Genomic DNA, 57,662 nt, shown 5'->3' with positions numbered 1-57,662 from the left:
ATAATTTAGGATTCAAAAGGAGACCCAAATCTTCCATACAATTTAAGGAGAATATTTACTAAGTCTGAAAGGGGACAAAGACAAGACAAAGAAGATACACATCATTCAGATAACCATTATAAAGGATTACAATAGGGTCCAAAGATTTGTGATCAAGAAATTACTTAGGTAAAGCATGGAACACAAAGGAAATTGTCTAAAATTATAGCTACCAAGACTGGTGCCTGTAGTCAGTAGATAATTTAATATCAACCTAGAGATAGATTAATGTGTAGGGTCATATCCAAATTGTCAATCAGATCACTGATGCCTTCTTGAGGGTGTGGCCTTTGCATAGGCAGGACTGAGAAAAACTTCCCACTCTCTCTCTGCCTTCAGCTTCCTGCTTGCTGATCCCGAGAGCTGCTGGAGCCCTGCCTTGTTTGCACTGACCTTCGATCCAGGTGACTTTGCACCCACCAGGCTGTGATCTTCCTGCCTTTTGCATCACTGCATGTGGCTGCATGAGTCTGAAGGGCAACCATTGCTGACTTTATAGATTCTAGTTGGACTTTTCTGGAATGTTATCTTGATTTATCATTTGTTCCTGATATAAAGTTCTTTCTTGCACATATATGAGTGTCCCTGGATCTGTTTCTCTAGTTAATCCATCCTAACAGAGGGGCATATCAATACCTCAATGTTATAGGTGGGACTACAGCAAAAAGAATGGACCTTGGTAGGGACACATGCATAATGTTAGAAGAGCTTACAAGATTGGTCCAGGGCTTTCCAATCAATGCAGTCAGGGTAGGACTATTAAGTTATGACTCATGTCTCTATGACCCACACCTCACCCCAGGATGGTAATCATGGGATAATCAAGGACACACCCAGATTGCCCCTCTCTGGAGTGGTTGGAGAGGGAAAAGAGAATATTCATTTTCCAATGGACTCTGCATGAAGCAAGACGGTTGTGATCGCTAGTTAACAGTCATAAGGAATTTATTCTGGGATTAATACATATAGGGGCAATGCACATGGATCTGGGCCTTTCAATATGGTCCATAGACGACTTCTCTATGATGCCAGGGGCTCATGATGCCAGGAAACTAGGTCCAGAACCTCCTGTCACTGTTTCAGTCAAAGACCTAGAGCACATTGATTCTTCTGATGTTTGAAGCAGAATGAAACCATAGGGTTTGCTACCACCAAGTTGCTTAAATATTCCAGTAGAAGTCAAGAAAGTTTTATATAGAGACATATTAAACTACGTGATGGAAGCAGGTGTTTGTAATAATCAGAGGAAGGGATTCCCAGGTTTTTACAATGTCACAGATTTTCACTAGGGCCACAGGATGCTACGCATACTCTAAGAAGGCAGGTTATTCAATGGTTATTAGGGATTTATTTATACATGCATTCCTTGAAGGCCCATTAGATCACCTCTCCTAAAGCCCCACACATCCTATTACCTAAAATTGGAGGACATGTTCATGCCTGGCCTTACCAAACCACCAGTCCCTTCAGCCTCAGAGTAAGGGAGGCTTCGTACCTGGCTATTATTTTAATGGTCTTGGAAGTCCTGGTTGCACAGTGATTACACATGGCACTGTGATTTGCATGCTCTAAAGTTCTAAACCACCTGTTGCTTGGTGGGGAGCTGAAATCTCCAAATAACTATACATGAAACTCTCATAACAGATACAGTCTAGGAAAATCACTGAAGTTCTCCCTGACCTGTAGACCAGAGATAAAAATGTGTATCACATAATGCTCAAAGGATCAATAAACCAAGCAAGATCTCATAAACATAATAAATATACATGTACCCAATGAAAAACTCTCAAAATTCATCAACCAAATACTAAAAGAGATGAAAAGAGAAATCACCAGATCAACAATAATAATAGGTGACTTCAGTGCACTGTTCTCAAATAAAAACAGATTAAAATGTAAGAAACTCAATTTAAAAAAGGAAAAGCAAAAAACACAATAAAATTTTTTGACCTACCAGATATTTATAGGGATCTCCAAGCAACAGCAAAACCAACAACAAAATACACATTCTTCTGCATGTACAGAGCTCACATTCAAAAATAGACCACATGCTGGGCCGTAAAGCAAGCTTAAGAAAGTTCAAACACAGAGAGCTGATTCAAGCCATCTTCTCTGGCCACAGTACCAGAAAACTGGGAAATCAACACTCACCACCGCACATAATAGTGAAACTATCCAACTTTGAGGAAAAGGAGAAAATGAAGAGAGCAGCTAGGGAAAAACAAGCAATCGCATATAAAGATTCCCCCATAAGAATATGCTCAGACTCATCAGCAGACACTATGAAGAAGAGGGGAGAATGCAGTAACATATTCAAAAAATTGAAGGAAAATAACGCAGACCCAAGAACTCTCTACCCAGCCAAGTTATCTATCAAGATAGATGGAGAAGTAAGAGTCTTTCTTCCCAGATAAGGAAAAACCCAAAGAATACATTAGAAGAGATACAGCTCTACAAAGATCCTTGCTGTCCAGTATAGGCAGAGGAAAAGCACTCACCAAGCATAATTAGGAGACCGCCACATAGAACAACCTCACCCAGAGGGCAGCAAAGAGAAAAGGCCCCAAGATACCATTGGCTTAAGGGTGGAAAGAAGTCAAGAATAATACATACACAGAGCGGGAGACATGCAACAAAACCCAGATGGAAGAACCACACCAGCCGGTGTGATCAGGAGGTGTCGAAGGGATCAGGTATCCTGCATCAAAGTACAAAAAAACCTATCATTGTGTGCTCATCTTCCCAATACGATCCCTAACAACAAATGAGTGCATAAGCAAATATGGTGAATAAAGCTGATGTCACCTGGCTATCAAATGATAAAGTGTCTGGGGTCTTAAAAGCTCTAATGTAAACAAGAAGCCATTTAGTTCAGAAGCTACAAAGCCCACATGGAAGAAGCACAACAGCCAGTGTGATCAGGGGTGTTGACAAGATCAGGTATCAGGCATCAAAGAACAAAAAATCATATCATTATGAATGAGAGGGAGTGCAGATTGGGGACCCAAGACCAATCTGTAGGCAAATGAACATTCCCTTATAGAAAGGTCATAGGGAGGAGACAAACCAGCCAAGGTGCAGTGTAGCAACGATGAAATATAAAATTTTCCCCTAGTGCCAAAATGCTTCCTTCCCACCCACTATCATGATTCCAATTCTACCTTACAAATACAACTAGACCAGAGGATGTGCACTGGTAAAGATAGGAACTGGAAACACAGGGAATACAGGAAAAATGATCCATTCAGTAACAGTGCTGAGATTGGCGATATCAAGAGGGTTGAGGGATGGTGGCTAGAAAGGGGGGAACTGATTTCAAGTATCTACATATAATCTCCTCCCTTCGATGATGGACAACAAAAAAGTGCATGAAGGGAGACGTCAGACCAGGTAAGATATGACAAAATAATAATGATGTATAAATTATCAAAGGTTCATGATGAAGGGGCGAGCAGGGAGGGAAGGGAAAAAATGAGGAGCTGATTCCCAGTGCTCAAGTAGAAGGAAAATGTTTTGAGAATGATGATGGCAACAAATGTACAAAAGTGCTGACACAATGGAATGTATGTATGGATTGTGATAACAGTTGTATGAACCCCTAATAAAATGATTTTAAAAGAAGAAGTTGATCTTAAAGTTTTGGCATAGGGGTAGAGCAAATTAGTATGGGGATTAAAAAAAAAATTTTGGCAAGAGGACAGTCAGCAATGATCAGAGATTTGGTATTGTAGTAAGAACATCTGGAGAAGGCTCTTTAAAGTATATGATTTTGGCATTATAATATTTTGTATTGTTGTAACAAATTATTACAATTATAACAATTTGTTGTAACAAATTATTACAATTATAACAATTTGTTGTAACAAATTATTACAATTATAACAATTTGTTGTAACAAATTATTTTAAGACTGTAAAGCACCACAGCTTTACAGTCTTAAGTTATAAATAGGGAAAATATCTAAGTCATCAGGATCTGTGCCTTACCTGCATGCACATTCAATGTTAAGGGAAGCAGCAGATGTTCCTCGCCCCAGAAGAATTTGTCTCAAAGGACGACATTGACTCTGCAGCTCCAGGAGAGGGACATATCTGATCGGAGCACACAGGAGCAGATGAAGTGGGGGTAGGAGAGAGTGGAGCACATCCTGGCCCACTAGGCCCTGAGGATGATGACCCTAATTAAAGCCTCCAGTCCACAAAAAGGACCACATGGTCAGCCCCACTATGAGATATGATGTCCCTCACTGACCCATGGCCCTGCAGGGGACAACACCAGAGACAAAGTGTGGGCATTGCACCTGACCTGATCCCACCACACCGAGGCAAAGCACTGAGGGGGTGCAGAGGAACAGCAAGGGAATGGAGCGGCAAGGTCCCCAGGGAATGCTGATAGTGAACTTTGGGGCAAGGGTGTGGAGCCCCAACAGAGTGGACTGGAAAACACTCCTAAAGGTCAACAAACGATCCTTGAACTACAAGCTTTTCATTCTTTCTTGTTGCATTTTGTTCTGTTCTTTGTCAGTGGTTTGTTGTTGTTGTTGTTTTGCTGTATACTGTTGCTTGGTTTTGATCTGTCTTGTTTTTGTGCATGTTATTATCTCTGCAGGTCTGTCTAAATAAGATAGGCTGAATGAGCTATCTGGAGGAAAAACAACGGGACAGACAATTCCGGGGGGTGGGGGGGAAGAATGGGATAGGGGGAGGTAGGTGGTAAGGAAGTGGTATTAACAAACCCAGGGACAAGGGAACAACAAGTGATCCAAATTGGTGGTGAGGTGGGTGTGGCAGGCCTGGTAGGGAAGGATCAAGGGTAATATAATGAAGTGGTATAGCTGAAACCCAGGTGGGGACAGAGCATGATAGTGGGAAAGGAGGAAAGTCAAGGGAAATAGAGGAAAGAGCTAGGAGGCAAAGGGCATTTATAGAGATCTAGACAAAGACATGTACATATGCAACTATATATATGAGGATGAGAAAATAGATCTATGTGCCTATATTTATAGGTTTAAGATTAAGGTGGCGGAGGACACTGGGCCTCTACTCAAGCACTCCCTCAATGCATGAATATTTTCTTCTATTAAATTGGCATTCTGTGATTCTCACCCTCCCGACACAACCCCTGAAGACAAAGCGGGTGAACAGGCAAATGTGGTGAAGAAAGCTGGTGGTGCCCGGCTATCAAAAGATATAGTGTCTGGGGTCTTAAAGGACTGAAGATAAACAAGGGGCCATCTAGCTCAGAAGCAACAAAGCCCACATGAAAGAAGCGCACCAGCCTGAGCGATCACAAGGTGTCGAAGGGATCAAGTATAAGGCATCATCAGAAAAAAAAAAATCTTACCATAGTGAATGAAGAGGGAAGTGCAGAGAGGAGACCCAAAGCCCATTTGTCGGCCGCAAGAGATCCCCCTTTTAGAGGGGTCCAGGGGAGGAGATGAGTCAGTCAGGGTGTGATGCAACACCGATGAAGAATACAGCTTTCCTCCAGTTCCTAAATGCTTCCTCTCCCCCAACTATCATGATCCGAATTCTACCTTGCAAGTCTAGATAGAGCAGAGGGTGTACACTGGTGCAGATAGGAGCTGGAGACACAGGGAATCCAGGGAGGATGATACCTTCAGGACCAGGGGTGTGAGGGGCAATACTGGGATAGTAGAGGGTGAGTGGGTTGGAAAGGGGGAACCGATTACAAGGATCTACATGTGACCTCCTCCCTGGGGGACGGACAACAGAAAAGGTGGTGAGGGGTGACGTGGGACAGGGAAAGATATGACAAAATAATAATTTCTAAATTATTAAGGGCTCTTGAGGAAGGGGGGAGCGGGGAGGGAGGGAAAAAAAAGAGGACCTAATGCAAAGGGCTTAAGTGGAGAGCAAATGCTTTAAAATTGATGGAGCAAAGAATGTACAGATGTGCTTCACACAATTTATATATATATATTGATAAGAGTTGTATGAGTCCCTAAGAAAATGTTTTTTAAAAAAAGAAATGTCTAGAAAATAATGATGGCAATATATCTACCGATGTGCCTGATACAATTGATGTATGGATTGTTATAAGAGCTGGAAAAGAGCCCTCAATAAAATGTTCTTTTTGTATGAAAAAAAAGTCTTCAAAAACAAAAAAGATCGAAGATACATTGCATTCAGTAAATTTGATGCGTAAGACTTCTTTAGAGTATTGAAAAGCAAGGATGTTTCTTTGAGGATTAGGTGTATCTTATTCAACACATGGTATTTTTAATTACCTCCTATTCTTGTGAAAGTTGGGCATTGAATTAGGAAGAGAGAGGAAGATGAGCATATTTAATTGGAAAGTGCAGTGAGTAAGAGGAAGCACTCAACAAGATGGATTGGCACAGTGATTTCAAAACTGGGCCCGGCTCCAGCATACGAACATTTGAGAATGCACCATGAGCAAGCAGTGTTTTGTTCTGTTGTGCAAACTCTCGTTATTGATCCGAACTGACTCAATGGCAACTAACCAGGACATTTAGATTGGAAGTTTGACCTAGTTATCTCAGGACTGCAATGTGTCAGGGACGCTGTGCTTCTGTCATAGTTAGGTACCAGAGTGGTTCTAAGTTTTCTGGTAAAAAAATGATTCAGCCAAGAGTCGGCGTGCAGCAAAAAATAGAAAAAAAAATTTGTTGAAAGTAAAAGGACAGAGATGCCACAAAATAAATGTTTAGTACACTTGACACAAATTCACGTGGACAGCTGAGGAGAGAGATCGGTGTGTCCTGACTGCATAATGGTTTTCCATTTGTCAACTTTTATCTTGCCTTAACCCTTGAGTTAGCTTCTTTATTGCTTTTTGGCGGTTCAATTTCTGGATGTTATTGGTTTAGGTGCTTTAGGGTTGTTTTGCTCATTTTGTTAGGCTGGGTCATCCAGAGAAACAAAAGCAGCAACATTTATTTTTTTAAACCATTTTATTGGGGGCTTATATAGTTGTTATCACAATCCATACATACATCTATTTTGTCAAGCACATTTGTGCATTTGTTGCCATCATCATCCTCAAAATACTGACTTTCTACTTGAGCCCTGAATATCAACTCCTCATTTTCCCCCTCCCTCCCCCCTCCTCCATGAAACCTTGGTAATTTATTCTCTATTATTATTTTGTCATATCTTACACTGTCCGACATCTCCCTTCACCCACTTTTCTGTTGTCTATCCCCCAGGGAGGAGGTTATATGTAGATCCTTGTAATCGGGTCCCCCTTTCTATGCCACCCTCCTTCTACCCTCTAGGTATTGCCACTCCCACCACTGGTTGTGAAGGGGTCATCTGTCCTGGATTCCTTGTGTTTCCAGTTCCTATGTGTACCAAGGTACATACTGTGGTCTAGCCAGATTTGTAAGTTATAATTGGGATCATGATAGTGGAGAGAGGAAGCATTTAAGATGTAGAATGTTGTATGTTTCATCGTTGTTACCCAACACCTTGGCTTGCTCCTCTCATCCCCGCGAACCTTGAGTAAGGGGATATCTAATTTCCTACAGATGGGATTTGAGTCTCCACTCTGCACTTACCCTCATTTACAATAATATGACTTTTTTTGATGCCGGGTAACTGATCTGTTGGACACTTCATGGTCACACAGGCTAGTGTGCTCCTTCCTTGTGGGCTTTGTTACTTTTGAGCTAGATGACCACTTGTTTATCTTTAAGCCATAAAGTCCTCAGACGCTATATCCTTTATAGCCAGGCACCATCAGCTTTCTTCACCACATTTGCGTATGCACACATTTGTCTTCAGTGATCATGTCAGGAAGGTGTGCATCATGGAATGCCAATTAAATAGAACAAAGTATTCATGCATTGAGGAAGTACTTGAGTTGAGGTCCAATGTCCATCTGCTGCCTTAATACTAAACCCATAAGTATATGTACATATATCTATTTTCCCAACATATTATATAAATAAATTTAAGTATGTACATGCCTATATTTAGACCTCTATAAATATGCGTTGCCTCCTCGTTGTTTATTGTATTTCCTTTTACTTTTCTCTTGTCCCACGATCATGCTCAGCCTTCATTTGAGTTTCAGTAATTTCCTGCGGTTACATTGCCCTTACTAGACCTCTCACACCCTTCTGTCCACTAATTTTGGATCACTTGTTGCTCCCTTGTTCCTGGGTTGCTAAGCACCACCTCCTTAACCCCACCTTCCCACCTCCCATGTCCGCCTGGAATGATCGGTCCTGTTGTTTTCTCCTCCAGACTGTTCAATCAGCCTATCTTATCTAGCTAGATCTGCAGAAATAATACTATACACCCAAAAAACAAGGCATAGCAAGACAAAACAACAAAAGAGAACACAACAATGACAACAAAAGAAAATCAATGAGCCATAAAAGAATAAATTAATTAAAAGAAAAGGAAAAAGAAAAATTTTAAAAGGAAAGAAAAACCTGTGAATACATCAACGTCTGATTTTTGACCTCTAGGCCTGTCCTCCCTTCAAGTCCAATGGGGTACCACACTATGGCTCCACAGTCTATCCATTGCACTCCCTCGAGAGATCACTGCTCTGTCTCCCGGTGCTCTGCTGCATGCATTTATTGTTTTGCCTCTCTGCTGCAAGCTCATTTCGGGCCAATCCCGACATTGAGTCTACAGTGTTGTCCCCTGTAGGGCCATAGGTCAGCAAGGGACATCGTATTTTATAGAGGGATCAGCCATATGGTCCACTCTGTGCATTGGTTTTTTTGGATCAGGGATATCATTCTCCTGTCCTGGTGGCCCAGGATGCGCTCCACTTTCTCTTCCTTCCCATTCATTTGCTCCCATGTGCTCTGATCAGTCATATCCCTCTCCTCTAAGCTGCAGCTTTAGTGCCATCTCTAAAGTAAATTCTTCTGGGGGAGGGGCAGTTGTCCAAGTAGCTGGTATGGGGGCCGAGTCTTCAGGCCCCTCCATTGGCTGCCCTTTCCATGCTGGCTTGCTGCATTCACATCCCAGAACACTGGATTTAAATCTGGTTTCTTTTTCCCCATGTAGACCGAAGCAATACCTTCCCCTTGGGTGGGTCAGTGCCCTATTCCCAGCCACACATCTCTTTATTTCCCCCTTTCCTCCCTCCCCCCACTTCTTTTTAGTTGGCTACCACATGTACCCCTGGATTTAGTCTGGCCCCTGCCATGCTACCTGGACCTCACCCCTAGAGTGTTTGTATACAGTAGCTTTTTCGTTCTGTCCCTTTTGCATTTTTCTTTTCTTTCCCCTTCTTTATATATATATATACTCAACTCAGCGAACTCATGTTGTAATTTTCCTTTTGTGCTTGGCTTACTTCATTCAGCATAATTTCCACAAGTTATTCCCATGTGCTGATATGCTTCATGCTTTCATCACTGCTTTTTAACGATGCCTAGTTCTCCATTATGTGTATGTGCCACAGTTTTTTAATCCATTTGTCTGTTGATGGAAATTTAGGGGTTTTTTTTCCCCAACTGCTTGCAATTGTGAACTGTGCCGCAATGAATATTGGAGCACAGATATCTGGCCGTGGTTTGTTACTTGCCTCTTCTGGGTATATGCCCAGTAGGGGGATTGCTGGGTCATATGGTAGCTCAATTTTTATCTGTTTTAGAAATTGCCAAATCGATCTCCACAGTGGCTGCACATACCTACATGCCCACCAGCAGTGGATAAGAATTCCTATCTCACCACAGCCCCTCCAACACTTGTTGTTTTTGACTTTATCTTTGAGGGTGTTAGCTGGTATCTCATAGTTGTCTTAATTTGCATTTCTCTTATGGCTAAAGACCAGAAACATTTTCTCATATGTTTATTCACCATTTGGGTTTCCTGGCCCTGAGAAACTTCTGTTCAGGTCCTTTGCCCACCTCCTCAGTGAGCAATTAGATATTTTTTTCCTTTTTTGGAAGCTAGCAGAGTATTGTAGATTTTAGTAATAAGGCCTTTGTCTGATGGGTCATTGCTAGCGACGTTCTCCCGCTCCGTGGACTCTCTTATTACTCTCTTGGTGAATTTTTTTTTATAAAATGAGTATCTTATCTTCAGTATATCTCATTTGTCAATTTGTGTCTCCTCTGTGTTTGTGTACTTCCCTATTTCTGATGGTTTATGTATTCCCTATGCCAAAGTTCTCAAGTTGGCCCCAATTCCCTCCTTGATGGCCATAATGGTTTGGAGTTTAACTTCAAGGCCTGTGATCTACCTTGAGTTGATTCTTGTGCATGGAGTGAGATAGGGGTCTTGCTTCATTTTTCTGCACATTAGTATCCATTTTTTTCAGCATCACTTGTTAAACGGGGCATCTGCCTTCCATTGGATTTTTTTGGACCCTTATCATAGATCAGTTGTCCATATGCTGATGATTTTATTTCTGGGTTTATTTTCCATTGGTCTGAGTGTCTGTCATTGTACCAATACCATGTGGTTTTGACAACTGTGGCTACATAATATGTGCTAAAATCAGGTAAAGCAAGCCCTCCCACTATGCCCTTCTTGAGGAGTACTTTGCTAATGCTGGCTTCTTCCTTCTCCATATGAAGTTGGTAATCATTTTTTTCCATGTCTTTGAAGAAAGATGAGGGTAATTGTATTGCATTAAACTTATATAGTGCCTTGGGTAGAACTGACATCTTTGGGTAGAACTGACTATATGGAGTCTTCCAATCCACGAGCATGGGGTATTCTTCTACTTGTTGGGGTCCCTCTTGGATTTGTATAATAGTGTTCTTTAGTTTTCCTCATATATATATTTTTTGTTCTTTTAGTCAGTTATATCCCTCGATATTTCAATTTGTGTTTGGCTATTGTGAAGTGTACCACCTTTTTGATTTCCTCTTCTGTGGTCTTATCCAGTGTGTATAAGATTCTGATGGACTTCTGTTTGTTGATCTTGTATTCTGCCAGTACCCCAAACCCCTCTATTGCTTCCAGTACTCCCCTTGTGGAGCTTTTGGGATTTTCCATATAAAAAATCTTATCATCTGCAAATAACGATAGTTTCACCTTTTCCTTCCCCAGACTAATACCTTTGATGTCTTTTCTTTGCCTTCTGCTGTTAGCTAAAACCTCCAGCGCAGTATTAAATAAGAGTGGGGACAAGAGACATGCTTGTCTGGTCACTTTTTCAGTGGGATTGTGTTTGTGTTTTCTCCATTGCCAGCACATTGGCTGTTGGTTTTTCATATGTAGCTTGTATTGTCTTGAGGGACTTGTCTTCCATTCCTATCTTCTTAAATGTCTTATACATGAATTGATGTTGGATGTTGTTGAATGCTTTTTTTGCATCTATCAATATTATCATGTGGTTTTTATAATTTTTCATGTCAATGTGGCGAATCAAACTAGTGGTCTTTGATATGTTGAACCATCCCTACATCCCTGGTATGATTCCCACTTTGTCATGGTGAATTATTTCTTTTATATACTTTTGTATTCTATTTGTAAATATTTTGTTAAGGATTTTTGCATCGATGTTCATTAGGGATATTGATCTGTATTTCTAGATTCTTGTGGGATCCTTGCCCAGTTTTGGTATCAGTTATACTAGCTTCATAGAAGGAGTTCAAGAGTTTGCCATCTTTTTCTGGAAAAGTTTGCCATCTATGTTCTGGAACAGTTTGTGTAGGATTGGTGTTAGTTCTTCCCTAAATGCTTAGTAGAATACTCCTGTAAAGCCGTCTGGCCCTGGGTTTTTTTGTTGCTAATCCCGTTATAACCTTGTCTATTTCTTCTATTGTTATGGACTGTTCAGAATCTTGACATCTCTTGAGGATAGTCTAGGGAGAGATTGTTTTTCCAAGAATTTTTTCTTGTCTTCCAAGTTGTTGAATTCATTGGAGTACAATTCTTTGTAGACTTTGTTATCCTTTTGATTTCATTAGGGTCTGTTGTAATGTTCCCGCTTTCTTCCTCCATTCCTGCTATTAGAATTCGTTCTCTCCTTTCTTTGGTTAGGTTTTCCAGCGATCTGTTGATCTTTAGATCTCTAGCCTCCTTGTTGAGTTTCTTTCCCTGTGATCTATCTTTCACAGAGAGTGATGTATTGAAGTCACCCATTATAAATATTGAAATTGTGATCTCTTTTTTCATCTTTTGGAGTGATTGTTTTGTTGATGTATGTGTTAGACAGGGTTCTATAGAGAGACAAAACTAGATGGCTGGTAATTTATGTATATATTTATAAAGATAGATAACACAAGAAATGAACTGTTAAATTTTATACAGATAGGTAGATGTATAATACAAGAAATGAACAGTTAAATTATAAAGCATTACAAATGGCTCAGTGCAACTCACTCCCCTCAAACACTAGCAATCCTTTAAGTCTTGAGGGCTGCCAGTTCATCCTCTGTAGAGAGAGCTGGGCTGTATATATACAGGCAACAAACAGCAAGGCAGGTCAAAAATTGTCAGTCCCCAGCTCCAGAGATGTGCATTCCAATCGTGTGGGTTTAAAGGTACCTCAACTTACTGTGACACAGTCTACCGGCTAGGCGTCCCACAGGTAGTGTAGCCTCTTAATTGAGACACAGAACAAGCAAGGCAGTCACACACTGGTCTGATGATCAAAGAGCGAGAGACAAGAAAGGTGATGCTCACGGAGCCATTTATCTCTCCTCCCTTCAACTAATCACACTTGTGTTTATTGACCAGGCTGGCACAATAAACTATCTCAACGTATTCAGTGGGTCCCTCATTCGGGGAATATATGTTTACAATGCTTAGTGGATCTTTGTCTACTGTTCTGTTGAGCATTATATAGTGTCCTTTCTTATCTCTTTTTCTGGTTTGCACTTTGAGATCAATTTTATCTGAGATTAAGATTTTACCCAGCCGCATTTTTGGAATTGCTCTTTGCTTTGTATGCCTTTCTGCAGCCTTTGATTCTTAGCCTATTTTTGTCTATAGTCCTAAGGAGGGTCTCCTGTAGGCAGCAGATTGATGGGTTGTGTTTTCTAAGCCAGTCAGCTATACTCAGTCTTTTAATGCCTGAGTTCAGGTCATTGTTTCAGGGTTATTACCTCCATCTGTGGGTTCTGTGATGTCATCTTATACCTTATGTGCTGGGTGATTTCCTACCTTCCTTTCTTATTAATGTGTTGTGCATGTGTGTGTGTGTGTGTGTGTGTGTGTGTGTGTGTGTGTGTATCACTCTTAACTTCTTTCCATCCTTAAACCAATGCTATTTTGGGGTCTGTTTTTTGTTTGTTGCCCTCTGGGTGAGGTTGTTCTATGTAGTGGTCTCTTATCTGTTTGCTGAGTGTTCTTCTTCTGCCCCTTGTGGGTTGGCAAAGATCTTTTGTAGGGCTGGGTTTCCATGTATCCCATAATGCATAAGCAGCCAATCTTATGGAAAGGATAGGCAAAGGATCCCTAACTAATGCTAAATTGACTCCATTCACTGACACCTTGTGAACAACAGAATGAAACAGGTCCTGATCTTGCTGGCAGGTGTGAGTTCTTTGTTTTGGTTATTGTGGCAATCCATCTAGACACTTAGATCACCCTTGTTCAATTATTATTCATCAAGAATGGTGTTTTATTCTAGCAATTAATTCCTTCTGGCACCATGATTACATGCCTTGGAGTTCTAACTGCAAAGTCAGCAATTCAAAACCACCAGCTGCTCTGTAAGTGAAAGACAGGACTTTCTTTCTAGTAAATAATCAATGTCTCAAAATCTCAGGGGGGCAGTTCTGTGCTGTTCTATTGATTGCAGTGAGTCAAAATTAACTTATTAGCAGTGAGTTTAGTTTTGTTTGGTTGGCTTTGCTTTCTGATATGTCCAAGAGCTTTTGGATACAAATTAGGCTAATAATCCCACAGTCAGTTGTTTGAATCTATCAGCCATTCCACAGAAGAAAGATGAGGCTTTCTGGTCTTGTGAAGATGTACAGCCCCAGAAACCAACAGGAGAAGTTCTGCTCTTTCTTTTGCTGTTGTTATGAGTCGGAATTGACACCATGGCAGTGTGTGTTTTTATTAGTACCAAGAAAATAATGACATAGCCAAAGCATGCAAATCAAATTGTGTCCTGTTGTGATTCGCAAAGTTTCATTGGCTGACTTTCAGAAATAGTTTCTTCTTTCTAGTTTAGTCTAGCAGCTAAGCAGAAGCTGGTCAACCTTGGGTTAAATGAGTATCTCAAAGATATAGGGAACATAGTTAAGAAAAAAATAATCCTGCAGTCCTTCCGTATCTATTTAACCTCCAGTCATTCCGTATCTATTTAACCCTTTCATTTTGTGGCAAATGATGCTTCAAAATTGTAGCTTCTCAAAATTTCCAGATAAATTGATTTGCCATTTTTCTGTTTCTTACTCTGATGGCTGTACCTTTCTCTATTCTGGGAAGTCAGTTACCTACCACTGTGCTTTGAAAATGCATGAAACTCTTTCAGCAACTGAAAAATGTGAGATATTTTAGAAACAGAAATATGTATATATATATATATATATATATATATATATGTCATTAAAAACTAATGCATACTTTTCTTTGCTATTATTTTAATGAGAATACAGGAGTGATAGTAAATCACAATGTTGGTGGATTGCTCACCACATTGAACAAAAAATTCTGCCGTATTTTTAAATATGTATTTATGATTTTCTTTAATAAGAAGACTTAAAATAATAAAAATCAGAGTATGGTTTCATCATCTAGATGATGCCACTTACATGAAAATATAGAATAATGCATCAGCTTCAAATATTCAGTAATTCATACATACATTTTGAACATAAAGACATATTTAAATGCATAAAATATAAAATAAATATAATGGTGTCTTTCCCATCATTTTGAAAAGGATAATCACTTCATTTAAGAAAATCATATTTTCCAGTTACAGGTAGTATCTCTGGGTGACCCAAGTGTTTAAGGTTTAAGTGCTCAACACTTAATGAAAAGAAAGTCTTTTGGAAGAAAAAGGAAATCTACTTCTTAAAGGTCACAGTTATTGGATCTCCAATGGAGCAAAGTTCTCTTCTGCAAAACATGGGGTTGCAATGAATCAGAATTTACTTAAGAGAAGCTTTAATTTTTAAGGCATGAAAACACCACACACACATGCACACACACACGCACACACTGCTGTGTTCTTAGGTGCTATCCAGTTGGTTCCCGACCGATTGACAGAACTAAACACCACATGGTCCTGTGTCATCCACATGATTTTTAAAATATAAATATATGCAACAATTTTCACTGGTGCTCAGCCTCTCAGCCAGGTAGGCTGTTGACTTCTGTCTTGTTCCATGGGTCAGGAAAATTGTCATCCTGCCTTATGATCTTGGCACTGCTTCTCAGCTTTGCCCCAAGGCTTAGTTCAGGGTCTTCTTCTTGATCTCATGGTTACCATGTGGCAAGATCTCTGGTGTCTTTGCTGTCTCCTCCACTGCAGGTGGAAAACTTGCAGGTTCTTGACTATGCTTTTTTGATGATCATGGGGTTTTTTGGTTCCTGCTTCTGAAGTGACAGTCTTATACCTAAAGCAATGGCAAAATCAACTAATCACCTGTGTGAGTGTTTCACATGCCCTATTGGCATGGTCCCACCCAATCACTTGGTGGGAGTCCCCAAAGACTGGCATAGATGAACCATATTTGAATTGAAAATTTCACTCCATTCCAAAAAATTATGACATGAAAATAAGACCCTTACTCTAAACACAGGTATGTTGGTAACCTAGTGGTAAGAATGCTTGCTTGCTAAACAAGAAGGTCAGCAGTTTGAATACACCCACTAGTAGGTGGGAGAAAGATGTGGCAATCTGCAACTATAAATATTTACAGAATGGAAATTAATATAGGACTGTTCCATTCTCTCTTACAAAGTTGTCATGGGATGGATTTGACTTGACAGTGGTGGAAATGTAATGATGGTATTAAAAATCAAACTTATAAAAGCTTTCCAAAGATTAAGCTTATAGGAAATAGAGTAAAGAATTAGGAGGCAGAGGACACTTCAGATGTCTAAATATGTACATATGTAAATATATTTTATATAACAATAAGGAAATAGATCTATGTACTTTTATTTATATGTTAAGTATTAAGATTACAGATGGACATTGGGTCTCAATTCAAGTACTCTGTCAATGCAAGAGCACGTTGTTGTAATAATCCAGCATTCTGTGATACTCATGTTCCTGACATGATTTCTGATGACAAAGTGAGTGCATAAGTAAATGGGAAGAAGAAAGCTGGTGGTGCCTAGCTATCAAAAGATGTAGCATCTGGAGTCTTAAAGTCTTGAAGAGAAACAAGCAGGCATCAAGCTGAGAAGCATCAAAACCCACATGGCAGAAGGACAGCAACCTGTGTGATCATGAGGTGTTGACAGGATCAGGTACCAGGCAACAAAGGACAAAAAAATCATATCATTGTGAATGAAGGGGTGTGCTAAGTGGAGATCCAAAGCCCATGTATAGGCAATTGGACATCCCCTTACAAAACGGTTGTAGGGAGGAAATGAGCCAGTCAGGGTTCAGTATAGCACCAATAAAACATACAACGTTCCTCTAGTTCTTTAATATTTTCTCCCCCCCACCAACTATCATGACCTCAATTCTAATTTACTAAAGGAACAGCATTTTTATAAAAGAATACTGTGATATACCCTATGAAAATGCATATGCATAGGGTCATCATTGGAATTGCAGGATGGTAAGTAATCTCCGGCTGGAGAAAGTGCAGAAGCCATGAGAGAAGACAGCAGGAGAGGTTGAAGGCCATATCAGACTGAAAGTGAGACAGTTCTTCCACATGACTTCATATATCAGTGATGCTGCTTTCCTTGACCCATTTCTTCCGCTCTGCATCTAGGTCTGGGAAATTATCAATAGGGAAAAATTTAGAGGCTCTGAGGAGCCCTTGTGGCATGAAAAGGACACAAGATGAGTGACATTCCCTTCTGTAAGGGTTCACGCTCTCAGAGACACTGTGGGCCACTCTCTTCTGTCCTACAGTGAGTGTGCGTTAGAGTCAGCTCGCTGACATTGGATTTGTTTCACTGTGCTTAGGCTTTCTTTGTATCTGCTTTAAGATCAGAGAGTTACCTGTGAGAAGGTCAGAACACACCCCAGATATTTCCAAGGAACATCTAATTCAAATAGACATTCTATTTTTCTCTACCCAAATATAATATTTGCCCAGATACATTTAATTGTACTAAAAATTACATAGACATCATTTTATCTAAAATTACAGATTTATTTTATTTTGTACTCTGATCATTTCATTATAAATTTGAAGCACATTCTCATTTATGTTCCACAAGGACCATTGGACACACCTGCTTCAAGGCTTGGGGCTATACCAGAAGACAGCAAAGGCCTTGGACTTTAGGCTTCTTCATTTGAGTCAAGCACATAGAAACCCAGTAAAAGAAGCACATAGGCTTGTTCAGGAGCCCTGGGGGCACAGTGGAGTAAGCCTGAGCTGCTGTTGGTAACTGCACAGAAAATTAGTAGCCTATACCCGTCATTTCTAGGGAGAAAGATGAGGCTGTCTGCTCCTGTAAAAGTTCTTAAAGGCACTAAACCATTATTATGGACAGAAGACTAGTGATATGTGGTAGAGATATGCTTAGAAATACATGGTGGGAATGATCCATTTGAGCATCAAGGGCATTGATTTCTTATATGTTACTTTGTTACTGTTGAGAATATGGGTACACAGTCAACCACATACTGATTCCAGAATTTTGCATGCATACACTGTTCTAGTCTTTAAATCAGGCAACCAGTCTCATTCTGCTTTCCTAAGTGTTCTTCCACGACACTCCTAATCCCAGTGGACCCAAAATTTCTGGTGCACTCTTTCCAGTTGCTGTTCTTAATTTGGTTCCATATAGAGAATTCAATGACTTATTAACATTTGTCATAAAGTTAATATTGTGCTCTTCACAAGGACTTTTCCTTCACAAATAGGGAGATGAAAGATGATACCTAAGGAGAAATGCATTCTATTTTAAGGAACTTTAAAAATAATCATAAATATTCTTGTTTATCTTTGCATCAGAACTATTTCTAAAATGCATTTACATCCAACATTCTTTATTTATTTTAATATCCAAAAGTAACAGTGAGAAATAATTAGTTTACAATATTGTGCAAAAATGTCTCTGATTCACAAACATGAAAATATACAATCATAAAACAGTGATAAATAGAAATGAAAATTTAATAAACCAACTTCAATTGACCTACAGGTGTCAAAATAGATTGCTTTTAAATGTATTTTTTTTAAATGTATTTTTAAAAGATTGAGTGATTACAGAGAATTGGATGCCCTAATTAATGGATTGTACTGTTTGCCTGCTGTGACTAATAAAATACTACTTATCAAAGAAAATAGAGTCAGAATTATGATTTATTGTTCATGGCCAGCAATGGCAGAATTGAGGTTTCAGGAAAAGAGTGAGTCAAGGTGATGTCACATTGGTCCATAATGATCTTACTTATTCTGCCACTGTACTTGACTCTGACATAAAATGCTAGACATTTATAGTGTCAACAATGAAAACAATTGCAATTTTACATTGATTGACTATTGTAAAACAATACAAACAATTATATTCGATGTTTGTCCAGATTTAATTCTATTATTGAATATGTCATCATATCCTCATGTCATCATTTGCTCTCCGAGGCAATTTTGATACGCCATAGCTTTTTCATGGCATTCTTTACTTCCGCATTCCGTAAGGTGTAGATGAGGGGGTTGAGAAAAGGTGTGCCAATGGTATAAAACACTGCCACCATTTTGTCCACAGGAAAAGTGGTTGATGGACGTGCATATATGAATATACAAGGACCAAAGAATAAGATGACCACAGTGATGTGAGAGGTGAGGGTGGAGAGGGCTTTCTTCCTCCCTTCCGCACTGTGATTTCGCAGGGAGTGCAGGATGACAATGTATGACATCATCAGAAGAAAGAAACTGCTTGTGCAAATGACCCCACTGTTGGTCACTAATTGGAGGTTGATCACATAAGTGTCCATACAGGCAAGTTTCAACAAGGGCTGCAAATCACAACAATAATGATCAATCAAATTGGGTCCACAGAAGGGCAGTTTCAAGGCCAGGATAATCTGAGCAATAGAATGTACACAAGAGCCTATCCAGGCAACAATAATTAAGATGATGCAGACCTGTCTTCTCATGATGACTGGGTAACGCAGAGGCTTACAGATGGCCACATAACGATCAGCAGCCATGAGGACAAGGACAAAGATCTCCATGGCACCAAATAAATGCAGTGTAAAGACTTGTGTCATGCATTCATTGTACGATATGACTTTCTTTGCAGACAGAGCATCTGCGAGTAGTCTCGGGGCGGTGGAAGTTGAAAAGCAGGTATCAGACAAGGATAAATAAAATAGAAAGAAATACATGGGACTCCCTAGAGATCGACTGAACTTGATGGTCACAATAATGAGCAAATTTCCCACCACAGTTCCAGTGTAGAAAATTGAGAATATTATGAACACAATTTTCTGCTTCATAGGATCCTGGGCCAATCCTAACAGTATGAACTCAGTAACACTCTTATTTTGATGCATTGTTTCAGTAGACGTGGGGAAGCAGATGTTAGGAATAATTTATCTGAAATGAGAAATTAAGTAGTTTGTAAAATGAATACTGCATTTGGAGATCAAATGCCTCTGGGTGATCATATAAGTTCTACTTACCTGTGAACAATTGAATCTGTTTCTTTGTTTTTATGAACAATGTAAATTACAAAACCCTTATATATTAACATTGTTGCTTAAAGTTTTAATAGGAAAATGATGAAATTATAAGTGTTCATTAAAAATTATTAACATAAATGTAAAGGGTTTGCTATCAGTGGATAGTTCACTGAGCTAAATATTTACCTTCAGTTTTCAGCGAGCATTTATCAGAATTAGCCTGTTGCACAAAGAGTGAGAGAGATAGATCGAGAGAGAGATTGTGAATGTGACATACTTTAAAATGTGTACATAATGGTTAAAATGAATAGTCCAGTTATAGAATTTTATCATGCCACATTAACAAAAGTGACATTTTTCTCCCAATTCATGACTTTGGGGACTCCTTGAAAATAGTTTCTTAAGAAACATGATAGCCCTTAGGCTACAGTTAAGAAAAAGGAGAAGAACATCAACCATATATCTGAACATCTTTTCAAAATTTCAAGTTCACAGCTTACACAGTAAGGATCTATACAAGAGCTCAAGAAGTTCCAAATCATAGTGGAAAATTTTCTATGTAGTTTTTGTTGTGTGTGTTTATGCTTTTCTTAAATCTTAATTTTAAATAACAGAAGTCGAATGAAAAGCTAATTTCTGCTATTCTTGTACATCTATCTAAATGCCTGGTCCAGGTCATGGTGTTTCAATATCTTTTCTTTTTAAATCAATACAGAAGAAAAAAATGATATATTTATTTATTTATAAAATGAATAAATAGATAAGTTTTTATTTTTAATTAATAATGTTTGATGTGATATTTTTCTATTTAAAGAATTAAACATTTAAAAATATATTGATTTCATCATATAACAAGACAAAATAAAAATACCAGCCAGATTTTGTTTTTAAATACAAGTTAATTTTTTAAATGAATTAAAATTAGCATATAGTGCTTGCATAGGCATAGAGTACTACCATCTCATATTATTTTTATAAGTTTAATTTAGTGATGTAGGTCGATGACATGTATTTTCAGTTCATATCCAAAAAGTGATGTGAATGAGCGTGTCTTACCACATATGACTACTGGAGTCCTGGCAGCACAGTGGCTATGCTTTGGTCTAACAGTAATGTCTACAGTTCAAAACCACCAGTCAGTCTCAGAAACTCACAGGGTAGTTATACACTGTCCTATAAGATTGCTCGATTTGGCACAAACTCAGTGAGGATTCTGTTTTTTAAAAAATATCACTCATTAGTATTGCACAATATTAATATTCATAACACTATATACAGAAACATATTATAGATGTTACTATTCTGTAGCTTCAAGTTGTTTCCAATTCATAGCAATCCAAGTATCATAAGGTTTACTAAACTGTAAGCTTTAGGGGCTAGATCAGAGTTATTGTATTAACATTCCAGAAAGTAATTTTGGCAAGTACTAAGCACAACTGAATTATTTTCCAATAAACCTTACCTACTTCTGTGCAATGGCTGGAATGTTCAGGTGTTCTCTTTTCTTGCTACAGTCACTTGGAAGCCCCACACTCAAATGAGGAACAACAATAACAGAAAGATGCTCTTGTAAACCTCTGATGATTCCAGAACCAGGGCCATTTCCATTTCACATTCCATTCACAAAGAAGCTTGGCTTCTCCTCTGTTCACTAGAAGGCAAACTAAAGTGGTCACAGTATCATCCCACGTGCTCTGAACCCAAACACTCACATAATTTTGACTGTGATGCATTTATTTTGCCGTCCCTGGGGTAGTATTTAACCTGAATGATGCAAAATGTAGGAGTCTGGGGAAGTTCATTTCCTAAGTGTCCCTTTCCTCCTAATTGGGAAGCCTGAACCGTATGTGCTACAGTGTTTGTCTCCACTTTATCTTCTTATATGGGGGAGTGGGGGTTGCAGCCTATTGTTGAAATTAGACATATTTGGGTCATAAATGACAGTTTTTTAGAATCAAAATGATGATCATATAGAGCCAAATATTGATTCATAATATTATATTCCACTAAAATAACCTAGAAGTTCTTGGAGAAATAGTTGTTGCATATTAAGTTGGGGTAGGAATAGAAATTTATAATATGTTAGTGCTAGGAAGTATTGAACCACTCAAAGCCATAAATATATAAACTAATATTTAAAAAAACATCATGTGTAGTGTGAAAGTTCATACAACTATAGGTTTATTCCAATAATAATACTACGACTAATAATATTTAAACTTACTGGCAGAGTTGATGCCAACTCATAGAGACACTATAGGACAGGGTAGAACAGCCCCTGTGCATTTTTGAGAATGTAACTCTTTACAGGACTAGAAAACCCCCTCTTTCTCTCTCTCTTTCTCTCTCTGAGAAAGTGATATCTTATCTCACGAGGGTTCCTGAGGATTAATAAACAAACAAAATATACTAAAGACAAAAGTATTGCACTTGGATCAGCTAATTCAAAGAGCTGATCTTTATATCAGTCTTTTAAGCAAAATGATTAACCCTCAAAGTCCAGTAGCACATTTAATTAATTGATTTTACATGTCTTCAATTGCATCCTATCTCTGGACATTGACAAATAGTTACACTTTGGATTACCATATGTGTTATAGTAGGATCAATAATATAGCCCTTAGAAAGAGCACATAAATTTTAAAGTGATTCTGATGTTTTAAATAATAATTTGACTTCATAAAATTTAAAATGCTCTGGGTTTTGTATTAGAGAGACATGATTAATGCTCAATGTGTGAAATTTGGCAATGTGTGCCAAAAACGCCTATCAATATTCAATGACAGAGGAGAGATAACCGCAAAGTTATTTTAGGGTTAAAAAGGAGACACAAAACTTCCATACAATTTAAGGAGAAAATTCATTAAGTCCCAAAGGTTTCAACACACCTTCTCTCAAAGACAAAGCAAAAATGATACTTATTATTAAGATAGTCATTAGCTTGGGGTCATAATAGGGTCCAAGGATTTGCAGTCAAGCAATTCCTTAAATAACACATGGAACACAAAGGAAATTGACTTAAATTATAGTTACCTTGACTGGTGTCTCTAATAATTAGATAATTTTATGACAACTTGAAGATATATAAAGGTGTAGGGTCATATCCAAACTGTCAACCAGGTCACAACTGATAATGCCTCCTTGAGGGTGTGGCCTTCTCATAAGGAAGACTCAGCAAACTTCCTGCTTTATCTCTGCCTTCAACTTCCTGCTTGCTGATCCTGAGAGCTGCCATGTTTGCACTGACCTTGAATCCATGTGACTTTGCACCCACCAGACTGTGATCTTCCTGCCTTTTGCATCCTTACCTGTGGCTGCAGGAGTGTGAAGTGGAACAAGTGTTGACTTTATGGATTTCTGTTGGACTTGTTGGGATGTTATCTTGATTTATAATTAGTTGATATAAAGCTCTTTCTTTCACATAAATGTGTGTCTCTGGATTTGTTTCTCTAGGCAGTCCAATGTAAGAGAGTGGCATATCAGTACATCAGTGTTATAGGTAGGACTACAGCAACAGGAATGGGACCTTGGTAGGGACACATACATAAGGTTATAAGAGCTTACGTGATTGTTCCAGGGCTTTCCAAACAAGGCAGTGAGGGTAGGACTACTAAGGTATGACTCATGACTCTATGATCCACACCCCACCCCAGGATGGTAATCACGGGATAATGAGGGACACAAGCAGGCATGTTCTAAGTGAGATTGCCCCTTCTGGAGTAGTTGGAGAGGGAGATGAGGACATTCATTTTCCAATGGACTCTGCATGAAGCAAGACTGTTGTGATCCCTAATTAACAGTCATAAGGAATTTAGTCTTGGATTAATACACATAGGGGCAATGCACATGGATCTGGGCCTTTCACTGTGGTCCATAGACATCTGCTCTATGATGCCAGGGGTTCATGATACCAGGAAACAAGGTCCACAAACTCCTGTCACTGTTTCAATCAAAAACCTAGATCATGTTGATTCTTCTGATGTTTGAGACAGAATGAAAAAAAAATAGGGTTTGCTACCACCAAACTGCTTAAATACTCCAGTAAAAGTCAAGAAAGTTTTATAGAGAGAGACATATATTAAACTACGTGATGGAAGCAGGTGTTTGTAATAAGCACAGGAAGAGATTCCCAGGTTTTTACAATGTCACAGGAAGAGATTAGCAGATTTTCACCATGACCACAGGATACTTTGCATACTCTAAGAAGGCAGGCTTTTCAGTACTTATTATTGATTTATTTACACATGCATTTCTCAAGGACACATTGGATCACCTCTCCTAAAGCCCCATGCATCCTGTTTACCTATAATTGGAGGACATGTGCATGCCTGGCCTTACCAGATCACCATTTCCTTAAGCCTCAGAGTAAGGGAGGCTTTGTGCCTGGCTGTTATTTTAATGGCCTTGTTAGTCCTGGTGGTGCAGTGATAACACATGGCCCTGTGATTTGCAAACTCTGAAGTTCTAAACCACTAGCTGCTTGGTGGGGAGAAAGTGGGGACTTTTTCCCCTTAAACTCTCAAAACGGCTACAGTCTAGGAAACTCACCGAAGTGCTGCCTCTCCTGTAGACCAGAGGTAAGAATGTGGATTACAAAATGCTCATGGGATCAATAGACCAAGAACTCATAAACATAGTAAAGATACATGCATCCAATGAAAAGCCGTCAAAAATCATCAACCAAATACTGAAAGAGATAAAAAGAGATATCACCAGATCAACAACATTTATAGATTACTTCAATACACAATTCTCAAAGAAAAACAGATCAACATGTAAGAAACTCAATCAAAAAAAGAAAAAGCAAACCAGAACAATCAAAAATTTTGAACTTAGAGGTATTTACAGGGCTCTCCAACTAACAGCAACAACAACTACAAAACCCACATTTTTCTGCATAAATACCACTCATATTCAAACATAGACCACGTGCTGAGCCATAAAGCAAGTTTGAGAACATTCAAACACAAAGCTGATTCAAGCCATCTTCTCTAGCCACAGTATGATAAAACTTGAAAATAAACAATTGAACGGAGAAAACAATCACAAACACTTGGAGACTCAACAGCACAATACTAAAAAAAGACTGGGCAGTAACCCAAATTATAAGGAAATCAGGAAGTTCCTTGAAACCAATGAGAATGACAACACAACATACCCAAACAAAAGGGACGCAGCAAAGCCATCTATTAAAGATAATTTCATAGCAATAACTGCACACATGAGAAAAGAGATTATTGTGTTCCGCTCATTAACACAATATCTCCAAGAACAGAGTCAACAGCACAATCCTTTCAACAGGAAAAGAAAAGAAATCATAAAAATTAGGATGGAAATAAATGAACTAAAAGAGAAGTAGAGCGGAAAAAATTTAAAAAACACAATGTTGGTTCTTTAAAACAATCTACAAAAACAACATATGGCTGCAAACCTAACAAAGGAAAGGAAGAAGCAGATGTCACTATATAAAATTAGGGATGAAACACGGGAAATCAAAAGAGACTCTAATGAAATAAATAGAGTAATGATGTATTACAATGAAAGACTATATTCCAACAAATTAATATTTTGGAGGACATGGACAAATATACCTAGAAAAGCAATTTCCCAAAATAGCCCATATGGACATTAAGAACTTGAACAGAGCCCTAACAGTAGAAGAAATAGGTAAGGTGATCAAGGAATTCCAACCCAAAAAGCTCCAGCTCAGATGGTGTCATAAGAGAATTCTACCAAACATTCAGATAAGAGCTGACACCAATCCTACACAAACTCTTCTAGAACATGGAGCAGTGGTTCTCAACCTTCCTAATGCCATGACCCTTTAAGACAGTTCCTCATTTAATGGTGAACCCCAACCATAAAACCATTTTTGTTGCTATTTCATAACTGCAAATTTGCTACTGTTATGAATAGTCATGTAACTACCTGATTTGTGGGATATATTATCATTGTTACAAATTGAACATACTGAAAGCATAGTGATTAATCACAAAAATAATATGTAATTATAGATTGTGAAATATTATTCCTAATTACAAATAAATTAAATTTTGTCTTGAAGCATGGTGTAACATGGGTAACATTCTTCACACCAGGTACTCATATGTGGGCATGTCTGCATGTGGACAGAAATGCTTGGAGATGGATAGAGAAGCGGTGTCTAGGTTCCTAAGATCATCAGAAATATGTGTTTTCCAATATTGTTAGGTGACCCCTGTGAAATGGTCGTCGACCTCCAAAGGGGTTGTGGCCCACATATTGAGAACTTCTGACACAGGGAGAGCAAACGCCCACATTCATTCTATGAAAACAGCTTCCCCCTGATTCAAAAACTGAGAAAAAAATCCACAAGGATTGTGAACTGTACACTGATATTTCACATTGGCACAGATTCTAAATCCTTCAACAAAATCTTGGCCAATGGAATCCAACAACATATCAGAAAAAAACAAACAAAAAGCATCATGACCATTTGGGATTCATGTATTCATGCAGAGACAGTTCACCTTTTAAAAACAATTAAGACAATCCACCGTGTTAAAAAGAAAAATAATAAGAACCATATGAACATAGAAATTTGTGAAGTAAAAGCATTTCATAACGTGCAATACCCATAATAAAAGCTCTCAAGAAGACTGTCCAGGAAGGGGAACTCCCCAATACATTAAAGGTCATATGCAAAAAACCAATAGCCAAAATCATATTCAATGGAGAAACACTGAAAACATTTCCATTTAACAAGGGACCCCTAAAGGATGTCCCCTTATTCAATATTGTGTTGGAAGTCCTAGGCAGGACCCTAAGATAACAGAAAGAAATCAAGGGAATACTAGTGGGTAAAGAGGAAGGGACACGTGCTATTTTCAGGCAATATGAGTTTATATGTGGAGAACCCTTAGGTGTCCACACTTGGATAGCTGGAGTTTAATGGAGTAGCAGGATACAAAACTAATAAGCAGAAATCAATAGAATTCCTATATACCAGTGACAGGAATACTCAAAAAATATATCAAGTAAACATTCCCATTCAGAGAAGCCATGCAAAAACTGAAATGTCAAGGAAAAAAAACTAACCAAAAAAAAAAAAAAAGACCTGTGTGAAGAAAAGTACAGAACCTTCCTACAGAAAATCACATGGGAAATACACACGTGGAAGAATATTTCATGGTCACGGAGCAGTAATTCAAATCCCGATAATGTTCTTCAATGAAATGGAAAAATTGATTACATACTTCTTGTGGAGAGAAAAGAAGCCCAGGATGGGCCAAGAGCACCTGGAGAAGAACAAAGTAAGTGGTGGTGCACTACCTGACCTCAAAACCTATGGTACAGCCACAGATCTCAAAGCAACCTCGAACTGTACTGATATAATGATAGACACAGAACCAATGGATCACGGCAGAAAAACCCAGAAATAAAAACATCCGCATACAGACAATTGGTTTTTTTACAAAAGCCCCCAAAACATTCAATAGGAAGCAGATACCCTCTTCAATGAATTGTGTTGGAAAGCTAGGATATCTACCTGCAGACAAATGAAACAAGACTCATATGTCATTCTGTGCATAAAAACAGACTCAAGGTAGATCAAAGACCTAGATGTAAAACCCCAATATGTCAGGGTCATCATCGAGAAAACGAGGACAAATCTAGGAGATCTAGTGCAGGGAATACACAGACTTTCAGAAATATCAACAAGAAAGTACTCCATGGAAGACAAACTAGATGAGAGAGACCTATTAAATACAATTTCTAGTTTATCAGGGGTCCATGAGCATGGGAGGCCTGGGGAGGAAGGGAAAAAGACATGAGCTGATACCAAGGGCTCAAGCAGAAAGAAAATGTTCTGAAAATGATGATGGCAACATATGTACAAATGAGTTTGATATAATTCATATGTGGATTATTATGAGCTGTAAGAGCCCCCAATAAAATGATTTATAAATAAAATAAAATTAAATACTGGTGTACATTGAAATATTGCTTTCAAAGAATAAAAAGAGAAGCCATAGACTGCGCAAAGATATTTAGTAATCATATAACAGACAAGAACTAATTAATGAACTCTACAGTATTTTACAAAACTAGAAGAAGAAAACCAATAACCCTCTGAGACAGTGGGCAAAGGACCTGAAGAGACGATTCACAAAGGGTGACACTTGAATGGCTAGTGAACTATGAGGAAATGCTCCATGAACAATGAGTAAATGCTCCTGGTTACTAGCTATATAAGAAATTCAAGTCAAAACAACCATGAGATACCACCTAATGCCCATAATTATAGCCTAATTAAAAAAAAAACAAAAAAACTGAGAACAACAAATATTGGAGAGGATGTGGTGAGAGAGGGATTCATCCACTGCTGGCTGAGTTATAAATATGTACAGCCACTGGGACAGATGATATGGTGATACTGGAAACAGACAGCAATTGAGAAACATCATATGATCCAGGAAAACCATTATGGGCATATTCCCAAAGGACTAATAAACAGATCATGAACATATGTTTGTTTCCCCGTGTTCAATGCAGCACAGTTCACAGCAGCAAGAACCTGGAGACAGCTTAAATTCTCATCAGTAGAAGGTTGAATAAAAAAGAAAAATACTCTGTTATTTACATGCAGTGCAATACTATGTAACCCTTAAAAACAGTGGTGAAATCATGAGACACCTAGAGACATGGAGAGTTCTGGAAGAGATTATGTTGAGCAAAGTTAGTCAAACACAAAAGGACAAAAGTCCCCTGCTGTAGAGACAAGCATCAGAAAGAGCAGGAGCTCAGGCAGGTAGGACACCCAGTTTTCTGGCTGAAGGGCCAGACAGACTGCCAGATCATTGCCAATAAACCATACACCGTCCACTCTAGTTACTTGACCGCAGGGCGCCTAGTGTCAGCCAGCAATGGATGGCCTAGGAAGGGGAGGGGAATGTTGTCTACTGAGGGGCTGTCATGTAAATCTATGATAAGCCACTACACCACCCCGACCCCATGTACAAAGCCCTGTCAGAGGTTTAAGATTCACAGATGGGGAAGACGACTCTTCAGAGAAAGGGAGAAAAAACATCTAGCTCAGTGGTTCTCAACCTTCCTATTGCCGTGAGCCTTTCATACACTTCCTCATGCTGTGGTGACCACCCAACCAAAAAAGTATTTTCATTGCTACTTCATCACTGTCGTTTTGCTATGGTTATGAATCAGGGAACCCCTGTGAAAGGCTTGTTCAACCACCAAAGGGATGAAGACCCTCAGGTTGAGAACTGCTGGTCTAGAGGCATGTCTGCTGGTAGGAAGAATGTGGGGGGAGAATGATTTTAAATGCGTTTGGGGATACCAGGGGGGAGGGTGACTTTAGTGGTATGCAACTTATGGGCCACATTGATTTTAGGAGTCCTGGGGTGGTAGGCCGGGTGCTTGGATCTGCGGGGCATACAGCATGCTTCACAGCTTATTCCAGTGGGATCTCAAGCATGAACTCCATGGGATGAAATGAGGAGTTAAGTTGGAACATATGCGGTGTCTGAGGAAGCAGGAGACAGCCGTCCCAACAGCTGAGAACTGTTTATAACTGGACAATCAAGGTCCCACTTTATCAACCCACTACATGCTATATAAAGATATGTATCATTCTGGCAAATGGGTGATGGACATTCTCTTTCATTTTTTTCCCTGTTAATAGTAGTGTGTATTTCAGAAGTGTTATATCATGTGGGGTCACCCTATAAAAGTTGTGTTATTTGTTTTTCAGAAAATGAAATCCAGGGTTAGTGAGTCTATCAGGACAGCAAACAGAACATGGCCAGGGTGGGGAGGCATGAGGAGGGGAGGGGGAGTTTGTACCTGTGGTGGGAGAGGTGAAAGGACGATGATGATGATATCAAGGAGACCTGGAAGGAAAAACATACTGGGAAACTGATTATGGAAGCAATTGTACAGTTCTGCTTGACAAGATTGAACTATGGGATGATATGCCATACGCATTAACCGCCAAGTAATAACACATTAAAAGGAAAACAAAAACCATATATTCAGAAAGGATTTCGGCCTTAGCACTAAATCCTAGCTCTAACTCAGGGGTTCTCAACCTTCGTAAAGCCGCGGTCCTTTACTACAGTCCATGTTGTGGTGACTTCTCCCCAACCACAAAATTATTTTCATTGCTACTTCATAACTATAATTTTGCTACCGTTATGAATTCGGCAACCCCTGTAAAATGGTTGTTTGACTGAACTGGGGTCGCGACCCACATTGAGAACTTCTGCTCTAACTTAAGAACAATTAGTTCTCACATCATGGCCATGCTCGAGAGTCACCCACAGGAAGAAAACTCAGAAGATATGGGCATGGTAGCAAAAAGTGGCGAAGAATGTAGATTGTGCTGGAGTAGCAGATAAAATAGTGTCTGGGGTCTTAAAGGTTTGGTTCTAAACAAGCAGCCATCTAAGTGAGATGTCAAATAAGTCCAGATGGAAGACGCACACTATCTTTACTCACCAAGGGTTATGGTTACTAAACAGAGAGCTTTGGAGAGATGAAGATAGATGATCAAAGGCCCAGATCTGACTGGTACAGTTAAACCTTTGTCAATAGGTCCCCCTACAATGCATGCTGGACCTGATCTGTTTCCTAAATGGTCTGTTTTTTTATTCTGTATTGTTTTGTTGGGCTTTTGAGTGACCATATCAGGATGTGTCTCTCAAAAGTGTCATGCCACTGGGGGTCACCCTCTTGATGTTATCATGTTTTTCTGATTTTCAATATATGAATCCAGGATTGATGAACCTATAGAGACAGCAAGTAGGCTAAGGGTTTGGGGTGGGGCGTGGGCATTCAGAGGAGGATACAGGGTAAAGGGGAGATGATGTCAAGGAGTCCATGTAGAAAAGAATGTTTGGAAACTGATTGTGGTAGCAATTCTATGATTCTGCTTAATGTGATTGAAATATGGAATTATATGATATAAATTTATATTAATTAAACATCTACTGTAATAACAGACATGGTGAGACACAAAGACAAAGAAGAAATACATGATAATGTGCACTCTAAATATCTGTTTATTTTATGTTAATGACTATAGTATTCTTTTTTTCTATTCTTCTTTTATTTAAGCCATTTTTCAAAATTTTAACTGAAAAAGTAGCTTAATATAGTTTGTTGTACTGTGGTGACTTCTGTGTCTCAGTGATGCTGGAAACCATGTCACTGATATTTGAAAGGCCAGCAGAGTCACCCAAAGTGAATGGGTTTCAGACACGCTGCCAGACAGCATAGAGCAAGAAGAAGAAATCGGCTATCCACTTCTACAAATAAGCCACTGACAACCTGAAGAATAACAACATACCATCGTCAGACATCGTCCTGGATGAGGCCCTTATATCAAAGGCACTCAAAATATGACTGAGGAAGAACTGCCTTCTCAAAGGAGAGTCGACCATAAAGATGGGGATGTAGTAAAGCCTGTGTAAACACATTGAGACCTTCATTTGCTGATGAGGAGCTAACATGGGAAGAAATGATCACAAACATGTATAGATAATTGAAAATTGTGAGATGTGAAGTATGAATCTCTGAAAACTGGAACTTGTGAAAAATGAAATGGTGTTAGTGCACTGAAATGGACTGGTGTTGGTGAGTTAGAATCAGAGAGTCATATGACTGACTATGCATCAGTGTTAGGCATGGAGCATGAGTGGATAATTTTTCAGCTGAATGGTTGTCTTCAGTTTTCAGCAAGCATCTACTACATATTCCAAAAACATACAGAAAATGGAGTAATTTACTTCAAATGTTTCCTTAGTTCTTCACTATGGTGTTGGTATCTCAGCTAATGTGTTGGTGTGGAACAGACCTTTAACTATTCCTCTCCTCCTCCTTTCAGACAGGCAGAGAGAAAGAGTTGCACCTTAAATCATCACATATATATTTAAGATAAATATTGTGTCGTTAGATTGGTCACATACACTTCTCAATGGTCCTAATTTTAAAAAAAAATGATCAAGTGGATTTCATGAACTTCACTGCACAAAAATGGGTAAACATCAATTACTTAGGAAAATGATATAATAAGCTCTTTAATTTTGAAATGCTAGAATCCCTCCCCACCCAGGTGGCTTGGCATTCATTCAAAATACAGATGTTGTACATTTGGAAATACCCACTTTGTGACACTTGGATTTACTAGCTGTTTGAACAATTTGTTTATTCTCTAGCAACGTCTGTGCACTTAATTATACTTGTGCCAATAAAGAAATTCTTGAGACATCATAAAATTGTTATAATCTTAAGCATACCAATTATCTCTCAATACATTCATGCTATTTTTGCTATTATTATTTTGCTAAGGAGAGCGTTCTAAAGCAGAAAAGGTAATCTAACAATTTCATTCCGGACGTGTTAAAAGTAGTAAATGATTTGAATGTTCCTATTGAGGTCCACTGAGGGAGAGGCTGATTGAAATGCAATGTGTGAAGATGAGGATGAGTCAGACCACCTGTTCCAACTGTGTTTGGTGACACAGGAGAGCGACCTGAAAGATAAAGATATGTTGTCTTTTCATTTCTTTTTTTCCTTTTTGCTTAATCTCATTAACTTCTCATGCCAAGTGTACTTGCCAAAAATGTAATCTATTCTTCTGTCCCCACTCCCTTCCCTCCCTTCTCTATTCTTCTCCTCTTCCACAACCTTTATTCCAGCCAGATTCATCCCTTGTTCTGTTCCCAGGACATCCGTTCCCAGTCATGATCTTGCAGGTGGCTGATTTCATTGGTCTATCTAATTATATACAAGGAACCCTGGTGACACCATCATCATGTGCTTGGCTGCTAACTGGGGCTCTGATCCCACCCAGAGGCCTTAAAGGAGAAAGGTCTGACTGTCTGCTCCCTGAGATTAATTGCTTTTGTGTGGAGCCAGCATGTGGGGACCTCCAAAATCTGTGCCTAAATAAAACTAATTTGAACATGGAAAGTAAAATTAAGACCAGATCATCTCCAGTGGTGACAGGGACATTAATATGAGCAGCAGTTAGTGCCATTTGGCAGAGAAATGCATCTGAGATTAGAGCCCAATTCATACCTGCAGGGTCAGACAGGTTTATGTGCTGCTCTTCCCAATAGAATTCCTTTGAGCATAGGCATTATGTAGAAGATTCCCCAGACTTACACCGGGTGCTATATTTCACAAAAATTTCAAAGCAATTTTTGGTCTTAGCTGATTTTAATTATGGCTAAATCTACATACCCCTAACCCCCCCCTCCCCCTCAATCCCTGCTGGATGTTTCCCTGTGGAATAAAGATGTTCCTCCCCTTGAATCCCTGAGGATTTCAGTGGGTATGTAAAGCCAACCTCCTTTGCAAAGGGGTAGCATATCTTAGGGATATTCAGATTTTGGATATATTTGTAGCCGAATTAGCCTAGGGTGTATTGAAATGACTGGTTGGTGACTTTTTATATCATGCCTGCAAAATTTGTGCACTACAGGAGAATTGAGAGAGTATCTCATGGGGAAATGCTTCCTGATTCAGCCCAGCATTATTTGAGAAGACACTGAAACTCCATGAGCGGTGAATGATCCAGCTGCTCAGGTTTGAGGAGAGCACACCAGTCATTTTGAACTGATCACAGGCTTTTTGTGGCTATTCTGTATTCTTTCATAGCATCATACAATTCTCTTGCAGCATAAAGTAAATTCGATGAGGATGAAAATGCTCTTGAGTGAAAATGTACATTACTAGCAGGCAGCCTTTCATTGGAGGATGGTGACCCAAAAGTGGAGGGAATGTTGAAGCTGGCAGTGAATCTGGTGCTAAAATATTGTCTTTCACCAATAACTTTCCTTACGCTCCAATTCTACATTAATGAAGAACTTTCCATATGTCAGTAAAGATACCCGCTTACAATAGACTGCATATGTCTCTTTCAACTAAGGTAAGTTGGTAGCATTTTATTTTGACAAATCAGTCAGAGAAATTCATCTGTGGTGGACATTATACTTTTTTCATAAGAGTAGCTATTCTTACTCTACTGAGATAAAGACAACCTGCAAGGTTTTATTTATTCTATCAGGAAAATCACGTAATCATTTATATATATATATATATATATATATATATATATATATATATATATATATAAACATATAATTAGTGCAAAAATGTTGTTAATTCATGTTAATAAATGCCCTAAGTTAGCCAATCAAGCATCAGATAATTTATTTTCACCTCGTGATTTGTCCAAATTGAAGTTTTATCTGATCATTAACCTGATAAATTTAGAGACTGCCTTTTGTTTTGTTCCACTTGCTTATTTCACTTGAGTATATTTGTGTGTGTGACAATCTCAGTAGTTTTTATACTAATCTCTCACTGAAAGAAGGTAAGATGAAAATGTGAAATAATAAATGTGATATCAACTGTGAAAGAAAATGGGGTATTCAATCTTACCTCATGCATTCCTCAATATATTTCTAAATTCTATACTGATATTCCAGTGGAATAGAAGAGAGAAAAGGAGCACTAAGAAGTTAAGGAAATTCTTGAATTGGTCAGTTCATTTTAAATCCTTTAATGTTTCCTCTTCTGGCCACGTAGGCAAAAGTAGACTAAAAACTATTTCAGTAATGATGAGCTCACACCTTTCAAAGACCATTTCCTTACTATGTCTAAGGACAATACCTGTTACTTGTTCTTTTAGCACCTTTTCTGGTTGCCCAGAATGTTGTTATTGTCTCCAATACTTTTGTTAAGGGTAATGATCATAATAGCATGTCACCATTCAACATGGGTCTGAAAAACGATTTTGTATTAAACACCTATGACTGTCTAGAAAATAAGGAGGTAGCTTTTTTTTTAATTGTTGAGAATTGTCCAGGTATGAATGGGTGATGTGAAAGACTCTTATTTTACACAGTCTTTGGGTCTGAAGATTCAAAACAGTTTCCTTAATCCATTACTCCTTCACACCCATGCCCCTTACGCATATCCCACTAAACTCTTAAACATGGGTGGAGCACCAGATGCAGGCAGATCAGCATATCTAGTGTCTGATGCCCATGGAATGGAAAGAAGACAGGGATTGCTACTCCAGAAAGAGCAACAGTCTCAGCACCCCACCCGACCTGTTCTACTCTGCCTGTATGGCCACAGGGGTCAACATGGACTCAACAGCAGTGAGTTGTGTTTCATTTTTATATCCACAGACTTTGCCTTTCTGACTCAGAGATATTACTCAACCCCTCTTGGTTCAAATCTCCCTCTCTTTTTAATTGTAATGGCTATTTAAAATATATGAAACATACGCAATATAATTACTCCTCTGAAAGTATACAGTCCAATCATTTTTAGTATATTTGCAAAGTGTGCAACCATCATCATAGTTAATTTTAGAACATTTTAGTCACCCCACTAAAAAAATCTTTATCATTTATTGATTATTACTTCCTGGAGGAACAATTTAACTTAATAAAGCATTTCTTCTTTTAAATTATTCATCAGCCTATTAATACAAAAATTATTTTAAAATAAATTTGTTTGGCTAAAAATATACATTTAGAAACTCAAAATTATACATTCTTGAGAACTAAGAATTTTCATTAGTTCTGAAAAGGAACACAGAGATGAATAGAAACTACTAAGCCCCATTGCTGCTGAAATAGTTATGACATATAGTGAACCTACAGCACCTTATTGGAAACGCTGCCTCACTGTGTTTCCAAGACTATCAGTATCTGTGGAAGCAGATAGCCACATCTCTGTCCCTCAGACGCCTGGTAGGTTTGAGCTGGAAACCTTCAGTTAGTCACCAAGTGCGTAAGGACTGTGTAACCAGGCCTCCCAATAATACTCAGCCAAAGCTTTTCATCTATTTAGCTACAGTCAAGCGGTGGACATTTTCAGCCTGATAATTATTTTTCTTGAAAGTGGAGTTATTATAGGAACAAGTTGAGACTTTGATGTAACTAAGTTTTGAATCATAGTCAAACATGGAATTGGTTTCTCATATAGGGCTCATTTTTAAATGTCACACACGCCATCTCTTTGCTATCTACATATTCAAAGATTATCAACTGCACAGATTTTAATTTATATATAACTGAAGGGTATGGTTTCCAGGTGACCTTACTAGAAGTCGTTATGTTTTTTAGAAAGAATATGTGCTGCAGATTGTGAGACTCCACTGGGTGTGCTTTATAACAGAATTAAGCAGCCCTGGGAAGTCCATTCTTCCTATTCCACTCCTCTCTTAGGTCATTGTTCCTGGTTAATCAAAAGATTTATGACATATGTGAGTCTTTCATTCATTTAGTCTTTGTGACAAATAACTGCATTGGTTGCATTTGTTATAATTTTCTTTTTTAATCATTTCACTGGGGGCATGTACAACTCTTATCACAATACATACATACATCCATTGTGTCAAGCACATTTGTATATTTGTTGCCATCATCATTTTCAAAACATGTTCTTTCTCCTTGAGCCCTTGGAATCAGATTCTCATTTTTCCCCTCCCTCGCTGACTTTCCCTCCCTCATGAACCCGTGATAATTTTTTTTCATGTCTTACACTGAACAATGTCTCTCTTCACCCACTTCTCTGTTGTCCATCCCCCTGGGAGAGGGCTTATAGGGAGATCATTGTGATTGGTGCCACCTTTCTCCGCTCACCTTCCCCTTACCCTCCTGATAGGGCTACTCTCAATATTGGTCCTGTGGGGTTATAAGTCCCAGATTCCCTGTGTTTCCACCTCTTTTGTGTACCTTTGTACATACTCTTGTCAGCTGGAATTATAAAGTAGAATTCTGGTCATAATAGTAGCGTAGAGGAAGCATGAAATCACTAGAGGAATGTTGCATGTTTCATCAGTGCTATACTGCAAACCCCATTGGCTCACTGTACTGTACCCTGAGAGGCTCACTGTACTGCACCCTGAATGGGTCATCTCCTTCCTGTGAACCTACTGCGAGAGCCTTTTCTTTTCTACACACATCTGTTTAGAAAAAATATGAAAACGCCAATTTCTTTAAGAAGATATCATAATTCTTTTAAAAAGTACATTCCTTTACCATTACAGACTTGAATGTTTCCATATTTTATAACTTTTCCCTTAACGTATGAGTTAGAAATAAGAGAAGAGAATCCTTTTGCTATTACTTTTCACAACTCCAATCTCTAAATGAAATATCTTCTTTGGCTGTTTACTTTTTTCATGTAAACAAACCTACATTGGTCACTTAGGGAGCTAGTGTGTGGCTGACCCAAGCCCTGGTGTTTCCAATCTCCTTCTATGAGTGTGTAATCTGGAGTAGGGATAGGGAGCACTGAGCAAGACTTGAGGCCTTTGAATTCTGATATCAGCAAACAGTATTGAACATGCTGCTTTCAGAAGAAGAAACAAAGCTGCTTAAAGAAGTTCACCCAGAATGTTCTCCATACCAAAGATGGTGAGAGTCCATGTCACATTCGTTAGCCTTGTTATCTGGAGAGACTGCTTCTTGGAAAAGTACATCAGGTTTGGTGAAGCAGAGCAGCAGAGAAAAATCAAAAGACTTTCAAGGAGAGGAATTGACACAGTGACTATAGAAACTTAACATGATGAGGACGCTGCAAACAGGGCAACCTTTGTTCTCTTAGGTTTAGGATCGCTACCAATCTAGACATCCAACAACAGCAAATGCAACTTTCAATCTTTATACTCATGACAAAGAAGACAACATTCTGGATATACCCAAGTTCAGCCATTCAAACAGGTGTTTTAAGCATATTTGAATTTTCTGAACATTCATTCTCATATAATTCAGTAAAGGTGATCCAAATCATGCTGAGATAAAAGATTTTTTTAATGTATACATACCGTAAACAGCTATTTAAAAATCTGCAACACATTTTTTTTGTATAAACTAAATTAAATAGGCAAATGTGCAGGCAACACTTGCCCATGCCAACAAATTTGGGAAACAGTTATCTAGCCAATCGATAGAAAGTGAATCACATTTGTGGGTAATCCAAAGAAATGTCATACAATGGAATGTGGAAAACATCGGGAAATATCTTTAGTATCACATAATAGAATGATTCTGCTGACGATAAATAAAAAATTGTTTCAGTAGTCTGTATATGGGTCACTTCCAGGAAATCAAGTAGGGTTAAGAAGGAAGTAGAATGTAGGATGTCATTGCGAGTGTCAGGGGAACCTTACCTGAAAACAAAGAAGGTCAGTGTGTCATTGATTATGTGACGGCATTTCATTTTGCAGATCATAACAAGTTACGGATAACATTGAGAAGAATGTGGGTTCTAGAACTCTGACATCTGCTCATTGTACACCTATACATAGATCAAGAGATAATCATTCAAACAAAACAAGGAATTACTACACAATTTGAAATCAGGAAAGGAGTACATCAGGGTAGTAACCTTTCACCTACTTATTCAGTATGTAAACAGAGGAAATCACGCGAGGACGTGAACTACTTAAACCAGAACACAGGCACAGAAGAGGGGCAGACGCATCAACAGAGGGAGATTGGGGTATTCAGATGGAACAACCTTGCTTACTGAAAATGAAGAGGAGTTGGGAGAACTGACTGATCACGATCAAAGGCTACAGTGGGTGATGAATTAAATATCACATGATGAAAACAACAATTCTCACAACTGGACCAATAAGCAACATAGTTGGGTGGGAGGAAAAGTGGTTGTTAAAGATTTAATTGTCTTATATTCATATGAAAGCTGGACAATGAGAAAGGAAAAAAGAATAATTCATCCTTTTTAATGATTATTTTGATGAAGAATGCTTAATATCATGTGAATTGAAAAAGAACAGGTTGCTCTCTCTTAGAAAAGTACAACTTGAATGTTCATTATAAATAAAAATAACAACAATCTTTTGTGCACATGGGGCATGTCATCAGAAGGTACCAGTTACTGCAATAAGACATCATGCTTTCCCAAGAGAGTGAGTGAAACGATGGAACGTGAAGACCCTCCAAGAGGTGGACCGATGCATTAGCTGCAATAATGGACTGAAGTCCAGCAGAGCTGTGAGACAGGCGCAGTATCTCACTGTGTATGAAGGAAGGAACCAGCTAGAACGTACCTAACATGAAACTACTCCATGTGGAGGACAGCAATGTTTTCTTCATGATTAAGATGAAATTTGACTTTTACTTTTAGGTTTACTCTTAAAACTAAATAAAATGGAGCTAAAATACTTCTCCATATTTTCCAGTCCTTTATGTTCTTTCCATTTTTTCTTTCATTTTACTGCTATTTCAATGGGTGTAGATTGCAGAAGAAAGAAAAATGCATACTTAATTTCATTATAAATTCATTTCACAATAGTATTATAAAATCAGAAACATGTTAAAAAGCAACAAAATAGATTAATTTCATAAAGAATAATTTATACAAATACTATTGCATGCTACTAAATTTATTCATTGGCTATTACTGTCATTATGATATTAATTTTTCATCCAAATTCATGTCTGTTTTATTTTCAGATACTCAATCATTGGTTCATATCATACAACAAATTGACAAACATGGAAATCCAGAGAAATATCTCAGAATTCATTCTTCTGGGACTTTCTTATGACAAGAACGTACAGATATTCTGCTTTGTTCTATTCCTATTTTGTTATCTTTCTCTCTTGGTTGGAAATCTTCTCATCTTTATTTCTGTTCTCAGCAGTTCCCTTTTTACCAACCAATGTACTATTTTCTCAGCCACTTAGCCTCTCTGGACATCTGCTATACTTCTAGTGTCACACCAAAATTTATTACTGATCTGTTATTTGGAACAAAGTCCATCTCTTATGGAAATTGCATGCTACAGGTCTTTACCCTGCACTTCTTTGGCAGCATTGAGATCTTCATTCTTACTGCCATGGCCTTTGATCGCTATGTTGCCATCTGCAAACCTCTCCACTACATGATCATCATGAACAGAACAAGGTGCCATCTTCTTGTCTTTACTGCCTGGGCCGGTGGGGCTGTCCATTCTTTTCCACAATTATTTATGGCAATATCATTACCCTTTTGTGGTCCTAATGAAATTGATCATTATTTTTGTGATGTCTTCCCTTTGTTAAAAGTTGCCTGTACTGATACCCATATCATAGGGGTTCTTTTGGTTGCCAATTCAGGGATGGTGGCCTTTGTGACTTTTGTTGTCCTAGTTGGTTCTTATGTGATTATATTATACACCTTAAGGAATCACTCAGCAGAGGGCAGGCGCAAAGCCCTGTCTACCTGTGGCTCTCATGTCACTGTGGTGTTCTTATTTTTCACTCCTGCAATATTTATTTACCTTAGACCTCCTACCACTTACCCCGAAGATAAAATATTTGCACTATTTTATACCATCATTGCTCCTACATTCAATCCTTTAATCTATACCCTGAGAAACACAGAGATGAAAAATGCCATGAGAAAAGTTTGGTGTCAAGGTTGTTTTCAATGGAAGCACACAATTAATTGAAGAAGCCTTCCAAGTGGACAATTTTGTAAAATATACTGGCTGGGCGTGAAATTAAATGTTATAGACTTCTCTTACTTTATGTATTCTATCTTATTATGAATGTACTAAATGTAGAAGTGTGCTATGCAAGTTATTGTCATTGCTAAAAATGTGTAAGAAAATAAAAAGAAAGTTAGTTAATTGTGTGGTTTGCTAATAGAGTGAAGAAAGCATTTATTGAATAAAAAGAATTCTGGGTTACACCAATCAAGATGACACTATTCAACCAAAGAATTATCGTGCTAGCATTTTTAATGATTATTTTATTTTAAAATGTAGGGCCAAGACTACTGGGTTACATATATTTTGTGGGTTTGGAGATGTTAAATATCTGTAATTTATGGAATAATTTTTAATTATTCTTACTATATTGTCTTACATTATCTAAAGGAATTTTAGGAATTTATTGATATATTTAGGTATCCTTATAAAGCAGTGGACTCAAATTACTAATTCTTAAAATTTTATTTGGTTTCTTAGAATAGAGACAGGTCTTTCAAAAGTCAGTTTTAACATGGATCATAGGTATCTGTCATAAATCATTAAAATAATTTATGAGCTTTTAAAGGGAATCTACCCATGTATATTTAATATTATGTTGATCTCTTTCTTTATGTGATCCATGGAAGCAATGGTAGAAGGGACCCTTAGGTATTTGGCTTTTATGTTAGACTCAAGATTGTCTGATTTCCTTGCTGTTCCTTGACTCAAACTTGACCCTCTACATTGCTCTCTACAAAGGAAAAAATAAAACAAAGCAAAATAAAACAGAAACCAAGTCTGCTGCTATTCAGTGGATTTCAATTCAAGGTGAACCCCTTCGTTGCAGAGTAGAATGGGGTCTTCTTGACTGTATTCTTTGTGGAAACAGGTGGTCAAGCCTCTTTTTAATGATGTTGCTGTGTGGTTCACACTGCCAATGTTTGACTTTAGCTGGTTGTCAGAAACTGCCCATACTACCAAACATTTCCTGGCAAAATACATTGCACTAAATAATATAAAAATCTTTAAATTAAATTTTAAATACTTTTATTGGGGGCACTTGCCTCTCGTCACAACCCATACATTCCTCCAATGTGTCAATCACATTTGTACATAATTCGCCTTCATCATTTTCTAAACATTCTCTTCCCACTTGAGCCCCTGATAGCAGCTTCCCATTTCATCTCCCTCGCTCCGCCACCCACCCTCCCTCGCGATCCTTCATAAGTTATAGATTATTGTTTTCCATATCTTGCATCATCCTCTGTTGCCCCTCACCCACTTTTCCATTATTTGTACCCCTGAGGGGTTTCTAGTTTGATCCTTGTGATTGATTCCCCCTTTCTCCCAACAGCCTTCCATAATCCTCCTGGTATCTCTCTTCTCCTTGGTGGTCCTGAGGGGTTTATCTATCCTGGATTCCCTGTGTTTCAGGCTCTTATCTGTTGTAGTGTGCATGCTCAGGTCTAATCTCATTTGTGAGGTACAATTGAGGTCATGATAGTAGAGTACATGAAGCACCAGAGAACTAGAGGAAAGTTGTGTGTTTCCTTGGTACTATACTGCACCCTGACTGGCTCATCTCTTCCCTGTGACCCCAATGTCCATTTGCAACCTTAATTCCTGGCATATAGATATGAGCTCATAGTTCTATTCCCCCCAAATTACGTATTTGTTTACTTAAGTACATACCTATATTTAGGCCTCTATAAATGTACTTTGCCTGCTGGTTCTTTCCTGTCTTTCCTTTTTACTTCCCTCATCCCACCATCATGTTTGGTCTTTATTTGGGTTTAGCAATTCCACACTGCTGCATTGCCCTTGATTGAGCCCCACTAGGCATCCTACGACCTTTCTTCCATTGATTTTAGTTCACTTGTTGTTCCCTTGTCCAGGGTTTAGCCCCAACCCCCATCTCCTTTCTCCCACCTCCCCTTCTCCTGTATCTTCCAGGAACCATAGGTCCCATTCTTTCAACTCTGAATTATTTATCCCAACTATCTTATCTAGATAGACATGCAGATATGTTAATAAGTGCAAAAGCCAGGCAAAGCCAAATAAAACAACAAAGGAAGTCAAGATCAACAAAACTAAAACAAAAACAGCAGAATGCAAAAACAAAATTAATATAACAAAAAGAAAGCCACTGACAAAAATTTAAAAGCCTAAAAATATTTCAAGGTGTGTTTTTTGGCCTTTGCGACTGTTTGCCAATCTTGTAAATGGGTGACACACTGTCTCCCAAATCTAATTTTGGTATTCCCCCGGGATTTCATCAGTCTGCTCCCCCTGCTGCTCTGCTTCAGGCCCTCAGTGCCTCTCCCCAGCGTGATGGGGTCAGACCTTGCACTATTCCCGAACTGTGTGTCCAGTGCTGTCTCCATAGCACCATGGTTCAGTGAGGGACATTGTGCCCTGTGGTGTGGCCCACTCTACAGCCCTCCACTTGCATTGTCTCCTCCAAGCAGGAACATCATCCTCAGGGCTTAGTGGACAAGTATGTCCTCTCCTACCTCTCCATCCCTTTGCGTTTCTCCCATGTGCTCTAATCCGACACTCCCCAGTCCCTAAGCTGTAGCCCCAGTGCTGTCTTCTGAAGTGCATTCTTCTGAGGGTGGGGATGTCAACATAGTCAAGATTGGTTGTGGTACCGTGGATCTCTCTATGGGTTCCTTGATACATGCCAGTACGCTGCAGTCATGTCTTGCATGTCTTGGCACATTAGGTTGAAGCCTGTTCTCTCTCCTCCTATGGAGATATAAACAATACCCTTCCTTTAGGTGGATTAGTGCCCTTCTCCCTCTACCCACTGTGTCTTTTTCCTTTTATCCTCCTCTTTCTTTCCCCCTCTTATTTGGTTGGCTGCATACGTATGCCTGGATTGGGTTTGGCCCCTACCATAGTACCGGGCTCTCACTCCAGGAAGGATGATATCCTATTCGTATCGGGATAGCATTAAACTTGTATAGTGCCTTGGGCAGAACTGGCATCTTTACTATATAGAGTCTTCCAATCAATGAGCATGGGATATTCTTCCATTTGTTGAGGTCATTCTTGATTTTTGTCATAGTATTCCATAGTCTTCATCTTAAAAATTTCATTTTTTTAGCCATGTATATCCCTATATATTTTAATTTTTGCTTGGCTATTGTAAAAGATACCAACTTTTTAATTGCCTCTTCTGTGTTCTTGTCTGATGTGTACAGTAATGCGATAGATTTCTGTTTGTTGATCTTGTATCCTGCTACTATACATTTGATCTATCACTTCCAACACTCCACTCATGAAATTTTGGGGATTTTCTATGTACAAAAACAAATCGTCTGTGAATAATAGTTTTGCCTCTTCCTTCCCTAAGCAAATACCTTTAGTCTCTTCTTTGTCTTATGTTGTTAGCTAGGGCCTCCAGTATGATGTTAAATTGGAGTGGGGACAAGTGGCATCCCTGTCTGGTCCCCTTTTTCAGTGGAATTCTTTTAATCTTTTCTCCCTTGATTACCACATTGCATGTTGGTTTTTCTTATATAGCTTGTATAATAATGAGGAATTTCTTGAGTGTCTTAAATAGGAATGGGTGTGGACATTGTTGAATGCTTTTTTTCTGTCAATATTATCATGCGGTTCTTATAATTTTTCCTGTCAATCTGACAAGTAATACCAATGGTCTTTCGAATGTTGATACCTGATATTAATCCCCGGTATGAATCGTACATCCCTGGTATGAATCTGACTTAGTCATAGTGAATTTTTTATGCTTTTTTATTCAATTGTCTATTAATTTGTTAAGGATTTAGCATCGATCTTCTTTAGGGATATTGATATATAGTTCTCAATTATTATGGGATCCTTGTCCACTTTAGGCATAAGAGTTAGAGTAGCTTCATAGAAAGACTGGGAATTTTCCATCTTTGTCTATGTTCTGGAATAGTTTGTATAGGATTGATGTCAGTTCTTCCCTGAATGTTTGGTGGAATTCTCCTGTGAAGACATCTGACCTGGGGAATTTTTTTTGGTAATTCCTTGATAACCTTGTCTATTTCTTCCATTGTTATGGATCTGTTGCGGTTCTTGACATTCATCTGGGATAGTCTAGGGAGGGATTGTTTCCAAGTATTTGTCCGTGTCTTCTGAGTTGTTGAAATCATTAGAGGACAGGCCTTCATAGTACTGTGTATTTATCCTTTTGAATTCATTAGGGTCCATTGTAATGTCCCCTGTTTCATCCCTCATCCTTACTATTGAAATTTGTTCCTTCCTTTCTTAGGTTACATTTGCCAATGGTCTATGAATTTTGTTAATCCTTTCAATGAGTCAACTTTAGCTGTGTTATTATTATCCATAGTTTTCTTGTTTTCCCTCTCCAGTATTACAGGTCTGGTTATTATACTACTTTCCTTTTGCTATTAGGAAGATTGTTCTGTTGACTCTGCTCTAATTGGTGTAATTTTTGTACCAGCCTATCCACCAAAAATCTCTCTTCCCTTATTATGTGTGCTTATATTACTATCATTTCTGCTAAATGCCTTGGCTGTATCCCAAAGGTTTTGGGGTTTCTTATTTTCATTCTCATTGGTTTTGGGAAAATTCCTGATTTCATCTTTTGTTTGTGCCATTACCCACTCATTTTTCCATAGAGAATTATTCGTCATCCAGTTCTGTACCATTATTTTCTTCATTACTCTTCTGTTTATTTCCAGCCTTATGGCAGAGTGACCAGAAAGAAATGTCTGTATAATCTCATTGTGCTTGAATTTATTCTGATTAGATTTATGTCCCAGCATGTGGTCTATCTTCCAGAAGGTGCCATGTGAACTTGAAAAGAATGTGAATTTCATTTCATTTGGGTGGTAAGCTCTGAAAATATGTATCAAGTTGTTCAATTGTGATGTTTAGATGTGTACATTCCTTGTTGAGTTTCTTTCCCTGTGATCTGTCTTTTTCAGAGTGATTTAATTAAGTCACCTACTATGATTGTTGAGCCTGTGATTTCTTTTTACATCTTTGGAGTGCTTGATTTATGAATTTGCAGGTCTTTCATTATGCACAAATATATTTATTATGCTCACTGATTCTTTCTCTACTGCTCCTTTGAGCATTATACAGTGCCTGTCCTTGTGTCTGTTTATGGCTTGTATCTTGAGATCAATTTGCTTAGAGATTAAGATTGCTACCCCTGCTTATTTTGCTTTGAAATTTTCTTGGTATATTTTTGTTCAACTTTTCATTCTCAACCTGCTTTTGTTTGCAAGCTTGAGATGTGTCTCCTGTATGGCAGCAGATTGATGGGTTGTTTTCTTATCCAGTTTGATAACCTCTACCTTTTAATAACTGTGTTCAGTCCATTGATATTTAGGGATATTTCATCCATCTGTGGATTCTGTGATGTCATTTTGTGTTGACTGTTTTCTTAACTACCTATCTTATCAGTTTGTGTTGTGTGTGTTTGGTTTATTACTGTCATCTTTCCACTGTTGAGGTAATACTCTCTTGGGGGTTGTTTACTCTTTGTTGCCTTCTGGGTGCCTTTTGTGATGGTCTCTTATTTGTCCTCAGTGAGTGTTAATCTTCTCTTCATACTGGGTCAGCAAGGATCTTTTGGAGGACGGGGTGTCTTTTTATCTTTTCTTTGAGTTTTTCCTTGTCTGGGAAGACACTTACTTCTCCATCTATATTAATAGATAATTTGTCCTGGTATAGTATTATTGGGTTTGCATTATTTTCCTTCATTTTTTGGAACATGTTACTCCATTCCCTCCTTTTCTTCACTGTGTCCACTGATAGGCCTGAATATATTCTTATTTGGTTACCTTTATAAATGACTATTCGTTTTTCCCTAGCTGTTCTCAGGATCTGCTCCTTTTCCTCATATTTGGATAACTTAACTACTATGTATTTTGGTGACTTTTCTTTGGATTCAGCCCGGCTGGTTTTCTTTCAACTTCCAGGTGTGAATAGGAAACTCACAGCCAGGAGAAACATTCCAAGGCTCACCCTCTGAGAGTTAGTCCAGTTTGAGGTGCCAGCTGCTGAGAGGCCTATTGCCAACAGTCCCGTCAGTGGTGGGACTGTCAGAAAGAGAATGCCAACACATTAGGCACAAGGCCATATGGAAAGAGGGAGAGGAAGTGAGCAGAGACAAGTTTTCGGCTTTCCTGGTGAGCAGGGCCAGGCAAGAGGCACCCAGGTGTCTCCAAGTGAGTCCTGGCTGGGATGGCAGTGAAGGAAGGAGGGAGGGATTAGCGAGACATCTCAAGAACAATCACTCCCCAAGGCCCCTGCATGGCAGCGTCTCCGGCGGGAAGACTCCTGCAGAGTTCAAAAGCTGAAACCAAGCTTGTCGAGATAGGAAAGGAATACAGTTAAAGGAGACTCACCAGGGCGGCTGCAGGTTGGTCATGAACACGCATGATATTTGAGGCGAAGAGCTGCGTCCGAAGGTCCTTGAGATTTTGGGGGGGCTCTCGAGGGTGACCGCCAAGAATAGGGGGAACCACACGCCCTCCCGAGTTTCAACGCCATGAATGTAAGGTTTATAGGGCCGCGAAACAGAACCAAAGATTAAATGGGCAAAGATTTAGAAGCAGGCTTTATTGAGAAGCTTGCGGGAGGGTTCAGCAACTCAGGGTATTGAGCTATTGAAGCCGCACAGTGGGGAGTTCTGGCGGTGTTCCCCCACCCCACACACACACACACACACACTGCTGGCAGGCACAGCTGGGGAGGATCAAAGTTGGGGAGGATCTGCACACACAGGTGTTTCAGAAGGGAGAAGTTCATTAATCTTATCTATATGTCAGGGACAGGTGGAGTAACCATGTCTTGAAGGAACCTCCTGGCTCTGGGGATGTTTGGTTCTCAGAACTTGCGGTTTTCAGCCAGGGGAGGGGAGGTCAGTGAGGGGGTGGGTTCTGAGAGCTAAGGTGGAGGCACCAAACTCAAAATGGAGTCCCTTGTGCCAAGACCAGGCACTATATCTTTTGGTGACTTCTTTGGATTCAGTCCTGCTGGTTTTCTTTCAATTTCTGGAGTGGTTGCCTTATTTTCATTTATTACGGTGTGGAAGTTTTTCTCTAAGAATTCCCTTGCTATTTTTGCTGTTGATTTCTTTGCTGTGTCTTGTTTTGGGAAAGAAGGAAGACATAAGATAACCGATGCCTGATCACCTAAACGTGGGGCCGGAGAGTTGTAAATCCTGCTCCAATTTGGCATGTTGGTGTGCTCTTTTAGTGCAGGGTACCACCAGTGCTGAATGGAAATATCCTATTTGGCAAGATCACCATTGCGGCCAGACTGAAGTTTCCTGAGCAGCATGGAGCACTGCTGAGGACTGTGGCAGCTCCTTTGTGTGGTGTGAAGTGCTCCCAAGGAGGGCAGGCTGGAACTTCCCCTGCTATTTTGGTTGTTTCTCTAGGCGGAGGGTAGTGGCTCACAATACAACAGTGGTGTATGAAAGGAAAGAGAGGGGGAGAAGAGGAAAAAGAGAGAAAATGAAGAACTAAACAAAACCGGTCCTGTTGATTCTGACTGCAGTGGGAAAGAGAAGGGAGAGAGAATAAAGAGAGAAGAAAATGAGTCATAAGTAAGGAGATAACTGAGTCTTGATTGCCTAACTGTTGGGCTGGCAGAATTCCAATCCTGCCTCAAGGTAGCAGGGTGGTGTGCCTGCTTGGTGTAGGATCCCACAGGTGATGGGCAGAATTACCCTTGAAGGCATGATTACAGCAGAGGGCATTCAGCTGTTCCCACAGCCCTGTTGAGTGCTGGAGTTCACTGTTACAGCTGCCCTGTGCTGTGTGCAGCACTGCAGCAGGTGGGTGGGGTGTTCCCTCAGCCCAGTGTAGGTCCTCAGGACAGGCAGGACCTCCCTAGCTGTGTGTGGAGGAATACTGGATTGGAGCTAGGCTTGCTGTCCTGCATTGGGCCAAGAACTGTGATGCCATCATAGCTCAGGGGTTCTTACCCTTCCTCCCCACCACCCAGCACCCCCTTATCTCTGTCCCACCCCCAATACCACCACCCTGGCCATCTGGAATTTAATTAAGTTATTCTGTAACTGAGACTTACTATAAGGGGTATTTGTTATGTTGATAACCGCTGGGCTTTGTAGCTAACTGCTGTCCTTCCTTAGAAATGGCTCCCTTATTATGCTAATGTATGTTAAAGACCTTGTTCTACCAAATGCCTTGGAGTTAACAATGTGCCTGGGATTTGCAGTCTTTGCCAGAAAAAGTATTTTTCTCTCTCTTTTTTTAATTGTGCTTATGATGTGCCATGATTTGGGGGCTGTCATGCTGACCCCAGAGGAGGAGATCCAACTTATCAGATATTGTTTTCATCTCAGCCAAGTAGAACTGAATTCACGCAATTCAGGACCCTCCCCCAACTATGACTAGCCACTTATTCTCTGCCACACGAAGACCAGAGTCAGTAAATTTCCTTAAATTTCCTTACTACCTTTCCAATTGCTCCAAATCTATGGCTATCTACTGACCCGATCCCTAGGCTATGACCTCTGGCAGCTAACAGCAGGGATAGCTCTGGTGTGTGTTACTGTGACTAGCTTTCAGAAGTTCTCCTCCTGTCTGAGATTATGTTCCTTTTCAGGTGTCAGCCTGGGGAAATCACCACTCTCTCAACTTGTGCCCATGAGCCAAGCATCCTGAGCCTAGAGTTATGTAAGGTGTTCTTGGTCATTTTGTGAGTGGAAATAAAAAAAAGTGGGGTTCAGAATAGACCCTAGTATCCTGATTCTAATTTCAGGACTCTGCCTCCCAGCCTCCTTCACCTTATCTCCTAAATTTGTGGTCTGGCAGCAGGAGCTCCAGGCAGGTGAATCTAACTTGACGCCATATTCTTCCATTTCCGACGTTTAGAAATTTTAAGACGATTACTAACAAGTCCCACTTTCACAATTTGGCCATTCCATAAGGAGACCTGGTATATTGGGCAGCTAACTACAGAGTCAATGGCACAAACACAGCTGTGCCTCTTTGGCAGAAAAAAAATGGAACTTTTTGCTTCAGAAAGATATACAGTCTCTAAAAGCCAAGAAATAATATATTCTGCTCCTTAAAATCATACTGAGTCAAAACCAACTCTATGACCATGAATTTTGATTTTTGTTTGTTTTGTTTTGGTATCTTAGATAAGTTAATTCTCAAATGCTATGAAAGAAGTTGTTCCAAACTGTGGCTTACATAAGAATCATTTCGTTCTTATTCATGTATTAGTAGGTCGGGACTATTCATCTGATCTAGGTTTATCTTATGTCCAGGGTTCAGATTTGGTTCAGGTATTCTCTGTGTAGTAATCCTTCTCATGCATAAAAGAGAAGTTTTATCTTTTTCTCTTTTGATCAGTGTATTCCAAATTGGTCACCACACAAGACCTCAAAGAGATAACAGTGAAATTTAGGAGACCTTGTCAAAAGAGACATGTTTGAAAGTTGTGAATACTATAGATGAGTAAAAGGACAACATGTGGAAGGACATAAAATATATCTCTACATATTCAAGTGGATCCTGCATGGAAATTTATTTTATTTTTTTTTATGTTCTAGGGAGCAGAATCATAATTAATGGTTACAAGCACCAGGAACACAGCTTTTCATTCATTTTCTTTTTAAAATAATTTCTTTCTCTAGACAGTAAGAAATGTTGCCATTTGCTTTTATCATAGAAGGATCAAATAAAATCCCCTACCTGCTCACAGCACAGTTATAATGCTGCTGTATAACATAAAAATGCAATGATAAATGTATGGATAAAATTGTTTTCATTGACATGGTTTGTTCCTCACTGGGAAAATCTTAGTTTTCATTATTCTTGATCTTTTGTAGTAAGGAACCAAGACGACAATGTGTGAGCTCCTTGGATAGGGATTGATGCTACTTTATAAAGTTAATTATGGATACTTGTATATATTTAATAAGTTCCTCCTTACAGCCTTTAACATTCTTGAAACTGGCAAGTTCTACCTTTTAAACAAACAAATAAAAAATATCACTGTCATCAACCAAATCTGACTGATAGAAACTTTGTGGGAAACAGTAGAACTGCCCTCGTGAATTTCCAAAGCTGAAAATCTTAACTTTTTTAATTAAAATTTTTTGTAATTGCTTTATTGACATGTCTTACATTTCCCAATATGTCCATTCACATCCAATGCTGTTGTTCAATCCCATCTGGTGGGGTTATTCAATCATAGATGCTATACTCTCCCATCCCCTCTCCCCCCCAGTGCCACTTCCTCTTCCCATACCCATAGGCAACCACTATTCCTGTCACTGTCTCTGAGGGGTCATCTATCCTGACGTTTACACCCAGAGTCATCTTAAATATACATGTGAGCATATACAAATCTAACATGACCAATGAGGTAAAATGCATTTTAAAACCTTACTAGGACGGGGAGGAAATGTTAAAGAACTAGGGGATAGTTATGTGGTTCATCAGTACCATATAGCACACTAGCTCTATCATCTGCTTTGTGTAGCTTTGTTGAGAGGGCCTTTTTAATCTTCTTGCAGGTGGGTTTTGATCTCCATTGCATCCACGCCTCTTCACATGGAGTTGGTTGCATGTTTTTGAACTTTTAAAACTTCTTCCCATCAACACCTCAGATCACAGAGATTGGTGTGCTTCTTCCATCTGGGCTTTGTTGCATCCCTGACAGATGACTGCTTGTTTAATTTCAAGCCTTTAAGACCCAAGACATTAACTTTTTAAATAGATAGTCACCATCAGCTTTCTTCACATTTGCTTTTGCACTTATTTTGTCTTCAGTAACCATGTCAGTAAATTTTTATGAATGCACAAAGCCTCACATTCTCTCTTGAAAGTGGTGGGTTTGAACTACTGACCTTGCAGTTAGAAACCCATTCAGTACATGTACATGGTTGTAAAGACAGTTGTGTGAACACAACAATGAAATATCACTTCAGGAAAGGTGTGTATCCCAATTGTATCTTCTCATCATGCTTATTTAATTTGTATGCTGAGCAAATCATTAGAGAATAGCTTATATGAAGAAGAATGAGGCATCATGATTGGATTAGGATTCCTTAATCTGCAATATGCAGATGAGAATTTTGCTTGCTGAAAATGAGGAGGACTTGAAGCCCTTGCTAATGAAGATCAAGGGTTGCAGCTCTCAGTATGGATTGCAACTCAATATGAATAGGACCCAAACCCTTATTCATGGACCAATAGGTAATATCATGATACAATAGAGAAAAGGGTGAAATTGTTAAAGATTTCATCTTGCTTATATCTATAACCAGGGTTCATGGAAGCACCAGTTAAGAGACAGAACTACACTACATGTTGCACTGGGTAAGTCTGCTGAACAAGATCTCTTTCAAGTATTGAAATGTAAGGAGTTTATTCTGAGGATTAATGTGCACCTAACCCAAGCAATGGTAGTTGTAATGGCTTCATATGCTTGTGAAAGTTGGACACACACTAAGGAAAACTGAAGAAGAATAAATGCCTTTGAACTGTGATGTTGATAAAGAATATTGAAAGTACCATGAACTACCTAAATGACAGACAAACAAATCAGTTTCCAAAGAAGTCCAGCTCCTTGCATGCAAGGGTGGAGACACTTTGTCTCACACAGTTTGGACAGGATGTGAAGAGAGACTAGTATCTGGAGAAATACACTGTTCTTCCAGCATGGTAAAATGGAGGGACAGTGAGAAAAAGGAAGCAATGGACAAGATGGAATGACACAATAATTACAGCAACAGATTGGAACATAAGAACAATTGTGAATGAAGCTGGCCTGGGTAGTGCTTAGTTCTGTTGTGCATGGACTTCAGGCCACCTTAAAACAACAACAGCAGCATGGCTTTAAAATTCGGGTCCAGTTTAGTTCTCTGTGTGATGGTTTTAAGAGGTGATAGGCACATATATGCAAATGTAAGCTTTTCCATTCATTGATCACAAATGAACCCACAGACCTCTCAGTTCTAACAGCACCAACTATCCTGTCACCTCAGTGTCTGCAAGTCCTCCATCACTGAATGCATAAAACTCAGCAAAGGATCTTAGTATTGATTCAAATACTTAAAGACTGTAGTTACCTCTACAAAGAACGAAAAATTCCTTGGAACAGTGCCTGCTTAAAAATCCTCCAGGTGATTCCAATGACCAACTTAGCTTGAGAAGCACTCACCATGCACATGATAAAATAAAGGAAAGGGACATCCGTAGGGACCTACTGAGCACATGTCTAATCTGCAATAAGAACTATGAATTCCCAGACCCAGGGAATCTTCATTATAGCTTCTATTTCAGATGTTTTGTTGTTTTTTAAAAAATCTTTCCTCTCTTTAAATCAGTGATTGCTTCAACATCATCAAGGATTTTTTGAACACTCACAATATATGGTCCATATTCGACAAATATTTTTGTGTGCACATAAATACTACAACCATAAATATTCAAAAGGGTATGCATAATGCATATAACAACTGGATAGCCATAATTGTGGAAAGGGAGATGAAACAATAATAGAGAGATAATCAATGGTATGTTTACCTGCAATTGAAAAATAATATAAAACCTCCACCACGCAACCGAAGTTGAAGAAGGAAATAATGAACCAAGACAAATTATCTGCTCACCTGACTGCATATTTGTTTGTTTGGTCAAAATCGTGACCAAAGGGAATTGCAGAGGGAATCTGGTTAGTTTATTCATGCAAGCAGGTGGAAAGGACTCAATGCTTTCTCTAAAGTTGCTATGTCACATGCAAAAATGGGTGAATGCATAAAATAGTGAGTTTTCCCTGCAGGATGCATCGCATTGATTGACTAAATTAGGACAATGAATAAATAGTAACTGAATAAGAAAATTACCATCTTGAAAACAAAAGATGGTCTATTTTTATTCAACTTCTTCTGATCTTTTAAGTCATTTTATATTAACTAGGATTCTTGGCTATAGATTTGAGGTAAAAATTAGAATTAGTTAGCAGCAGTATATTGAAGGACTTAGAAAAGGAACAAGCTACTCTACCATTAGTAATGTTTGGGCAAAGAAAGTGAGTCGGACAGAAAGTAAGTGTCAGTTCTTTTTCTTATCTCCCTAAGAGAGGAGGCCAAACACACATATTGTGGTTTTTAGACTGGTGTTTGATCATTTTTTCATTCTCCGTGCCATTCCCTTCCCATTCCTTGCATTCTAGGCTTAGTTTCCACAAGAGTATAAATTTTAATGGGATTTTTATCAGTCTGCTATATCTTAGATCATTACTAATTTTCTTGTAGTATTACTTTTGTTGTTGTTCATACAGCATCGCAGTTCTAAACACTGCATAGATTTTTACTATTTATTTTACTATTTAAGGAAAATAGGCACAGCTATAGAGGAGAATACAGCAAAACTGAATAATATCATGATTGCATTTTTTGATTCATAAGACTTCCCTGGCCTAGATATAATCATGCATTAACTGATAATGAAACATTGGAATAAATTTAATGATAATAACTAATGTGCACATCTGTAGAGTGAGTTAGTGTTTCATTTGTTTCTCCCAACCACATGCAAGGATGATATTGGTTCCATCATCTCATAGTTGAGTTTACAAAAAACATTAAAATCATCCACTAAAACTATCATTATTTCATACTACTTGACATTATGTTCCAGAAAACCCTCCTACCCCACAGTTTCTTATTGCAATTTTCACTTCTGCATTTCTAAGTGTATAAATTAGGGGGATTTGACATGGGGGTGATGATGGGGTAAAATACAGCCACCATTTTAGCCTCAGAAAAGGTTGTATCGGGGCGCGTGTACATGAAAGTACAAGGAACAAAAAAGATGATGACCAGAACAATGTGAGAGCCACAAGTTGAGAGGGCTTTGCGCCTGCCCTCAGCTGACTGCTTTCTCAGGGACCCCAGGATGACAGTGTAGGAGATTAATAAGAAAATAAAGCTCCCCCCAAAAATGGCCCCAGTGTTGGCTGACATAACAATGCCAACAATGTAAGTATCTGTGCAAGCCAATTTCAAGAGAGGATGGATATCACAAAAGTAGTGGTCAATCTCATTGGGTCCACAAAAGGGTAGCTGGATCATCAAAGTCACCTGAATAATGGAGTGTAAGAACACACCTACCCGTGTCCCCAGTAGCAATTTATTGCACCTGTTCTGGTCCATTATGATCATATAGTGTAAAGGTTTACAAATGGCCATATACCTATCACAGGCCATAACAATAAGGATGAAGATCTCAGTATGGCCAAAGAAATGTACCCCAAAGAGCTGAGACATGCACCCCACATAGGAGATTGTTTTACTCTTTGCTAATAAGTCAACGATCATATTGGGAATTAAAATGGAGAAGTAGCAAATGTCCACAAAAGACAGATAGTTGAGAAAGAAATGCATTGGAGATGTGGAAAGGTTGCCCACACATACTGTCAGCATGATGAGAAAGTTTTCCAGTCAAATAATTGCATAGGAAAAAAAAAACTCCTACAAAACAGACTTCTCCTACCACTGGGTTTAAGAAAGTCCCCAGAAAATGAAGACAGTTACATTGCTTCTTTTTACCATGGAGATAGCTTAGCAGGACAAGCTCGAAAGAGATAATTAATTTGGCTGAAAAATATGAAAAGGACCAAGAACATTATTTCTGTTTTAGGGAAAGAATGTATAATCATAGTACTTCAAAATAGATGAGTGTTGCTTGGCATGCATAGTCACATAAATACATTCTGACAAACTTATCACCGTCCAGCAATCCATTGCAGATGGGGTGCCATAGTCCCAAGAGTTCAGACAAATCCCTTACACCAAACATCAAGCCAGGATTCCAGATCTCTTGCCATTTTTAAAGAATTATTCATTTGTTTGACTTTAAACATTTGCCCCATTCTTGTTCTGTATAAGCACTAGGACTACTTTTCAAACAAGTTCTCTCTTAGGGGTTATTAGACGCTGCAAAGAGTTAACGTACTCAGCTGCAATACAAAAGTCTACCTGTAAGTGCCTTGGGAGGAAGCCCTTAAAAAATAGTACAGAAAATCATTTGGAAAAATATTTATCTTGAGCATTATGATCTTTTAAATTTCATGGGATTGGATTGACCACAGCAACTCAAGGATTGGATGGGAACCAGAGGGCACCATGACTTTATGTTAATACAGGAGGAACAATTCTGAAGAAAAACAAGAAAAACTCTCATTGCCATCAAGTCCATGGACACTGACTCCTGGTGAACTGATAGAACAGGGTAGAACTGCTCCTGTCAGTTTCTAAGACTGTACCTGTTTACTGGCAAATTGATTCACAACTCCAGGCATTTTACTAGTGTGTGCTTTGAGCTAGTGTGTGTTTTGCTGTACATATTTGCAACCACGATAAAAACAAAATCAATAAGATGAAAAGCAAAGAATATCTTTTGGATGACAATTTCCCCTTGACTCACATACATTGAAAAAAGATGTATGGCATCTGGTGGATCTGTATTTGGAGGCATATTGACAGTCACATTGATGTATTTGGAGAACTTCACGTCTTGTTTAACGTAAGCTTACAATTTACCTTCTGAATATAGATACACCTGTACATCACATTCACCATTTAAATATTCTTATAACTCTTCATTATAATCATATTCATGTTGGTTCATCTTGTATGAGTGATACCACCATCGAGTCATACTCAATCTCCACCATCAAGTTGATTCCAACTAATAGTGGAGGATCAATATTTAAGAAGATGGCAATAAAGGAGGATTTATGGGCTTTGGAGAAGGAGGCTATTAAATATAAATGATGCATCTTCAATGGTGGAATTTCACTCTAGAGGGTCCCCAGGAGTGATAGGGCATAAAGGGTTATGTAGGATCATTTTGAGTAATGGGATTGTAACCATGTTTCCTCAAATGAAGCCATAGGTGTAAATGACTCCTCTACTTAGAAGTTTAACCAATACCTTAGATAATACTTAGGAACACTATTTTACCTGAATGAGGTCACTTCTGAAGCTTTCACTAAGATACATGTGTCCAGTATGTAAGCTATTTCTGGGTGGTAAGTCTTGCACCTGGACCACCCATTCTTAGGAAACTATGAGTCTGTGAACAAGGTCAAATTGTTGGAATAGTTATTATAGGTGTGAAATACAAGATGATAGTCATAATAAAAGTGATAATATTATAATTCAGATTCAGTGCTCTGCTAACTCCCCCTGCTTTTGTATGTCAGATATCTTTTCCTTTTCCTTCTGAGTAAAAGATAAAAATAGTTTAGTAGTAATAATTACTTTTCTCCCTGAAAGGGCTTCTGGTTACAGTGTCAGAAGCCCACAGGGGCAGCTCTATCCTGTCTCATCTGGCTGTAATGAGTCAGAATCGACTTGATGGCAAGAAACAGATTCTCCCTGAGAGAGCCTGATTTGTGGGAGGTCAAATCATAGCAGTTTTGACAATTATGAAATATGTTATTTGCATCTTTGCATCCAACACTGGGCATTTATGTGAAGCCTGAATCAGGTAGCCGTTGTCCATACCAAAAGGTCTTAGCAGAGTCCAGCTTTCTCCTGGGAACAAATCCCATCTTAGTGCGTTTCTTTTTGTTGCTTCCTGTGCTTTTCAAACAAAAGGATCACTCACTTCCTTTTGAAATGCTAATATTTGGATGAATTCCTCCTTAATCATACTACCATATTTCATAGTCATGAATCAGTGTCTTAATTCTTGAATTATTCCCATACTTTGGAGAATCCAAGACAAAACTAAACCTAACTCACTGTCCTCAAGTTGATGCCAACTTATGGTAAATTACATTCAAATATATTAAAGGCGCCTTGAAATAGAGAAATTTGATTGAATTGGTATCTTCCTCTGAGTTTCTATATAGATCAACTAGTTTTAAAAGAAAAAGAAATCTCACCAGCATGTTTGTGGTTTGCTTTCCTTTTTCTATCTCTTCTTGAAATATTTGAGAGCAGCTTCCTTAGAAATAATTAGTGCTAGAGTCTCTGGCCTCATAAACTCAATGGCTGAGAGAAGTCAGTCTATCGGATCTGTCACTCTCAGAATCGACCATGGCACAATATCTTTCATGACAAATATTCTTTCCTCTCCTTTATAGCATATTTTAAAGGAGATGCAAATGCTTAATGACCTCTGAATAAACCTTTCCCCAAAGTTTCTGTGTTAGACCGGGTTCTTTAGAGAAAGAAACCCAGAATGCTAATAATTTTATATACATATATACAGATAGATAGATCGATTGGTAGATAACATAAGAAATAAAGTTCCTTAGATTATAAAGCAATTCAAATGGCTCACTTCAACTCACTCCCATGAGACAGTTGTGAGACACTGGCCGTCCTTCAAGTCTTGAGTGTTGCGGGGTAGTCCTCTGTAGAGCAATTCAGGCCATCTCAGCACAGGCA

The 57,662-nt window shown here is 38.8% G+C and overlaps 2 protein-coding genes and 1 pseudogene across 2 annotated transcripts; 1 reads left to right on the top strand and 2 right to left on the bottom strand.

Moving 5' to 3' along the window:
* Positions 1-18,672: 18,672 nt before the first annotated feature.
* On the bottom strand, positions 18,673-19,602 carry LOC142446500 (olfactory receptor 4C11-like). Its single transcript, XM_075548249.1, has one exon. It carries the CDS (start codon positions 19,600-19,602, stop codon positions 18,673-18,675), a length of 930 nt encoding a protein of 309 aa, XP_075404364.1.
* A 10,424-nt stretch (positions 19,603-30,026) lies between these two features.
* On the top strand, positions 30,027-47,662 carry LOC142445735 (olfactory receptor 4P4-like). The gene is made up of 5 exons (XM_075547663.1): positions 30,027-30,102; positions 34,430-34,572; positions 39,240-39,281; positions 39,443-40,174; positions 47,468-47,662. Exons 1-5 carry the CDS (start codon positions 30,027-30,029, stop codon positions 47,660-47,662), a joined length of 1,188 nt encoding a protein of 395 aa, XP_075403778.1.
* Positions 47,663-53,867: 6,205 nt separating this feature from the next.
* On the bottom strand, positions 53,868-54,812 carry LOC142445734 (olfactory receptor 4S2-like; annotated as a pseudogene).
* Positions 54,813-57,662: the final 2,850 nt, after the last annotated feature.

Source organism: Tenrec ecaudatus, chromosome 4 (assembly GCF_050624435.1).
Source record: "Tenrec ecaudatus isolate mTenEca1 chromosome 4, mTenEca1.hap1, whole genome shotgun sequence".
NCBI lineage: Eukaryota > Metazoa > Chordata > Mammalia > Afrosoricida > Tenrecidae > Tenrec > Tenrec ecaudatus.
This window is presented reverse-complemented; position numbering and strand designations above follow the sequence as displayed.

Excerpts from the sequence above, each read along its gene's own strand:
- LOC142446500 (XM_075548249.1), bottom strand. The coding sequence starts at position 19,602 with ATGCATCAAAATAAGAGTGTTACTGAGTTCATACTGTTAGGATTGGCC.
- LOC142445735 (XM_075547663.1), top strand. The coding sequence starts at position 30,027 with ATGGCCATGCTCGAGAGTCACCCACAGGAAGAAAACTCAGAAGATATG. Across the intron at positions 39,282-39,442 it reads CATACAACAAATTGACAAAC|CAACCAATGTACTATTTTCT; the intron begins ATGGAAATCCAG and ends TTCCCTTTTTAC. Across the intron at positions 40,175-47,467 it reads TGAAAAATGCCATGAGAAAA|TGCAGGGTACCACCAGTGCT; the intron begins GTTTGGTGTCAA and ends GTGCTCTTTTAG.